The 71,160-nt window shown below is 41.7% G+C and overlaps 4 protein-coding genes across 10 annotated transcripts; 1 reads left to right on the top strand and 3 right to left on the bottom strand.

Moving 5' to 3' along the window:
* Nucleotides 1-12,188: 12,188 nt before the first annotated feature.
* On the bottom strand, nt 12,189-14,490 carry LOC102796881 (SUN domain-containing protein 2-like). Of its 6 annotated transcripts, XM_006793890.3 has the most exons (10): nt 14,388-14,485; nt 14,102-14,296; nt 13,886-13,976; nt 13,604-13,758; nt 13,446-13,501; nt 13,195-13,330; nt 12,982-13,109; nt 12,707-12,880; nt 12,522-12,611; nt 12,189-12,329 (listed from the first exon to the last, which is right to left on the bottom strand). In XM_006793890.3, exons 3-10 carry the CDS (start codon nt 13,972-13,974, stop codon nt 12,204-12,206), a joined length of 954 nt encoding a protein of 317 aa, XP_006793953.2. In that variant the 5' UTR covers nt 13,975-13,976; nt 14,102-14,296; nt 14,388-14,485; the 3' UTR covers nt 12,189-12,203. The 6 variants fall into 6 exon arrangements, with proteins under 6 accessions (XP_006793953.2, XP_006793954.2, XP_006793952.2 ...); XM_006793891.3 differs by lacking the exon at nt 14,102-14,296 and having other exon boundaries at nt 14,388-14,490; XM_006793889.3 differs by having other exon boundaries at nt 13,886-14,296; nt 14,388-14,489.
* A 15,008-nt stretch (nt 14,491-29,498) lies between these two features.
* On the bottom strand, nt 29,499-46,705 carry LOC102797745 (SMAD family member 6-like). Of its 2 annotated transcripts, XM_006793892.3 has the most exons (4): nt 45,075-46,696; nt 43,445-43,498; nt 42,960-43,037; nt 29,499-30,465 (listed from the first exon to the last, which is right to left on the bottom strand). In XM_006793892.3, the coding sequence occupies exons 1-4, from the start codon at nt 45,814-45,816 to the stop codon at nt 29,834-29,836; spliced, it is 1,506 nt and encodes a 501-aa protein (XP_006793955.2). In that variant the 5' UTR covers nt 45,817-46,696; the 3' UTR covers nt 29,499-29,833. The 2 variants fall into 2 exon arrangements, with proteins under 2 accessions (XP_006793955.2, XP_087696532.1); XM_087840406.1 differs by lacking the exon at nt 43,445-43,498 and having other exon boundaries at nt 45,075-46,705.
* A 14,681-nt stretch (nt 46,706-61,386) lies between these two features.
* On the bottom strand, nt 61,387-67,015 carry tmem208 (transmembrane protein 208). The gene is made up of 6 exons (XM_006793893.3): nt 66,850-67,015; nt 63,664-63,759; nt 63,331-63,390; nt 63,098-63,234; nt 62,152-62,236; nt 61,387-62,066 (listed from the first exon to the last, which is right to left on the bottom strand). The coding sequence occupies exons 1-6, from the start codon at nt 66,853-66,855 to the stop codon at nt 61,929-61,931; spliced, it is 522 nt and encodes a 173-aa protein (XP_006793956.1). The 5' UTR covers nt 66,856-67,015; the 3' UTR covers nt 61,387-61,928.
* Nucleotides 67,016-67,059: 44 nt separating this feature from the next.
* Nucleotides 67,060-70,318, top strand: LOC102798347 (stomatin-like). Its single transcript, XM_006793894.2, has one exon. It carries the CDS (start codon nt 67,184-67,186, stop codon nt 68,036-68,038), a length of 855 nt encoding a protein of 284 aa, XP_006793957.1. The 5' UTR covers nt 67,060-67,183; the 3' UTR covers nt 68,039-70,318.
* The last annotated feature ends 842 nt before the right edge of the window (nt 70,319-71,160 follow it).

Genomic DNA, 71,160 nt, shown 5'->3' with positions numbered 1-71,160 from the left:
AATAAATGGGCACGTAAAGTCCGGACACTGCAACACAGGCTCATTACACAAACAGTTTTTCAAATCCATGAATGCAGCCTCACACTCTGGAGTCCATTTAATTTTGTTGGGGCACGATTTACGAGTTAAATCACTAAGAATAGCTGATCTGGTAGAGAAATTGGGGATGAAACGACGATACCAGCCAGCTAAACCCAGGAAGGATCTCAACTTTTTCTTTGTAGTTGGAGGAGGACAAGAGGCAAGGTTCTCGACCTTACTCACCTGAGGGCGGATGACCCCACCCCCAATGACGTATCCCAGGTACTCCACCTCGGTCTGTGCAATGTGACACTTTCCAGGGTTGATGACTAGTCCAGCTGTTCTGATGCGTTGCAGGACATCAGCCAGATGTTTCACATGGTCCTCCCATGTCTCGCTGAATACCACAATGTCATCAATATACGCTGCTGCATAGCCATCAGCTCCTTTCAGAACCAAGTCCACCAGCCTCTGGAACGTGGCTGGAGCTCCATGTAGTCCGAAAGGCATAGTTCTGAAACGATAAAGTCCGCTGGGAACCCTAAATGTAGTTAAATCCCTTGAGGACTCTGTTAGGGGGACTTGCCAATAACCTTTACAAAGGTCGAGTGTTGTGAGGTACTTAGCATTACCCAAGCGCTCAATCAATTCATCCACTCTTGGCATAGGATATGCATCAAAAACAGAGACAGCATTAAGTTTTGAGAAGTCAACACAAAATCTCTGTCTTGCATCATTTTTCTTGGGGACGAGTACCACAGGGCTACACCACTCACCTCTAGATGGCTCTATAATCCCCGTTGCAAGCATTTCTTCCACCTCCTGTTTCAATGCTGGCATTAGCTTTGCTGGAACTCTGGAGGTGGTATCCCTGATGGGTGGTTGATTCGGACAACGCAGGCGTATGTCATGCTGAATAAGATGGGTGTAGCCTGGCTTTGTGCTGAAAAGCTCCTGTGGCATTATGGCCGCGAGCTCCTCCTGCAGTTCTGGTGATAGATGGCTCAAATCCGGAAATAGCTCTTCTACAGTACTGGTGGGAAAGAATTGCTCTTGAGGCTCTTCTTCCTGCAGTACAACACGAGCCCACAACTGAAGTGATTGCTCTGGCTTCTCAATCCACTCCCTCAACATGTTGACATGAAACACCTGGTGTTTTTTACGACGATCTGGCATATTGAGCTCATAAGTGACAGGGCCAACCCTCCTGTTTATCACAAATGGCCCCTGCCATTTGGCTAAGAGACTGCTTTCAGTGGTTGGCAAAAGCAGCAACACTTTTTGTCCTTCTTTAAAGGCCCTCCTACGAGCAGTCTTATCATAGTTCTGTTTTTGACATTGCTGGGCACTTACTAGGTGACAATGAGCCAGTTCCTGAAACTGTTCAAGCTTGTCCCTCATTTTCAACACATAAGAGAGGGAAGAGCACTGTTTTTCAGGGCTAGCTTCCTCCCAAGCTTCCCTAAGTACATCCAGTGGACCTCTGACATTATGGCCATACAAGAGCTGAAATGGAGAAAATCCAATTGATGCTTGTGGTACCTCTCTATAGGCGAAAAGCAAAAATGGAAGCCATTGGTCCCAGTCTTTTCCTGATTCTCTTACGAACCTCCTCAGCATTGATTTCAGGGTTTTATTAAACCTCTCAACAAGTCCATCAGTTTGTGGATGATAAGGGCTCGTTTTGATTCCGGTAATTCCCAGAAGTTTGTAGACTTCCTTCAACAGGTTAGAAGTGAAGTTTGAGCCTTGGTCTGTCAAGATTTCTTTGGGAATACCCACCCTTGAAAACATCTGTATCAGACAATTAGCTATTTGGCGGGCTTTGACCCTTCTCAATGGGAACGCTTCAGGATACCTTGTTGCATAATCACAGATCACTAGAATGTACCTACAGTGGGGCAAAAAAGTATTTAGTCAGCCACCGATTGTGCAAGTTCCCCCACTTAAAATGATGACAGAGGTCAGTAATTTGCACCAGAGGTACACTTCAACTGTGAGAGACAGAATGTGAAAAAAAAATCCATGAAGTCACATGGTAGGATTTGTAAAGAATTTATTTGTAAATCAGGGTGGAAAATAAGTACTTCCGTGCTGTGCTCACCCGTAGCTTCTGGCAGGTTGCCATCATCTTGGGCCTCCTCTGGGGGAAAATCTGTTGGCCCTTGAGGTTTCCTTGACTTCGTTGATTTCTGCATTGTTATCACCTATTGGCCTGGAGCCACTGCTGCCACCATTTGTGATGTAGCGTGACATAAGCAGCATGGAAGGTGATAGGAAGACAGCATCTGCAGACTGTTCAAGTTTCTTTTAAGTATTCTTTATTTTCTGTCGTCGCCTTTCAACAATTATTTCACAAAAACATAAGAACCTCTCAGTCAAAATTTCACCTGCTTTATATAAAATTCTACTCACACCTGGATCTCATTAACCTCCACCATTGGGAAAACAGGGTAGACTAAATAACACAGTCTAGTCCAAAGAAACAGGAATAAAATCATTTTTCCACTTAACAAACTCATTCACCCAACTAAACAGTTTGAAAAGTCAATCTCTTCACTTACTGACTCATGAGGTTATTTTAAATGAAATAAACAATTTTACACAAAAGAAACACCCCTTCATTTGGTTACACCCAATTGACATGATCAGTGACATCATATCCTATAAAACCAGGAAGTACTGGGGCGGCCATTCCCACATACCTGTTTTACACATAGGACCTGTCCAGAGGAACACACAATGGTAAGTATAACCAAACTACATAAACAAATGAAAGATTCAAATCAATTAATGATGAAGTGACATTTAGCTTTAAGTACATTTGCACAGATGAAATGAATATAACCAATGCTACCACAAACAGACCCGGGATAGTATGTAGAGCCAAGGCTACATGTGCTGTGTTTACATTAAAGCATTATGATAAATTATAAGATAACAGAACACAGAATAACAACATACACAAGTGACAAATGGCAAATGACTTCTCTCCTAGCCACTTTGTCACAATAGGACTTATTCATTCCCATGATGCCAATTTTGATATAACTTGTGGACTCAGTGACTGCTGTTCTTCCTTCAAAAAATATGAATCTTTCAGACGACATGTGTATAGGAAACACAGAGAACAAGTGTTGTATCCCCATAAAGACTTAGATGAAAATGAGCAGGAGGTAGTCAGTCCACACCCAAATGAATTTGCAAATGACATAACTGAAAATATTGAAACCCCTCCATCCTGGGATGAATTTTTGATACATTTCAGAGACAATCTTTTCAAGTTCATTCTTAAGTGCAGAGAGAAATTTTTTTTACCAGTCTCTGTTCAGGAAGAAATTGTGGAAGACGTAAATTTTCTGATGTGTTTTTTCAAGGAGAACTACGATGCTTTTATAGCATATCATTTAGAGAAAATGGGTCTTGACGTGTCTTTGTGTCCAGAGCTTAAAAATGTCCTGCATTCAAATGAATTTTTTGAGAAGGCTTCAACAGCTATTCGATCTCCTTATTTGGTCAAAGAACATTGCAAATCAAAGCTCAACATGACAGAGCCTGTTCATTGCAAATTAAGAGACTCTGTGGGTCATACAGTTGGCTTGTATTCATATGTGCCTGTTGATAAGGTGCTAAAAAATTCTTTCTCATGAAGACATACAAGATCACATTTTTTCAAGTGGCAATTCGGAAACTGATGAATTTCTAACAGATTACTCTGATGGAGAAATCTTCAGACATCAATTCTTCAAGGATAACCCAAATGCACTGCGACTCCATTTTTATGAGAATGAATTAATCCCCTAGGATCTAAACGATCCAAACACAAACTTAGTGCATTTTATTACACTGTAGGCAATTTGGACAAAAGGTACACTTCTCAGCAGAGACACATTCATCTAGCGTTATTGGTACGCTATTCTTTTGTTAAGCGGTGTGGTTGGCATGTTATCCTTAAACCTTTGCTTGATGATTTGGAAAAACTTTCCACTGATGACTTTACTTTTACCATTGATAAAACTGAACACACTATTCATGCTGCTCTTGCAACTTTATCTTGTGATAATTTATCAGCTCACATGATTGGTGGTTTTTCTATGTCATTTAACACTGGTAGAATTTGTCGGTATTGCATGGCTTCTTATGAAGATATGAAACAATCCTTTGAGGAAGAAAGCTTTGTTTTAAGAACATCAGAGGTTCACCAGTATCATCTTGCACGAATCCAAGAATTTCCGGATGATAAAACAATATATGGTGTAAATAGTTCATGTCCTTTTGACAGACTGAGTTATTTCAGTGTTACGCAAGCTTTACCACCTGATGTAATGCATGATCTGTTGGAAGGTGTAGTTCCTCTAGTTATGAAACTAGCAATTTGTAAAGCCCACACTGAGAAGCATATTACAATTAGAGAGATCAATGAAGAATTGCAAAAAATGCCCATTGGTCAGAATGACAAAACAAACAAACCAGTACAGTTATCAGAGAGACTTCAGAGTGTTGGTATTGTTGGATCAGCATCTCAAAAGTGGTGCCTGTTCAGATTGCTGCCATTTCTGATGGCAGACCGTGTGCCACCTAAGTGTAAATATTGGCATGTTTTTCTTCTATGTCGTGAAATAACAGAGATTGTAATGGCTAAAAAAAGTGCGAAAAGAGAATATTTTATTGTTGAAGTTGCTTGTCCATGAGTTTCTCACAAAACTGAAAGGTGTATTTGGGGATGTAATTACACCAAAGTGTCATTATTTAATCCACTATGCAAGACTGATTGAAATGTTCGGCCCTCTACGTTTGTTATGGTGTATGAGATTTGAAAGTAAGCACCAGTATTTCAAAACGTTGTCCCGCAATTGTAGAAAGTTTATGAACATTGCTACAACTTTGAGCAACAGACATCAGTTCAGACAGTGCTGGGAGTTTTCTAACAAAAGTTTACTTGGTGAATTTGAAAATGTTTTTGGAAAAAGTGTGACTACACCATTTCTGTCATTACCACTGGAACTGCAACAAGCACTGACAGTCTATTGTGGCTTTTCTGAAGTTGATAGTGCTAAGAAAGCTTTCCAGTGTGTGTCAGAAGTAATTGTGAACAGTGTCAAATACTGTGTAAGAGATGTGTTTGTCATTGGTGTACTGCATTCAGAGAAGATTCCTCTGTTCTGGCAAATTAAGTACATATTTAATATTGACACAATGTGGGTCTTTTGTGGAAAAATTCTCATTCCTCTGTTATATGACAACCATTTTCATTCATACAGTGTTAGAGTTGATAGTGAATGGACGTTGCTAAAACCTGGACAGGAAATTGATGTTGTAGCTTATGACACATACTCTGTTGATAACAGTTTGTATGTAACAGTTAAGCAATGTATTTAAGAAGGTAATAAATGTGACAAGTATTTTTGACTTTGTATCTTCAATTTTTCAAATCTTGAGAGGAAAAATATATGAAATCTGTGTGTAGATACTGAACCTTTAGAAAGACATTTTTGTACTCCTTTTAAGGGTTCTTTTTTGTACTTTATACTAAGAGTACAACTTTGCCCTTTAAAGTACAGGTTTGACGTGTAAAAGCAGGGCTCGCAAAATTTCGAAATCCCTGGTAGCCCTTCGGGCAGGGACTCTTCAGTTTTTGGTAGCCCAAAATAAATGTAAGTAGCCCGAATAAAAAAGAAAGCAATTTTTTGATTGATGTTTTGTTTCCTGTTTTGTTTCCTTTACAATATTATACATTAAAGTATAATATTGTAAAGGAAACAAAACATTAATCAAAAAATTGTTGAAAAACAAATTACAACATTGTATAAAAAATTACAATCATCAACTCAAATACTTGGCTCTAATTGAACAGAAATTTCTATGAACTTGTAAGAACTGTGTAGGACATGAATCAGTCTGTGTCAGATCCTGAATTTGAAATTTCCACTGAAGTCACGGGTAAGAGGCAAGTGGAACCAAGATCGAGGCCATTTGCTTTTTGAAGTTTGCAAAGACTGCTAAATTTTGTCTAAATTTATCTTTGCAACATAGTACGCTGTTCTAAACTGATTTTCAGGTTTATTTTTAGTATGTTATTTGCAATTGGTGTTTGTTCTGGGAAAGATATTGCAGACTGAGCAATAATGCATTTCTTGCATTTCTCATGGGTTCTAGTGGGGGCCTTTCTTAAAATTACTGGTCCCAGTAACAAAGGCGCTTGTCGACTCAGAAATCGAGGGAAAACCAACAACACACCCGGCAGAACATTATGTTATTTACACGGGTGCACATAAGTAGTCCGCATGTGCGCATTCGCTGTCAAAATAAAAGACGCGCACCAGATAAGAAGTTGCAACGCGTGTTTGCATCCACATAAAAGGCTGTGTTTTTGTCCGCTAGAGTGGGATTTTCACGGCACATTCCACACCACATCTCTGTGCGTTCATCATTTGTTTGAAGCCAGCTCACCTCCTGCAACCACTTTTCCGAGAATACGCGCTTCTTTTGCGGTTCAGACTCCTTCTGACATTTCTTTGGAGGTGGAGGAAAACCAAAGTAATTGCTTAAAGGAGCTTCTTCGACATCTTCAAGAGTTCTAAACAAATGTCTGTCCTCCTCCAGTGTAGGTTTGCTTATAATAATCAGTCCGCTGTAATTGTATGCCAGGCGTTTTATTAGCAGCCAACATGAACGTCTGTACACTCGTAACAGGAAGTACACATAACCCCCAGAGAGAACCACAGCGACACCTGCTGGAACTCTCCGTAACAGCAGCAACAGGAGGCAGTATGGACAAACATAACATTGCTGTTATCTACATCCCCCTTTTCAGTTTTTTTTTCTTATTAGTTTTGCACTTTTCAGGCAAACCCAAATCAAACAATACCACCGTAATGGAAGAACTTATCAGGTTATGGATTACACAACAAAATGAAGGTTCAAATATCAAATGAAATTCACAGTAATCATTGTCATAACTGCGACAAGTATGCAATAACAACACGAGATAAAACACATTTCAAAACAGAAGATACAGCACCAGTGTGCTTTTAATCCACGTATTTAGTATTCGGTTTAGACACTCTACCAGATCTGGTTCGGTACAAGTTGTCATCAGAGCGTACTTGGCATTGTGTAGGTGTTATCACCTGTTCTGACTGTTTTGTGCCATGTTGTGGTGGGTCGAGTTGAACTTGAATTGTTTCATGTTTGTTGGTTTGTGTTTTATTAGGTTCAGTTTCATCCGCTCGTCGAGATGTGTCCAGTTCATCTTGTGTTGTAGCGAGCTTTTCGGGTTGAGGCTCGCTCACAGGCAGAAGATGTTGTCTGTTGCGCCTGTATAAGAGCGAGGTTCAGCACATACCTTACTTACAACTCCAATCTTGTCATGTCCTCTCTGTGTTTGTAATCTTACCACCTCGTTTGGTGTTAATGGACTGAGCAGCTTGCTGGACTTGTCGTAGTGCTGTTTTTGAGTTTTACGCTTTTTTGTGAGTTGAGTTTTGATAGTGGTTGTCACTTTTGCTGTTGGTGTTAGCAGTTTTTTGCACACAGGAAGGGTTGACCGCGTTCGTCTTGATAGCAGCCTCTGTGCTGGTGAGCCAAGAATGTTGTCTCGTGGCGTGTTGCGTAGATGTAACAGGTTCAAATAGAAATCAGTTCTATCTCTTTTTGATGTTTCAAGGAGTCTTTTAGCACTCCGGACAGCTCTTTTACTGAGTCCATTTGACTGAGGGAACTCAGGGCTGCTTGTGACATGTATGAACTCCCAGTGTGTGGCAAACTCACGAAAGGTCTGGCTGGTAAACTGGGTGCCATTGTCTGAGTACAGTTTCTGTGGTATCCCATGTACTGCGAAGTGGTGTTTGAGTTTGTTAATGACTGAGGCAGATGTTAGGTTTTCAAGTTTATCTATTTCAAACCATCCAGAATACGAATCCACGAGCACGAGGTAGTGGCGGTTGTCCCATTCGAATATGTCTGTGGCTGTGATGGACCAGGGAAGATCAGGAATTTGGTGTAGTTTCAGGGGTTGTTTTTGTTGGTGAGGCTTTAGACTGTTGCAAATGCTGCATGATTTGACTTTGTTCTCAATGTCAGAGTTTATTGTCAGCCAGAATACGCTGTCCCTTGCTCTCCTTTTTGTAGACTCCATGCCTGGATTTCCCTTGTGTAGTTCCTGCAGATAGGTTTCATGTAGTGATGCTGGAACGATGGCTCTGTTGCCTTTCATAATGACATTGTTGTCGATGATTAGTTCATCGTGGTAGCTGAAGAATGGTTTTATTTCTATAGGCACATTACTTGCTTGTTTTGGCCACCCCTGCTGGATGTAGCGAGCAAGTGTCTGTAGGGTAGCGTCCTTCGAGGTGTGTTCGGTGAGCTCTTGTAGGCGTTTTGGTGAGATGAGCTGAAGTGACATTACCTCAAAGTCGCGCCCCTCTTCCTTTAGAAGTTGCTCATCCAGCGTTGGTGTGCGAGAGAGTGTGTCTGCGATGTAAAGGTGTTTGCCTTTCTTGTACACCAGAGTCAAGTTGAACTTTTGTAATCGTAGCATCATGCGCTGTAGCCGTGCCGGGACTGTGTGGAAAGGTTTGTTTTGGATTGTGACCAAAGGCTGGTGGTCAGTTTCAATCACCACTGGCTTTCCGTAGATGTAGTCGTAAAACCTGTAACATGCGAACACTACAGCTAGTAACTCCTTCTCTATCTGAGCGTACCTTCTCTCCGTTGGAGTTAAAGTTCTTGATGCATATGCCACAGGTTTGTCGTCCTGAAGGCATGCAGCCCCTAGACCATGCTGGGAAGCGTCACATGTGAGAGTCACTGGCTTGTGCATGTCATAGTATTGAAGTACTGGTGGGCTACTGAGGCATGTTTTAAGTTTGTTGAAAGCATCCTGCTGATGTTGAGTCCAGCTCCACACCACATCCTTGTGAAGCAACTGACGAAGTGGTGCTGACAGTTCACTTAAGTTTGGGATGAACTTGCCCAGGTAGTTGATCACTCCCAGGAAACGTTGGAGAGACGTCTTGTCCTCTGGTGGTGGCATTTCATTGATCGCGGAGATTTTATTTGGATCTGCTTTTAGTCCTTCGTCACTGAATATGTGTCCCACGTAGCTCACTTCTTTAAGTCTGAACTTGCACTTTTTTGGATTCAGTTTGAGTTTTACTTGTCTGGCCCGCTCCAGAACCTTTTTTAAATTTTTGTCATGCTCCTCTATTCCTTTGCCTCCCACTATGATGTCGTCCACAATCACTGTGCATGGATATCCCATGAATATTTGTTCCATGGCTCTCTGGAAGACTTCAGAAGCGGTGTTGATGCCAAAGGGCATCCTCAGGAATTTGAATCTGCCGAAAGGTGTTGCAAAGGTAGTGAGAAGAGATGAGGCAGGATCTAGTTTGATTTGCCAGGAGCTCTTTGCATCCAGAACTGAGAAGATGGTTGCTCCCGACATCTGAGCAGCTACTTCCTCCACAGTTCGCATGGGATGGTGAGGTCGCATTAGTGCCTTGTTCAGATCCCTTGGATCAATGCAGATACGAACATCATCTGTATTCTTTTTGTGTGTTGCGACCATGTTAGATACCCATTCCGTGGGCTCCTCCACTGGTTCAATTACTCCCAGGGCCTGCATTCTTTGGAGTTCCTCTTTAACTCTTTTCTGCATAGGAACAGGAACGCGTCTTGGAGGGTTGACGACAGGTGACACGTTTGGAGTGAGTTTCATTGAGTAAGTTACAGGTAAGTCACCGACTTCATCTTTAAACAGGTCTGTGTATTCATGAAACACTTTCTGCGCCAGTGTCTCATCCTGATCTGTGTCAACCTGGTAGACTTCCTTGCTGAAACTAACCAGTTTCATTCGCACGCTGTCCTTTAATCCGATGATGGGTTGCACATCGTGTTTTACAACTTGGAATTGCAGGTCATACAACTGTCCAGCTAGCTTGCACTTGAGAGTAACTGTGCCTGTGGTCTTGATCTTCGTGCCTCCGAAAGCAACGAGATTTACCTGTTTTTGTGACTTGAGTAGGGTTTCGTTGTTGCCGATCTTTCTGTAAGTGTCTAGTGAGATTACGTTGCACTTTGCCCCAGTGTCTACTTTTAGTTTGAGGGCCTTATCAAAAACTTTGACTGTGCAGTATCCTTCTTTGTTGTGATTGTTCTCGCCCTCCATTGTTAGGTGCTCAATGCAAAATGTCTCATCACTGTCTGGGTCAGCATCCTCTGAAATTTGGTTCACTTGCTTGCCTCTGTGATGTGGTTTTGCTGATCTGCATTGTTTTTTGTAATGATTGTATTTTTTGCAGACGTGACACTGTTGTCCGAAAGCAGGACATTGCTCCCGTTTGGCTGGATGTGAACCGCCACAGTTTCTGCAATTTTGAATGTTCGTTAGAAGTTTATTTGTTTTCCTTTTGAACTTGCCATGTTTAATCTGTACAGTGTCCACACTAGCAGATGTAATATGCTTTGGTGTAGAGAGGGCTTTGCTATGTTGATCTGTGAGCTCGCTTATTTGGCATATACGCACCGCCTTGGCAAGAGTGAGTTCCGTCTCTTTAAGAAGGGCACGTCTGACGCTGTCACTGGTTATACCACATACTAATCTGTCTCTGATTAACTCGTCTTGTAGTGCACCAAAGCTGCAGGTTCTGGCCATGTTCTTTAACGTGTTCACATATGCTTCAATGGTTTCACCGGGTTTCTGTTGTCTTTTGTTAAAGTTATGCCTCTCCATTATGACATTGGTCTCTGGGTTGCAGATCTCCCTGAACTTTCCCTTTAGACATGCGGGGTCTTCCCTCGATTCCGCGGCGACTTCTACTATGCCTTCAGCTGATATGACTGCGGGGGCATACGTGAATGATCGCTCTCTTTCAATGGCCTCTGGTCCCGCCAGATTGAGGAGTATATAGGCCTTAGTCTTAGCATTTTTGTCACTGTGGGCAGCGGCGATAAAGATGTCATATTCGCGCTCGAACTTACGCCAGTTTTCAGCGACATTGCCGTCAAAGATGAGAGGATCTGGGCGCCGAAATCCGTCCACCATGTTGTGCGGTGATTGCTTTTTTCGTCGTCCTTACCGGCTCCCCTTTTCTTCTTGGACTGTGCAGGCTTTCTAATATATCCCACTTCTGACACCATGTAGGTTTGCTTATAATAATCAGTCCGCTGTAATTGTATGCCAGGCGTTTTATTAGCAGCCAACATGAACGTCTGTACACTCGTAACAGGAAGTACACATAACCCCCAGAGAGAACCACAGCGACACCTGCTGGAACTCTCCGTAACAGCAGCAACAGGAGGCAGTATGGACAAACATAACATTGCTGTTATCTACATCCAGAAAATCTTATGTACGCAAACACGTGTTGCAACTTCTTATCTTGTGCGCGTTTTTTATTTTGACAGCGAATGCGCACCTGCGGACCACTTATGTGCAACCCTGGTTATATAGCTTGTCATATTGCAGCCACAGAAATTCTTTTGTCCATGAAACCATAAAGCTGCACTTTCTTTTTGCCTTATAGTCTGATTTGTCATAACTTTTCCATTTTGTGGTCACTTCTTCACCCTGACCTGTCTTATTTGGCTCAGCAGAACTAAAATATATATCCTGCTGCTTTTACACACACACTCACATAACGCTCAGCGATTCTCTGCGCGATCAACCTCTCACATGTTTAAGCTTGCTGCGGGAGATTTCACTTGTCATGTTTGCATAGTAAGCTAACAATTGATAAGACGATGTCAGAGGAATTGGTGCGCAAATTATCGTCACTCACCAATCAGTGCTGTCGCTCTCTATACACAGTTCGCGCGATTGCAAAGTGAAAGCAAAAAACAAGCGCAAATTCAAACGCGATTTCAATATGTCACATATTGACAGTGGCTCACCGATGCCAATGACATAATTACCCAGCTACATTTCCGAAAGAATGCAAAAGCATTGACATATATTTTTCCTTCCTACGATAGCCCGACGGGCAGGGCAGAGATAGATTCTGGTAGCCCGACTGGAAAAATCGCTAGCTCCGGGACGTCGGGCTAGCGATTTTACGAGCCCTGAAAAGGTACAAATTACAAGGGTACAAATCAGTACCCACAGTTTAGGGTACAGAACGGTACCTTAGAGGGTACCACCCCAATGACAAGCCATTGTACCCCTATAGGTACATTTCTGTACTTTAATTTCTGAGTGTGCATGGTAGTTTGCCATGAACTCTAAAACTGTAGATACACGAGTACTGGGAGTTGCCCCAGTTGTCATGAATCCGTAGTGTCACGTACTTCACCACACTGATGTTAGATTCCTGTGAGACAAGAAAGATAAATAACAGTTAGTTGAATAAAACCTCTGTGACTGTTAAAAAGGTGACAAGATGGTAAATCAGAGATATTATCACTGATACAAGAGGATATAGGGGATAATCTACAATTATTATTTTCTAAAAAGTTGGTGAAAAAAGTGGATGTGCATATGAACAATGGCACAGTGGACTCACAGCTATCTTAAATGTTTGAAGCGGCCCTCCCTTTGGGTCATATTGAAAGGTACCCAGATAAATGACTGGATCCTCAGCATGTTGGTTTCCCTGAGACACAAAGAGATGCATATCAAGTTTTTCTATAACATACTGTAATGTATGCAAAAGTTCAATTGTGTGGTACTGAGGAATCTGTGACTTACAAATACTGAAAACTTCCTGGGCGCACTTGACACGGTCAGATAAGGAGATATCATCTGTGGTATGTGCCCCAGTGACACGTGGCTGATGGTGATGTATTGGGCCAGTTCAATTGAAACCTGTCCCTGGCTACCACCAAACGCCCAGCACTGACCCGGAAGCATTGGTGCCCGACCCTAAAGAGGGGAACCAAAAGGAAAATAGAGTTGAGTAAAGGGCAAAGCGGTCGGACTATTATATCATGACATATTTGCTCTGTGGAATACATTTTTTTTACCTCAAGAAGAATTCTTGGGCTCATGCATGGTTGCTGGTTGGGACCAATCAACGTGAAACCAAAGATTCGTAGCACCGGTTTATCAGGGGGATAGCTTTCTGACGTCTTATCGTAAATTATTCTAGCTCCTATAGATAAAAAACAGTGAGAAAGAAATTCCAATACAACAACATTTTTTTGGGACCTAACTGACAGTTTGAGTTTCTGACTTACCGAGTGACTCCAGGGCAAAATTTGGCATCCTGTCTGCCACCGGAACTAGAAAGTCGATCTTCTCTTTCAGACTGGCCAGTTCACTTTGAAGCTCCTCGAGTTGTTTCCAAACATGTTTGGAGCTTGTAGTGAATATCTATAATTGTAAAAAGAATTTGTTTATATTTAATGTAAACACCTTTACAATATTACTTTCTGTTCAGGATTGTTTTCCTTTTTTTGTTCTTCTAAACTGCATAAGTACGCCATACCTTTGTCATGATGACAGAGGGGATGCCAGTGAAAACTGACAGACTGAAGAGTAGACCTGGTGGATGAAGAGAAATCATGTGATAAGACGTTAATTCAAAAGAAAATCACATATTGCTACTGGAGAGGATGCAATGGTTTGTGGAAAGGGATCATTTACCAAAAGAGAAGAGCAGAAAGATGAGGAGAAATGTTTTTCTTTTTGTTGAGCCACATCCAGGCTCCACGTCACTTGTGCAAATGTTATGCTCCAAGTCATGTTCAAAGTGACATTCTTCGCCGTTTCGGAAATGAAATCGATGCCTTTTGAAAACTCTGAATGAAATAAAACCAAATGAGAACAAAAGTCTGCTTGAGAACTGCTGACTGTTTAGTGAAAGCATACATGACATGGGTGTATACACACGTTTGACAGCAAAAAAATATGCATACAAACACTTACCGATACAGTCTCTCCTTATAGGAGATGACTGGTTCGCCGGTGCTATTATAATAGCCATTAGACTGTAACCGACTGCTTCTTCTCAGCATAGCTGTGAAAGACAAATATGGGAAGATTTTTTTTAAAATACAAATATAAAACATATATTGTGCAACAAAATTTTACAGACCTTGTTGCCTTCTTTGGGAAATCATATTTTAAAGATTTGGTACTTACTTTCACCAAATAATCAGTAAATAAACTCAGATAAACGGGATTCGTTGCAGTTGCTGTCCTATCGAGACTTCTTGCTGCTAAATTAATCTTGCAGATTCGAATTTTTGACGTCATACGAAATGCTTTGCTCTTTCCCATCTTATGACGTACACGTATTCCAAGCGCATGCGCACAGAAGGTAAACAACTCCGCTAACTGTAGGTACAGTATCTGGGTTGGGTTGAAATGCTCTTCAAATGTTCCAGCTTTAATCTCTCTTATGTTGACATGATTCGACACTACTTACCATTAAGCTGCGTACACTCTGGAAGCTATTTGGTCCTCGCGCATCGCTATGCAGCTGCCAGCCGGTCCCATGTGGATGTCCGAGGCTCCGGTTGCCTAGGTGACCATTTGTTTACGAGCAGGACAGAAGAAAAAAGTTGGAATAAATTGCGATGAGCTGTGAAATCAATTTAGTTTCCTCTTTTTTCCATGTTTGTCGGTAATGCAGAACCCTTGTGAGGCAGATCTCTTTTGTTTGTGTTATACGTTACACATTTTTAAAGGCTCGTGGAGTCTGATAACAACTCCAACAACCAGAGTGCTCATACCTCTCGCATTACTCAACTGCAGCAATTCAGTGGTTTGCATATTGTCATGGGGTGTGTGAATGGGGCTCAGGCGAATGAGAATTCATATCAGCCACTAAGAAATGCTTGTTCTTTTATGCATATGTTCTCTGAGGGTTTTAGTTGCCATGTAAATGCAAATAGCAGGCTGGTATATTTGACATAATGTGCAATTATGAGCCACATTGGGATTTTACTCTCAGTCTCATCCACTTTTCTGTTTGCAGCGTATAATGTGCAGCAGACATGCTCATAAAATCCCACAGAGTTGGAGGACTTTAGACATAAAGTATGTTGTTCGTCTTTAGGAGAAGAAAAAAGATTAAGATTTTTCGGGATTAATGAGCTTTAATTACTTTATGAGATATATAATATTTTATATGGTTGAGTAAGCAACCTACATTGTCGGAAAGATAAATTGTTAGGTCTATATGATTGTAGTAAAGGAAAATAGCCGCTGGTAGTGCAATTGTACCTTTTTCTCTTTATTCACAAAGGCTGTCGATTTGGTTGGAATACTCAGATCTGTGGCTGCTGACATGCCTCAGTGTGAGTGCACTCTTAGCACTCCGTGTTTGTCAAGCACCAATTAATCATTTATATTTATTTTTTGCAACTTCCTTTTATTAAATCATACATTTCATAAGTCAGACATTCTCTGAGATTAGGGGCTCCAGTATGTTGCTCTGACCAACCAAACACAGCAAGGTCAGACTATGAACAAGCTCTGAGTGAGGCCTGTTATCAGAATCACCGTTCCGTTTCTGATTCACTGGTTAACTAAAACATATTTATTTTTCTTTATTTTTTTATTCAACATGCCAGTATTGAGCAATTGAGCATACCTAACTCTCATTAAACCCAAATATAAGTTATGCTAACTGGTACATATTCATGTTTAATATGTTTTGTTATATTTTGATTTGTTTTTAAAAAAAAAATATGATTCATGAAATGCTGAGCAGGTCACTTCAAGTATGTGTCATATTTGTGTGACACTGTTGAGCGAATGTGATTAAATAATAATGATATCTTGATTAAAGTATGATGTAAGCCCAGCCCAGTGTGCAGGGCTGTTATATGCCTAATGGGGAAGGTGGTGACATATTATTAATTGTTATGTTCCTATCAAGGTTTTAGCTGTTAATTTAATTATAATCTCAGCTGTGGGTTAATGTTTCTCTGGGAAAATCTGTAAGAGGTTGAAAATGGATATACACTTAAATAATGTTTTGTTTTGTTTTTGTGTACCACACAGGTCAGCTGTTGAGACGGAAACATTACATGCCTTATTACACTCGTGCCACATGATGGCAGCAAAAACTCACCAGTTGCACAGTGAGCAGCAAGTGCCTGCTGAACAAAGATAAAAACTCACTAACAGTGTCTATTTACATGAATCAACATTTCTTAGACAGGATTTTGATATGAAACAGTAGAGTTAAACATAAGTATTCCTAACAACACTATTGAAGGTTGGCTTGTGTTTAGTTTATACAACAAGTGAAACTATTTCTAAATAGAGACATTATAAAGTTTAACAAGAATTAAATTTTTGAAAAATACATTTCTTTTGCTCCTTTTAGAAAAATCTATTTCCAGTGGATACACCAGGTGTTTGTGTGTATAAATGCCTTCTGTGGGCTGTATCAGCGTTGTTTGCATGTTTCTTTTGTTATTTTCTCACTATATGCTGCAACTTCTCAGTGGTTACCCAGCATGGCCCCTGCAGCGTTGCTGGCTGCGCCTTATACTGCCTCCTCCTGGTCCCGGCGCAGTACTGCAAGAGAAGGAGAATTATAAAATACTCCCCAGCTTTACCAGCCCAGCTTCTTCTGGTATTGCCCTCCACCCGAACCCTCCAGCTTCAACTCTCACCATGCTGTTGAGCCACAGCCACATCCCACAGCCGCGGGTGATTTTCACATTTTACTTTTAATTAAAATCACAGATGTTTTAAAATTACTTTTCAAACTCTTGTCAAATGTCCTTGCTCTACTGGATGTCATGAGTACGATGGATTTCCTTACTGCTCTGAAGATCTGCCTCAGAGACTGGAAACCAAATGACTAAACTGAGTACAGTGTGCCTGTGTCAGGGTGTTTTAAAGGGTGAAATGGGTCATGCTTGAATTTTCGGCGTGATTTTAAAGGACAGGATGCCTCTGAAAAATAATTCTTCTAGTAAAGTCAGAATTGCACTGTAGATGCAAGGATAAGTGGCATGTAATATCTGCAATATGCACAGTATTCCATTGTCTTTTAGGTGCAATGCAATGCAAACCCTGGTGCCAACATTTCTGTGGTTTGAGTTTTAGTTAAAAAGAAAAAAAAAAGTTCTCCTTAGGTTTTGAAGATGTCTTGATTTTCAGGACTTTCCAGCACATTATAGGTGAAAATGTAATAGCACAAAAAAACACAGACAGAGAGGGAGAAATCAGATTTGAACTCAGCACTGCAGGGCATGTGTTGACAACTCCTTCAGTTATCTCAAGAACATCAGTAGTGATGGTTGTGTTGCCTTTAGGGCTCAGGCTAGTACTTGTAACACTAGCACCCTGACAGGCCAACATAGTTTTCTCACCTCCGTCTCGGTTTGATTGACAGTAGAGGAGTCCTGTCAGTTCGATGGGTTGAAAATGATTTCTTCAGTTTCCAACATGTTACCCTTAGAGCTGCAGGGGCTCTCTTAGTTCCACCTTTTTATTTTTGTTTTTAACACCTTCCTTGATACAAAGGGTGAGAGAAGAAAAATGGATGTTATACCTCTGACTGGCTCAAATGGGGTCGGACAATGAGGCTTTGTGGCTTTAGATGGCTGCTGCAGTTCAGTAACATGCTTTGATATGAGGGATAATGTCTTTGAAAGAAAAGAAGAAAGGAAAAGAGATGAAAGAGTCACGTTTAATGTCTCCAGCAGTTTGGGGCTGTCTGATGCAGCCCTGCACTTTCTTGTGTTCAGGTTCAGTTTAGTCTTGCTCACAAATGAAGCCGTTACCACAGATTGCAGATGTCACGAATGCAGCAAGTTAGAGCATTAAACATAATAATTATACTGAGAAGGATGAAAGGCCTATGGGCAGGTCCATTATATTATTATTTTCAGTGTATAATTAATGAGTTCTTTAAATGCTTTTATTTAAAAGGTGAATGGGAAGACAAAAGGAAGAAAATGTAAAAAGAAAATCTATATTGGGATTTACTTCCATTTTTAAACTGCACAATGTATTGAAATCTGAAAAGCTGTGGACAGGACTTTAAAGGGGATGTCATTAAATGTGTATAATAACTAAGTCCACTCTTACTGCTTCCAAAGGAATAAAGAGAGTCAGTAAGCAGCTAGATCCTGCTAATCGAATGCACTTGATTAACCGATCGTCATAATTTGTTTTCATTTTTATTTTTATATATGTATCATGTAACAATGCCAAAGCTGAGAGAAAAGAGAAGAAAAAAAGGAGAAAAAATAGGTGAATAGGTAAGAATAAAAGGTCAAAGCACAAATAAAGTGGAACGGGTCATCAACTGCTGCATCTGCAACAAAACTCTAAAGACAAACAGCACCTGAAAGTGGAAAAAAAAAGATACACAAACGTGTGTGTGTGTGTGTAGGTGAGCGTGAGACAAACAATGAGGGTGGGAAACTGCAATAACGGCCCCTGGGGCCCAAAGGCTGACAGAGCAAAGTCCAGGAGGCCCGGCCAGTTCACGGACCCCCAAAAGAGCTGAAGACCTGAGGACACATGTCCTGATCTACCACGGTCTACCATCGCATGCCTAGAGCCCCAAAAGACCAGAAGCAACAGGCAGCCGACTCTGCCAGAGGCCGGGTGTCGGAGTACGAGCCGAGGGCAGGGCGCCAACGTTCTTTTTCACCACTGGGGTGTAGCTGTAGGATGGGAATAACAGTGCGCTGGTTGGTTCAGCACTATGGGCGAGACTTTAATGTATTGCATTAGATGAAGGGCTAAAATAATGTTCAACAATTAATGGTCGCAAGCAGAAGTCTGTGATTGAATTCAGACTACTTTTAAATGTCCTGATAAAGATAAACTGTATTTCCTTAACCTTTCATCTGTTTTCTCATCTTCCCTCATTTACCTTCCTGATTATCCACTGCCTTGGTATCATAATATCCTCGACATGATAAATATTGATAAAGTAGCATGCATGATCGTTTAGCTTTTAAATCCAACAACAACAACGAGAACAGCAGAGCTGCTAGCATGGCTGCAGAGCCATTGAATAGTAACAGCTCAATTTCTCAATGTGTATTTGAAGAATTTTATATGTAATAAATTTTATTCACATTTTGTGACATTTATTAGTTTTTCAGAAATGCACAAACTTGTGAGGAGTAGATAAACTGCGGCCTTATGAACGTTCACTTACAAGCGTGTAGCGACAGGCTCAATCTTCAAGCTAATTGCTGTCAGTTTTAAATGCTGTTTATGCAAATTCGAAAAAAAACCCCAACAACTCCTGACAAGACTAGGTCAGCATTAAACATGCTGCTATGCATACTGAAATCTATCTGCATCTACATTTTCACTCGCTTCTCACTATGTCACAGCATTTATATGTGCTTTTCGTTGTGCTTGCACAGCACACCAGGGCATCTGCTATGATCTAGACTCTTTATGGTACAGGAGGAGAACAAACGGGCACGGTCAGCTGTGCTTAAATGATGCCTTTTGGGTCTGTTTAGAAATGCCGAAACTGCACCGAAGTCACACAAACACATTTGTACAGGATTTAAAATCAGCTCAATCGCTAACAAAGGCAAAACACAGTGTGCACAACAGAGAAATGAGACTTCCCCCAGCGAAACGAAACCTGAGCAGGGTCGGTCGGTTCTGAAATCTACCACACTGGCATCTACCAGAGCCAAAACCTCACTGTGGAAGTTTGGAAAGCAGCGTGGAGTGACAGCATTTCCTGCATCCATTTAGAATACCGCAATATGGAAAAGATTTAAACCTCTTAAAGAAGAAAAGTCAAGTCGTACAGTGGTTGCGCAGTGATTGTTTTTTTTATTTATTTGTGTGTGTGTGTGTGTGTGTGTATGTGGGGGGCACTGGTGTTTTGGATAAATGCAAGTTTTGTAAGTGGAATCTTTTATCTGTGAACAATAAGAAATTGAAAACAGGACTGGTTTTGATATTTGATGGTGTGGTCTCGTGCTGTAGCTATCGTCCGGGTGGTGTGGCTCTACTCCAGCATAACCAGGCATGATATTTTCACTAACCACTATTGAACCACTATTTAACAACCATATGTTGTGTGCTTTTTCATTGTTTTCAGATACACGCCTTTCAAAAAGATGGAGGAAAGAAGCAAGCTAGCCCTGATCTATTTGTTATTTAATGTCATGCCATGTAAGAATAAGATATCATATGCATTCAGCTTTTATCACTACTAATAGTGCCATGGATTTGTTTCCCCCCCCCCCAATCTCTAGTCTAGGCTGGGTTAAGCACATCTTGCTTCCTAGTGTTCCCCGTGTGGCTGAAGAGTGTCCCCACCGAGCTGCTCACCCTGCTACAACTGTACAACCAGCATAAAACAGACCAGTGCCCCCCAAGTATCCTTCCCAGACCGAGCAAGTGAGCAGTCACATATATTTTGTGCAACTCTCGTGAATTAACCAGGGGTGACCAACCTCTCCTCTCCACCAGTGGCTCCAGTCCCTGTGATCCAAATTGTCCCCAATAGTTTCCGTGGTAGTGTCTGTTTGCCTCAACTCAATAAACCTTTTGAATTTTGAACTTGTCTTTATTGGCTCCTGCTTTAGAAGCCACTTAGCTTCATTGCCACTTTGGCATTTGACAAATAGGTCTATAATTGGGTTGTGCATAGCTTGTAAAGTGGAAAAATCCAATATTGGTTGTTTGCATTTATGTCCACAGTATGTTTTGTTAAGAAACAGAGAAAAACTTGAACATGAAGAAAGTGGGGGATGACATACAGTTGGCTAACAGGCCTCTAGTCAGGTGAACAGGTGAGAATGATGGCGTTTTTTCCCTATATGCATTTTTTTATGTCGTTCCATATATTGAGTGTGAATGGCTTTTTTATTAACATTTGCTTCTACTTGTACAGCCAGGAGGAGTTCCAGGGGGATGCAGCTGTAACATCTGGCCAAGACTAACCTCCCTGCTATCAGCGCATTTTGTGGCACTTAGAGTAACATAACGACTTGCAGCCAGCTCAGGTAATCTCATCTTCTCCCAGCTGCTCTGCTCTGCTTCTAGTCACCTGTAAAACACACACACACACACACATGGAGATAGAGCACAGGAGATGTACGTCTGTGAATGACAGCAAAGTGCATTGAACACTGACACTGAGGTGGATATGCTGCATTAGGTCAAATAAAAAAGTAAATAAACAAAACAATGTAGATAAAATGAGGACTAGCTAGTCATTTTCAACAGGAAGAGGAGGTGGGCTGCCCCTTGATGCCGGTAGGGCAAACACCATAATACTAAATAGGCAGCAAAGGTTAAAGTCAGCAATTGAGATCACTGAGAAGCCTAGATTTTTTAAAAGTTTGATGCATAAATTTTCATATCACACTCAGTGGCTGTGTTGGTGCAGAAAATCCTTAACTTCTTTACGTCTACACCTACAGGTGCTGCCTCAGTCTGGATTAGATTTAATGAATGATAAATGAGTCTTGTAAAAATAAACGAGAATCTCCCCTCTCTGTGTTTTTCAGTACCTGGCAGTGGTTAATAAACCAACCTGTGGATCACAACCGTTTTGAAGGGTAAAAAACGTCACTTTCTACGTTTTCCGATTGTTCAGAACTATTTTCTGAGACACAGGTGAACTGATAAAAACCAAAAACCTGTTTGGGTGATCTAAGGGGTTAAACCCGAGTTGGAGTATCTCTTGGCTGTTGTTCAAAAGTCGAGCAGCTTCAGGCCGAACTGGTCGCGGCTCACAGCAGCTGAAAGAGAAGGCTGTCTCCACTCCCCCGTCTCCATATAATTACACTATGGCTGACAGACACGGTGCTTAAGGTAACAAAACAAAGACGAACTGGAAAATAAACAGCACCTCAGTCATTCATTGAAAGGGTGAGCCAGAGATGGGTGCGCTGCGGAGTTTTGTATAGACAACAGTTTTACTGCGAGCTGGATGTGGTTTACAGTGAAAACAAAGACGTTTCCTTATAACCCCTAAAAGTGACAGTTATTACTCATTTTCATTTATTACTGATGTAAAACAAAGCTCCAACACAACTGTTGTTTTATTTCTAATAGCAAAAATGAGTCATGTTCCCTTCAGTTTGTAATTTGCTGACAGAGACATCACACACTAAATATAAGTGACATAAGTGTATGTGTGTGTTTGACTTTGAGACTGGGTTTGTTCATTTGTCACGAATACAAGGAGTGTATGATACAAAGTATCAGGAAAAAACTAAGAAATGTGTCTTTAGTGTAAATTGTACTTAAGAGCAAAAAAAAGGAAACAATAATTCCCTAATAAATTTAATTAAACTCTGCGACAGTTTATTTAAAGGTGTAAAAAGCAACCCAACAGTCCATCAGGGAAGTGCAATATGGGCAGCATGGTTGGAGAGTAAATTTGACCAGTATATTATTCACTCTCTAATATAAACCTCCAGCATTTTGGCTGGTGATCATAAACAATTAAAAAAGAAAGCAGTGGTGCATATGGATGGACTATGGCTGCAGGTCTAATAAAACTAATGGAGCTTGAATTCCAGTAACACCTGTGCTCTAACTAAACTGATCTTTTTCATTAGCCTTTGTTCAGTCATCCATCCATGTTCCTAACCAGCAAGCTAATTTAAGATTGCGGGGGTGGGGCGGTGGGTGGAGTCTATTCAGCTGCAGTAGGTTGAGAGGGAGGCTGTCTGAGCTGTCTGCGGTTTCACACACAAGAGGGCTCTCTAACAGCTGAGGTATTGATCCACAGGCCCACTCAATAACAAAGTGACAAAACACTGTCAAGGTGATGATGATGACGCGATGGAGAGTGAAGATTATGGATTCTGAGGTTTGAGCTTTTGGCTCCGGATATTTTTTTTTAGATTTTTGTACTCGGATCATTTGGAGCCTTTGCTTTTAAAAGTATACTGACATACTTATGTAGATTTAACAATACTGATATTTTCAGTGATGCTAGTACCAAATTTTATTTTTTTAACTATCATAACTATCATGATTACTAAAAAAAAGAATTTAAATTTTGATCGATCACACCACAGGACAGTTTCCCACAGAGTGGTTCAAACCTCAACAGTGAAACTCAGCCTTACTGAGATGCTCTTTTTATGCCCATCATTGTTGCATTAGCTGAATTTGTTGAAAATGTCAAAACTAGTGTGGTTTTTTTACTTGTCTAATATTTGTCTAGTCTAAGAACTAAACTTTGTATTTTTTTTATATATCTGGTATCAAATTCTAATAGAGCAGGAAAAACAGTGATATTTCTCAGTTTTAGTACTTATATATATATATATATTATTTATTATATATATATATATATATAATTTTTAAATATGTATGTAATCAAATATGTAATTAGATACATTTCTAGTACACATATGATTTGAAAATCCAAATTTCTTTGGGTAAAGTGTTGAATTAGACTGGGCCCTGTGACTGACTTATCTTCTACCAGTAGATGAAATCAGCTTTAATTCCATTGCATTACTGAATAACATTTTCCTGCTGCACTGGTCAAGGCGATATTGTAGCTTCCTGTGTAAGCTGGTAGGTCCCAGCCTCAGGACTCCTTTCAAAGCATCACATGATAAATCTGTGGGTGAGATTTGATAACAAAGATAGAAACCCCCCCGCCCAAACAACACACAATTGTGTTAATGTCTGCTATTTTTTTCTGGAATATGTGTTTCATTTTCAGTGAAATGCTGGATTCTTTTGCGTCATTGGATTTCAAACAGTGACCTGCATAAAACCTGAAAAGCTGGGAGGTGTAGCAACCCACAGACATCTGATATGTTGCTTTTCTTTAAGGGTCAGAAGGTGAAAAGATTCAATTTTACAGTGTTGTCTGCAATCATTGGAGCCTAATAGGACCCGAAGCGCTTTAAAAACAACACTACACACTGACATTGTTTAGCCCTTTCAACACTTTCTGTGCACATTTCTTCAGATTTTTGTGTGTGACATTTTAATCAACACAATACTGCATTTAAAGCAGCATATGTATGTATTTTCCATACAATATACAACATGGATGTTGTATATTGTACAACTCCATCTTTTAACTGATATTAGCAACAGTATTTGAGAGGGATTCAGCAGTGTGAAGGTAAAAAAATGCCTTGTAAAATGGTAAATGGCCTGTATTTGTATAGCGCTTTACTAGTCCCTAAGAACCCCAAAGCGCTTTATACATCCAGTCACCCACCCATCCACACACTGGTGATGGCAGCTATATTGTAACCACAGCCAACCTGGGGCGCACTGACAGAGGCGAGGCTGCCAGACACTGGCGCCACCGGGCCCTCTGACCACCACCAGTAGGCAACGGGTGAAGTGTCTTGCCCAAGGACACAAAGACCGAGACTGTCCAAGCCGGGGCTCGAACCGGCAACCTTCCGATTACAAGGCAAACTCCCAACTCTTGAGCCATGATCAAAAATGTATCTCAATTCCTAAACGAGATACATGGATACAGACAGAACAAAGTTTTCCACCCACGCCCGTATCCATTATTTACTATTCCGATGTCCTGGCTAAACTGGAAGCCCTGATGCGAGTACAATCCATGTGAAATTAGAAAATGTGAAGTAGGACATACATTTTGGACTTATAAGTCTTACAGCAACACATTTCTGTAATTTTATACATTTACTTCATACAGTTTAAAAAAGAAATTTACTACATCAGCATTCCTTTATCATGTAGAGAAACTAAGACAAACTGTGGATGTTGCTCTTCTTTGTCTTTGTCCAGCTGACATAAGATCAAAGTGTGCTGCGATAGATTATCAGATCGTGTTGTTAACCTTTTTGATTAAACTGCTGTTAAAATAGTTACCATTCAATATTACACCAACAAAACTGATACTGACTCACAGTTCAGAGCAACGGACCGCTGAGCTCTAACAAGCTGCAAGTATTGAATAACTCACAGCGATATCAGAGATATTAGAAGAAAGAAACATGACACTTGAGCAAGATAGCAAGATCGCGGCAGTCCCAACCCTGGTGCCAAAAGAAAAAAATAACACCTTTACAATAATCGAGCCAGGAAGCCTGTGAGCCCAGTCATGCTGCTGCATTGGCACTGCACAGGTTAGTAGTTTTGATGATGAGCATTACTGCACTGGTGAGGTAGGTGAGAGTAGGTATCATTTTTCTTGGATTAATTGCATCCACTGTGCCATTAAGTGAATTTAGCACAGCATTTGTTTGGTGTTCTGGTGAAGTAAGCAAGAGCACTGGTCATGTTGGCAACATGAATGGAGTAGCACTCTGCACACGAGCAAACTATAATAGACTGGAAAAAACAAATGCTTTTAGAGGTCCAGCATGAGGGCAGCATGGTGGCATGGGCGTTAGCACTGTTGCCCCACAGCAGGAAAGCCCTGGGTTTAAATCTGCCTATCTGTCTGGAGTTTATATGTTCTACCCATGTTTGTGTGGGTTTTTTCTATAGGTAATCTGGCTTCCTCCCACTTAGGGACTTAGGTCAGTTGGTGAGAGTTTGAGCCTGAGTAGCTGTCTATTGCTCTGTGATAGGCTGGTACTGCGTGTCCCGCCTCTTGCCCAATGGATAAGCAGAAGAGGATAACTGGCTGGGTTTTGGAACAAAGTCAACAAATGTTTGAGCATCTTTTTAATCAGATTTCTCTGATGATTCTGCACCTGCATATTTTATGTCCTGATGACCGTGGATCTCGCTTTAGGGCTTTAAAATAAATGCCCAAATAAGTGCCTGGAGATGTTACCAACATAGCTGAAGAGTGGTGAGGCGAGCTTCTACTTCTGTTTAAAACATGTTTTTTTGTGACCCTTAAAAAATGAAGCATTACCTACATGAGACTCAAAGCTAAAAGGTAGACGGTGTTTGCAGTTAAGGAGCTCAAACTTATATGCATCCATTTGTCACTTATCTTGTTTGTAGCAAAAACAGAGAACGCCTTCCATTAATTACACATCCCTGATGTATTCATTAACATAATTATAACATGATAATTCGTACAGGGATAATTATACAGTGAAGGGGTGGAGCTCAAGAGCCAGGGGCAGAATTAGCTCGTTTTCCTTCAGTTCACAGTGAGGTCAGCAGCCACCGCAGCCCCGAAGTCAAGGGCCAAAAGAAAAAAGAAAATACCGTCCTCCGCTGCTCACTGTGCATAGGATCCTTTCATTGTCTTCATGACTCTGAATCGGGACAAAGGAAAACAATTAGAACAGGAGGCTGTGCCTGGCTGTTTTCAGATGGGAAAACCAAAAAAGAGGTGGGAGAGAAACATGGTAGGTTTCTGGACTTGTCCTGCCAGCAGCAACTCTCCCACCCCAACCCCTGCACTGAATCCTTCCATTGTATCCAAACCACAAATCCCACACTTTGCCTGGAAAAGCAGAGAGGAGCCTTGACTGAAATATACATTGGAATTTTTTTAGGAGGGGGTGTATGGGAATGCCCAAAACTTTTACAAAGCCTTTATTCAGTTAAACAAATAAAAGTTTAAGACTAAGATTCTGTTACTGTGTTTTTGTGCTAAGATATCTATTTCAAACTTCCAACACTGGAGAAGTTTTTAAGTGGTGCGGTGCTTCTTCTTTTTTTTCCCCCTCAGGAGTGTTGCAACTTTGTAATCAACCCCTCTTTACTTTTCAGGCTAAAGTTAATTACAGGTTTCAGCAAGCAGCCTGAAGAGGTTCAGGGTCAAAACAAAAATGCCTGACTGCCTGAGCCGAGCGATGTCCCGCTGCTGCTTCTGCTTCTTCGACCGAAACTCGGGAAAGGTTATCGTTTTTTAACACCCTTCTGACGTATACGTTACTTTTTCATCTCACTTCTCCAGCTCTTTGACCTTTTCTCAGATATGAGTTTCCATAAATAATTGTGTTGTTGGAAGTTTCAAACAGGATGCCGTTACGCTATAAACACAAAACTTTCGCCTACCAGAGTCGGTTGGGGCCTGAGTGCCCTGCTGTGGTTTGTTGTGTAATCTCTCAGTTATGCACTTTATTTTCTTACCACTGGCACTGTGACGCCTTTCACTGTTTTCCATTGCTGCTGGTGCTTTCAAAGCGAGAAGATAGCTGAAACTTGGATATGATTTACACAGTCTGAACACATTTTTAAAGAACATGTTGCGTATGTGTAATGGGACTGTATGTACGCATGGAGACTTAACAAAACAAGCATTTCAGTATGGTTACAATGAGCCGAGGTACATTGATCCACCAGCTTTTTACATCATTTACCATCTCTTTAGCAAATGGAGTCGGTTCAGATCTACAGCAACTAGAGCCTAGAGTTACTTGAATAAAGGTTTGGTGGATTTTCCATACTATCACAAAGCAACTGTATTTACATTGCTCTGCCAAAGTCTTGAGCCACTGCTCATTTCTTTACATTTTTAAAGGAAAATGGGCAATTTATTGAAACATTTGCCAACATAACTGGAAATACAGTGTATAAGTAACATTTATTCAGGAACAGTTCTCCGTGTTTCTTGAAGGACATTCAAAGCTCGTCTTTGATCTGTTACTGTATATTTTACACATGTTGGTATGGGATATTGTATTTGTTTTAAATGTTATATACCTATGTGGTATGTGACTTTTGATGCCATGATGCCAGGTCTCTCTTGGAAATGAGATTTTTAATCTCAATGAGATTTTTTACCTGGATAAATAAAGGACTAATAATATTTTGGATGTTTCTGCCTTTTGTTCTGTTCTCTGTCAAGATGATCCCACACTGCTTCAATAATCTTGAGGTCCAGGCTCTGGGGAGGCCAGTCCATGACTGATAGTGTTCCTCTGTGTGTTTTTCTATCCAGGTTTGCTTTTACTGCATTGGCGGTGCGTTTGGGGTCCCTTCATGATTCCATCAACTTTCAAAGGATCCCCAATACCACTGGCTGAAATGACAGAGCCTCCACAGTGTTTTTCAGATGGCTGTAGACGCTCACTGTTGTACCTCTCTCCTGACCTCCTTTGTACATATTGGTGATGAAATGAACCAGTCATTTTAGATTTGTATTCATTTGTATCTATGAGGTCCTGTGTCAAGTTTTTGCTGGATTTTTCCCTGGTTGGACACAACAGTTACTGTTCATCTGCTGTTTTTTAGGCCACTTGTTCTTTTGTCCTCCACTTGTCCAGTTTCTGTAAGTTTTTAAGGACACACTGCACACCATGCTAAGATAAGTCAAGTTTTCAAGACATTTATAATCTGGACAAAATATGACATCTGCTGACAAATGAATGGAGTTTTAAACCACTGCAGCTAAAAGATCAGACATACAGTACAAATCACCAATCATTGGAGTGGGCATGTATCTGTCTTGATGCATGCTCAATCATCCAGGTAAGGAAATCCCAAAAGTTGATCTGGATGTAACGCTTTCAGTGGGAGAAATGTTTCGTCACTCATCCAAGTGACTTCTTCAGTCTCAGCTGACTGCAGGTTTCCCCAATCCTATAAACAGTACATTTACAGAATGACTGAAACTAGCCCACTGGCAAACAACGTGCTGTGAGATCAGTTTCTTGATCATTAATATGAAAATTTTCATGACCATTGATCAGCAACACTGATCAAAGATCACTGAATTGATCAGTGGTCCAGAATCAGCTTTTTGGGAGAGTGAACTATCTGTTCTGCTCTAGTTAAAAACAAACAAAAAAACAGACGAAATATCTGCCACTGTAAAATCTAATTAGTTCCCAGAACTGAAAAAAAATATATGCAAAATCGTTGCCTCCAAAAAACTAAAACTTATATAAGGTTTATCTGGTATGCTTATGAATTTATTAATAGTCCCCTTTTTCTTCACAGCGGACTTCTCTATTGTGTTTGTGCATACTTACATTATTAGTATGATTACATTGTATGTTATAGTTCAGCTTCCTCCATGAAAACAAGAAACTACAAACCTGGAATGTTTCTCCATTGTTAGCTTGCTGAGTTTTTAGCATCACTTGAAATGTATACGGAAAGCAGACCTGTGGTTTTGAGGGCAAGACCTTTTGATGAGTTACTTACCATAGCGTGAAGACAGAAGCTGATGTGGAAGTCTCTTAAATGCCAATTGTTTCTAATATTCAACAGGGGGTGGAGGACTACCATGGCTCCACAGAGAAGTCTGATGGTATTGAAGTCTATGGAATAATGACCTCATGCCAAAGCAGGGTGTGCATTAGGTTGGGCTACCTTGTAGTTAACAGTTCACACCGTATGAGTGTGGCGTGTCCTCAGTATGAAGGTCAGGTCCACAGCTCCTTCATCAGACCTCAATTCAAAACACCACGATGGAAATGACAATGACTAACAAGCTCAGAGGCTTCAAGACAGAATTTTACTTACCACTCGATGGTGTTTCAGTGGCTCTGTGCATCTTTTATGTAAAGTCTATTGCACCGAAGGAAGAGGCGTGCTTGTTTGGTTGTTGAGTTCAAACATTAACAACCTTCCTCAGGAATGAGTTACTCACCTTTAATGGATCCTATTAATGACAATGTTATAAACCGGCATGTGCATACAAGTCAAGCAAGCCAAAGCTCAGGTACAAGCACTCAAGAACATGACGGAAACATTCACTTCATACAAAGACTTTATTGACAATGTGTGTGTGGCATACTTTTCAATGGAATTGCTAAATCATGAGAGTTTCATATTTATGTTTGCGAAACGACGCTGAGAATCTGTAATGCATATATAGAGGCAAAAGTGCATATTCTTGTTCCTTTTTATTTTGTTCATGTACACATTACACTATACATAAATAATTGTATTGTAAAAATGACTCAAGTATTTACAAGTATAATATATTTTATATAATATATAAATTTTATATTAAATCTAGGTAGATTACAATTAGGATACTGGATCAGGACGCTTCCTGTGAGTCTATGAGCGTGTGTGCGTGTGCTATCTGTGGTTATTGAGCAGCACCTCCAGCCAGCAGGGGCAGGAAGTGATGAACTGTCTGGAGTAGCAGGGGCCCCATCCTTTTGCAAAACTGATGCGAACACTGTGGGGGTCCCAGGGCCCCTCCTGGCTCTCGGGCTTTACGCTGTGCTCTGCCATCCAGCTGGAGCACTCATAATCGAACACCTTGAGAGAAAAGCCCGGCATCACCCTCTTCACGTTTAGTCCTCGAGCACTGGGCGGGTCCAGAGTGGGCGAGTGAACAAACACCGGGTGCTGGCTGCGATTGTACACCCAAACTCCGTCCGGCTCGCGACTCAGAACGATGCCGAAACCAATTTTACTGCGTATCTGCTGCACACTGCTGCTGCTGCTCCCTCCGTGCCTGTGATGTCCGTGAAGACCTAACAAGCTGTGGCTGCCTGGGTCATCACGCCGGCTATGGTAGGCGTTGGCTTGGAGTTGGCTAAGACAGAGGCCAGTGCCCTGAGGTAGGTCATAGAAGATGCTGAGTGAGGGCTCGTAGGCTGGATAAAGGCGACCCACGCGTGTGCGCTGCTCCCAGTAAGCAACACTACACCAGTGAGAGCGATGTCCACCAGAGGTCACCGAGCCGATGGAGGTACCAGTGTCTGAAGAGAAAAGGAAAGGAAGTGGATGAGGTAATGGTCGTAGCAGTAAAGTGTATTTAATTTTTACACCAGTGTGACATGATATAAAAGACAATTTAGCTGCTGAGCACAAGTAAACAACATCAGAACATCATAAATGGATCTTTATATTGCTATCCCTGAAATCTGTTCTGACTCATCAATAAAAGGAATAAAGTGAAGTAGCTATCAGTCGATCTACTTCACTTTTTTAAGTTGATGGTCGTCAATTTGTGTGAACCTTGTGTGTTAAAATCTTGTTTAAGTACAACCTTTTCACTCAAAATATATCAGACTAGCACAACTACAGCAGGTTTCACATGGCCACAGAAAACACGCCTGTTTTGAAAGCAGGAAATTGATTTCTAGGAAGTGGAGAAAGGCTTTATTTTAGCACAGTTTGATGTATTAAAATGCACCCACAGGTCATTAGATTGGACTTCTTCTGGAAATCTACATCGTAACTCACGATGCAACTTCCCGAGAAATGTTACCACACTTCGGGTCAATGCAGCCCACAATGGCTGAATGGCGTGAATGGTTACAGCATACGGTTAAAAGGGGCTTACCTAAGTTACCACATCTCAGTACTATAGAACATTTATTTGCTTTGACTGAGCTCTAGAGGAAGGACCGTGATGATAGAGGGGACCATCTCAAATTCCTGGTGCTTCAAGGTTTTTTATACGATTGAAAGATCAAAGACAGATGAATGCTGTTATTTTGTTTCTAGTTTGTCTTTCATGTAAAATTAGCATTCTCTAGATGTCCTAAATGCATCTTTTGGATTGTTTCCTCTTTTGTAACAATATCTAAAAACAATTAAAAAAAAGAACACATGGACATGAGTGTTGACCACGGTCTCCCTCCCCTGATAAATGATAAACAAAATGTCCCAATACTCGATGCTGTAAATGATTCACATCATTTTTATACCCATTCAGCTGCATGGACCCATGCTCTTCCCTTTAGTTAGTCACCGGCTGCGGTATTTTGAAAAGGGGGTTAAAACTGTTAACTCCACTGACATCTCCTCACCGTCACCCTCTGCAAGCCTCCTTCAGGCCTGGAGTTAAAGAGGAGGTTTTAGAGTGGGGTGTCTGGGGTGGAAAGCATTCAGCTCTCTGTCAACCTAGCGCAAGCCCATGAACCCTTGACCCCCCAGCCCTCATGCTATCAGCTCACATTAACTCCCACACAGAGTGATGCCATTATTTTGCTCCAGAGACTCTATTGACACAGAAGATTTAAAGACCCATGTGCCTGTGGCCCCATTCCTTTCATATTCCAGCGAAAAAAACCCTCGACTTCATTTACCAGGGGCCAAAATGGCGGCAGCCTTTCTCCCAATAGCGGGTTGCTTTAAAAGAAGAAAGTGAAACGAGGGCTGAGATCTGACAACGTTTTTTGTGTTTATGCCCCGGCCATTTTCATTTCAGGGGTTTCAGAGAAGAAGGGTTGGTAAATGTAGAAGAGATGTGAGTGGTTGCACACGAGCACAAACACACAGAGAAAATGATGAGACAGGGCCTCACACATGCCCACGTACGCACACAAATTGAGCCCTCTGATCCAAACAGTATGACTGTAACACACACACACACACACACACACACAAAATTGCACTTCTCATCTGAGGCCCACGTGTGTCATTAGTGAATTCCAGGCTGGCAACTCCTGCGGACTGCAGTTTTTACAGCTCTCCAATAAGAGAGCGGGCTGCACGGCTAGCTAGGATCGCTCTCTTTCTCCCACTCTATCTCTTCGTGGCTTGCTCACGCACACACAAACACACACTTTTACAAGCCATGCTCTTCCCTGTAATAAGGCAACGCAAACATGTCTGGGGAAACACAGGGAGACTTTATGAGCTCACGATCAACTTAATTCCCAAAGAAGACTTAAAACAAACTGGAACTTTTAAGGTTTTCTTTCAAAAGGCACGGCGCACTTTAATTCCAATCATATGATGAATGATGGGGCAAATAATATGGTTTTAAAGGCTGGCTTTTTACGTTTCAGACACCCTCAGTATTCATAGCTGGATAGTATATTGGAAATAGAAACATAAGAGGCAGCAGCTAGAAGACATGAGCACTCATAAGAATGTAGATCTCCTCCCGCTCTCTTTATTTATGGTCTCATGCACGCCTGAAGTGTGCTTGTGCAGACTTTATTAAATTTAAGAATGACTGACCTGCTGTAAAGTTCAAAACAGTAGATCAAAATTTCCACCAGCATTTTGACAGCGAGGCATGTTTAATGTTTCTGGCAGAGTCCTCGGTGTCATCACGCTCGGCCTGGCTATCATCCAAGTAAAGGTGTAACCAGCTTGTGTGAGAACGATGAAGGAGGGAGGGAGGAGGAGGAGGGCAACCGACTTCTTCAATGGAATTTTTAAAGAGGGGTTGAAGCTGGAGGTTATCAGCATGTTTATATTCAACTGGAGGAAGTCAAAAAGCTGTGTGTGTGTGTGTGTGTGTGTGTGTGTGTGTGTGTGTGTCTGTGGGACTTTGTTGGTGTGCATGCATGCCCGCATCTGTACGTGGGCTGGCAGCAATTACAAAGTCCTGCAAGCATTTAAGCCAACCTCTATTTAACAGCCCTGTTTACCAATTAGATAAGTAGCCTTTGTTATTTCATTTCAAAATCGCTGTCTCTTAGTGCCAATCTCACCGAGACGCCCACTGAACTTTAGGGGTTGAACAAAGGTGGGAATATACACGACAACAAGCTGCAACTTTACTGCACAAACAAAGTAAAAGGCAGTGGCAATCAAAGTTCAGAGGTCAGACAGTCAGTTTCCTGCCGGATGCTCACAGATTGTTAAACCTGGACTTCAAACGAGGACGCCAGCACTCATCTTTTATCTCACATTTCCGCATCTCTCCGTTTTCCCTCCTGTAACAATGTTGGAAATATGATGTGACGCTCCCTCAGCAGACAAAATGATGCATAAAAGCTTAACTGGTTATGAACATATTTTGGGTCTTGCATATGTGAAGCAAACACGCTAATAAGCTGGCTGTTTACATGTCTATAGCTCTAAAGCTACTTTAACTTCCTCCAAACTTCCTGCTTTGTTTTCTCTTACTCCAGTCTGAACAGTGGAGGCTTCCTCCTCCAAACTGTAACCTGGAGAGAAGAGAGGAATAAAGCTGTGCAGGAAAAGACGGGAAGCAGAGGAGTAAAAAAGAGAGAGACAGAGGAAAAGAGAGACTGGGTAGACTGAAAGAGGGAGCGGGGGAACGAGAGGGAGCGAGAACCTGCCAAGCATAACCAGCATCCAAGGAAAAAATGAAGAGAGAGAAAGAGACTGTGAGAAAGAGAGGGAGGGAGGGAGACCCTCGTCTTTCATCCAGTGCCAAGGATTAGATTCCCCTCCAGTTATTAGACTCTTCCACTGTGCTGAAAGAAGTGGGTGGGTTGGGAAGGGGGCGGACGGGGATGAGGAGGGAGCGTGAGGGGGACAGAGGGACGAGAAGGGAGGATAGAATTTAGCTACTGACCATCGTCGGTCGCATGCTTTGTTTTGATTCAACTTCCTGCCAAAGATCCTAAAAGAGTAGAAATAAAATCAAATAAGTTGGGGAAAAAACAGAGAAAAAGTGAGAGAGAGAAAGAGAGCGAGACACCCCTCCCTGCCTACAAATGGTAGATTCTATGTTGTTTGAGACAACTATCATTACAGGGAAAAAACTTCAATCCAGCAAGCCACATTTAAGCTGGCGTCTCGACTATCTCTACCATCAGCGGGCTGCCTTATCGCCAGACGTGGCCTTTACAGTCGAACACAGTGGGGCTCTTGCTCACACACACGCACAAACACGCATTCCTGCACACACACACTCATTCCTTCTCCCTCTTTTTTTTTTTCCATTGTGAAGTGGATCTGTGTGATGGAGCGGTGTGTGACTGGAGATGTCTCGTGTTTAACGCCACAAGAGACACAAACCTGGCCTCGCCAGCTGGAGACGTCCTTTGGACCGACCCGACTGAGCTGAAGTAAAGTTACAGTGTGTCCCTGTAAAATTCCTAGGGAGAAGTGCTCGGAGGCGGTTTAGAAAGGAAGAGCGAAAGTAACGAGCTTCCTGCATTTCTGCTGCTACTTCAAAGTGCCAAATAACGCGAGCCAAGGAATGTCTCAGGTTTTGCATACAACTCGCATCCTGGACAACTCCACTGTCGTGTTTATGCCATCACCTTGGCCATAAAAAAAAATAAAAAAAATGGAAACCCAGATTCTGGTGATATTTATTTAACACAATCCTCCAAATTCTCAGGCTGTAAATCCCACAATAAATGGCTCTTGTTTGTGATTCTTGAAGGGACTGAAAGGCTTTATGTCAGCAAAAACTGTCGATAGATTGATATAATTTGTGAAAGTAAATGCTTGCACTGTAGTTGGCTTTGCAAGATGATCTCATCTGTGGTCAGTTTTTACCTTTTTATTCCCATTGTTCTTCTCCTATACATGCAACTGTGCGTGCACCTACAGAGCCACCAGAGATGCATACGCAGGTATCATCACCACTAAAGACTTAGAGTCTTAAAACCGGCTTGCTTAAGACAATGCATAGTTTAAAGTGCACAAATGACTCAAAGAAAGATGATTAACGTCTGAACGGAGGCACGAAAAGCAGACGCAGGGCTGCTTCAGAGCTCGGTAGTTGACAACTCTCCCCTCCCAACACATTCCTGGACAGGCCTTCTTCCTCAACACTTCCTCCCCCCCCACCCACCCTCCCCTCAGCCAGTCCCAGGGGTCAAGTTGACAAGTCTCTCATTGAGCCTCACGTGGTCCGACTATATGGCCTTCACTCCTCACAACATAATTACACGCGTTTATTGGTGGAATAGATCCATTTGTTCCACTATGAAGAAGGAGTTATGGAATTCCACTAAAATGTAATTTGGGAGAATTATCAGAATGTGAAACTCCAGCTCAGACGTGCACGCAGGAGTGTGGACCGAAAGCGAGGTGACACGAGGGCCTGCAGTCGTTTAGCAGAGGGCGACACGTGCAAGAGCGCATTTACTATTTCTCGTCATTCGGTCATCAAAATCAAATGATGACAAATGCTGTCAAAAGTGATTTCCAAAGCGAGTGAACAGGCGGCTACAAGTCCTGAAAATACCTACAAATATTAATTAACGTGCGTCTTAGCTCAGGGTTGCCTTTGGAGCTCACGGTGCTGCCGACAGTTTCTTACATTTCATAGAGTCAGAGTCTGTCGACATCTGCAAAGAATCTTTAGGTTCAGCAGCATGGCAGGATTCCATTAAAAGCCAAATTGCGAGTTGGCAAAAACTCTGAGGGAACAACGGAAAGCCACAGCCAGTCCTGTAATTTAAACCTTATTTTAAATTGTGATTGCCTGACAACATGGGCCGAAAGAGAGGAGAGCAAGACTGCGAGAGCAAAAAGCAAGCAGAAGAACTGTGGAGAAGCAACAGCAGAGGTGGATCTTCAGTAAGGGCAGGAAGGGAGCAAGAGCAGAAGAGATAATGAAAGAGAGGAGAAAAGGTTTTTGTGAACAATGAGACAACAACCTTTGCTTTATCACCAGGATAGCTACAAATATGTAACATCTTCTTAGTGTATGAACTTGGAAGCCTGCTGATTCACTTTGCTTCATTTAGAAATGTCTGCGAGATACATCTGCACGCGGCGTTTGAACATAGGCACACTAATGCCGCATCTATCATAATGAAAAAGAAAATCAAGAAAACACAACCCGCTCCAGCAATCTATTCTAGGCGCAGGGACCTCAGATACTCACATACACTATAATTCATGTTGGCTGCTTTTGGGGGCATCTTCGCCCCAACAGGCGATGTGACGTACGTGACGTGTCAAAACTAGAGCGTCGGACACTCAGTGAGTACAGATTTTACAGCTTTTTGATTACATTTGAGACAGAGCCAGAAGAAATGAAATCTTTTTTAAAAGTTGGAAAGTATTAAACCCCTCTATTTTTTTTCTATAGGGAAATAAAATAAGGGAACCTGGAGGGTTTGGTAAGTGTGGCTGACATGTTCTGGGTCTGCTATCAGAAAGTCCATCTATACAAACCATTAACCCTTTTTATCTGACAGAAACAAACATACAATTACTCTCTGTCTCCCTGTCTCTACACACACACACACACACACATACACACACACACACACACGCACACATATATATATATGTGTGTGTATGTTAAATTACTGGTTAATCAACATGAATATATATTTCATTTCACCTCTATGTTTTCAAATATCACTTATCCCTATTTCTTTCTTTTTTTGTTGCTTTTTAACATTTGTTTGCTATCCTGGAAAATCTGAAATCTAACTTTACTCTTATTTGTTACTTTTCTTTCAGATGTTAACCTGGTCTGTGCTTTGGTTTAAGCCACAAAAGGTCAAAGTTATGGGAAGAGCACTGCAGAATTAAATTGCAAAATACAAAACCATGAAAAGTTTAATAATGGTGCTCTCCAACTGAGAGAAATGCCACATCCAGGACATGTCAGATCTTCCAGATATTCCCTTCACTGCTGTATTTTCTCTGGGAGCAGGGCTGTAATAACATGGCATTCAGTCCAAAATGTGTTAAAAAAAAAGAAAAAAAAAAGGTCACAAACACAATAAACTGAGCGAGTTGTGTGCTGCGTCCTCACCCGGCACGGCTGCTTGTAGTGAAAAAGAGGCTCAGTGGAAAATATTTGAGGAAATGGCAAATGGTTAATGAGCCGGCACTTGATGTTGAATTCCATAGTCTAATGTGTCTCAGTCAGGCATAGGAGCAAGTGCTGTACGCGTGCCAGCAAACAGACTGGAGGTTCAGGTCACCGGGAGGACCCATTCAGGCGGCGGCAGAGGGATTCTCACCGGACACGGCAGAATGCGGGTGTTTATTTTTTGTGTCTTTGCACAATTTATCAAGCATCTGAAAGCGATGACATTTTTTGTTTTGTTTAATCTAGGAATCTAATTTAATATTCTGCTTCTGAGAGTAAAGCCTTTACTTGAGAGCAGCATCGCTTTGGTGGGCGAATTCCCCAAAACCTTCTGAGCTAAACGTAGCATGGGAGCACCGTCAAAACTCTTAAAACTGCTTCCACACTTCCAAGAATGTCAGTCCCACTCCACGTTTCTTAAGTATTAACGGCGATATGTTCAAACATGTATCACATGTCACTCCCAAGAGTCAGACCCCCTCTTCCCCTTATCCCCCACCTACTCCTTTTACTCGGAGACCCCGCTCCCCCTCACCTTCCCAATTTCCCAACATTCCTAGGCCGTGCCACATCAGTCAAAGGGCCAATTCATGGGGTTAATGCTGCTGTGAGTGCAGACAGGGCTTTGAGACAGGATGTTTGGCTGATACCTCGCTCTGCTTAACCAAACAAGCCCCCAAAATATGATTACTGAGGGCAAAAAGGGACCAGTCCTCTTGTCTTACCTCATTTCATCCAGGCCATACTAATGTCTTCTAAGTATCATTGCCTTACTTGTTTCCACATGTTCAAAAGCCAGGGGCTAATGACAAGAAGACGAGCAAATGTTTGACATGCACAAGAATGTCATATGGTGAAAGATGACAAAGAAATCACAAACTCTTTGCACTGTTTAGCTGCACTCTCAGTTTCGTCAAATGTACATGAATCTGCATATGGCACACTTGACAATGTGGTGAGTAACATACACAGTGCTCACTGAAATGCTAGTAAAACGAGCTTGTTATACTCATTACACACCAGGAGGACAAGAAAGCAGCTGAAACACAACATATATGCCAAAAATATAACATTTATGAATGTAAGTATTTACATTTTATGATACATTTTATGTTACGTGCTGCAAATGTGAGCAAGATGCATCTGCACGCAGTGTTTAAACATGCGTCGTGAACCCCAACAAAGTCAGCCTAAATAAAATCACAATTGAGATAATCGCAAATTCAGTTAATTCAATTGTATCTATATAGCACAAAATCACACCAACAGTCTCCTTAAGGTACATCATATTGTAGGGTAAAGACTAATAACAAAGAGAAAAACCCAACAATCAAACAGTCTCCTCTGACCAAGCACTTGGTGACAGTGGGGAGGAAAAATGCATTCGTTTGTATTTTAACTTACCAATAAAGGTTTTACAAATGAGCTACACCTATAAAATCCTTACTTTTTTTGGCTATGTGATGGTGTGATGACAGGGGACCGCTTATGAATAATATGAAACCGCATTCTGCAATTCTGCATGACTTTAATGCATCAGAATATAGTTGCTAACACCAAATGCTAGAGTTTATGTGCGAAAATAGCTCTGGAGTCAACATGGTAACAGTTAGCATGTTGTTACGCTGTAAGTTTTAACATGATGGCCAGAAACTGTCTTGATGTCATCTGATTTGTGTTTGGATGGGAATGTCACTTAGCTCTGTTTTTATTCAGTAAATGGCACATCCTGACAGCTGATCGACGCTGGAGAAGCTACAATCAGCTCTCTATTTATTGCCTTTCTCAGTATTTAAAAAGCAGGTTTGCAAGTTGTTATTCGATGTATGGAAATCTGCAACTAGTGTTTGGATTATCATAGTTATACAATTATATTACACCATGACTTAAATTTAATCAGGTGCATTTACCTTTGTGGCGAGAAAAATGAAACTCTTTGTACAGCGTTACTACATTAGAGTTTACAAAAGACTTACATACAGTGCAGGAGCACATTTTATTTTTATTTTTAAACTAAAGCCAGACAACAAATGTGTTCCAACTAATCTGCAACACCATCAAGAGTAGGTCTTTGTTTCTAGATGTACTACATTAGTTTGGGAGCATACGTTTAACTGCTTCCCCCCTCAGATAGATTTATTGTTTTCCAGTTTTACAAGAAAAGGATGGATGCATTGTGAAATCAGCACTTTTAAACAAACCACAAACAGAGCTCATTGCCCAGTGTTCTTACATACAACAGAAAAGATTACGACAATAATGTACAATCAGCCCTCCATTATCGAGACCTTTCAAAAAAAAAATGTTTTTTTTTTTAACTGCTACAGTAATTCAAATAAGTTATACGTTTAAATGTTGATAGCTGTTTTTGATTGGCCACTCATCTTGCCTATGAAACCAATGAGCACTGCTTTAGGAAACCATGAATCTGTCCAGCCAACTATACCAAAGCAGGTAACCATCAGGTACCAAGTCTATTATTGTTAGAAATCAAACAATATTTTTTTTCCTGAAATTAGAAAAGGCTTTAACATTTCTGTGCAGATGCTGTCAATACTAAATTCCTCCATATCAAACTTTAGAACACAGCTACAGCTTGTAGAAGCTAACCTGTACAGCTGACACAAATGTGCTAATGTAACCGGGTCATAAATTACATATTGTTATAATTACATAAAATGTGTTCGAAACCCCAAACTATTCCTGGTATATCTGACTTAGGACCTCCAAGCCTGTAGTTATCTTCATTATCCTTATCCCTTTCTTCTTCTTTGGTGCAACCCTATAAATTTGGGGTACCCCTTTGGGCTTTTCCCCTTTTCTTCAATTCCCCTGTGGGAGAGGTCAGCTTCATTTCTTTTCCAACACTAATTATATTTTTATCCACCCTGATGTTTCTGATTGTGTGTTTTTAGTTCATTATTGTCATAATTACGCCTGTCTTTACTAGATGCTGTGAATATGTGGTACGTGTGTGCAGCGTATGTGTATAGGCAATGCTAATGCTAGCATGAACAGATAAGCCTTGCTAGCTTGTTAGTTGGCGTGGGTTGAGCTAACTCTCATCCTATTTATATTTGGTTATAGGAGCTGAAGTGGGCACGTTTTTTACTTGGAGGTCTTTCAGTGTCAGACACAATGCAGGAACAGACCAGTTACACTAACATCTTAACTTTTAATGTCAGCTCAGGCTAATAAGACCTCTTTGTTTTTTAGTTTGACCCATTGGCTATGCTAAGTGGAAGCCATTTATTAGTCTCATCCACATTAGGACCAAATTTCATTACGTTTCCAAACTGACAGCCACAACACTGTCCGTGCGTGAAAAAGCAAATTTCATTCCAAGCTACGAGAGAGAAACTTACAGTCAGAAGAATCAGAGAAAAGCCAGCACACACCTTCAAGTACAGTACTCAGCAGGCCTGTTCAGTTATACATCGATTTTAAAGGTACGGAGAGGAAAAATCCCCTCCAACAAATCGCGTGATTGGTGAAAGCGTGTGTGTGTGTTTGCCCTGATAGAACCCCTATGCGAGTATTTTGAGACGATCTTATCACCGAGTCAGACAGAAATTCCTCCCTGTCTCTCTCCCTGTCATACACACACAACACACACAAGCAGCTGAACGGCACATTTCGTTGGAGTCACAGGGGGACGATCCCAGCAGATATAAGTCTACTAAACCTCCAGCAGAAACACTCTTTTTCAAGGCAGAGCTGTTTGTTGTGGTTTAAAGGGAACGTTAACTGATTGTATGATAAAAGAGGCCAGGGCAAAGGTATGTATGGACCACACCCTGCTGTTGCGCTTTTTTTTTTAAAGCTGTGAGTACACAGCTGGTTTTTAAAGGAATGAAAAAAGATGCTAAAGTGCCAAAGCACATGTCCAACGCTTGTTTTTGTCCTAAAGAAAACACTGCAAGCTTTAGATGATATGCCAAAGGATTACCTGCACAATAAAAGAGATTCATTTGCACTCTTGAAAGTTCTTACCAACATCAAGGGGTTTTTTCGGGGGGGAGGTTGTGACAGCTACGCTCATTCTGATACATGTTTAAGTAGGCTTCGCGTTCAGCTCACTTCCTGTTATTCACCCAGCTTGTAGCTCAAAACAGGAGTCCTCTAACCTGTCAGAGCTAACAACAAAAGCTACATGCAGATTTCTTGGCTGCCTCTGTTTACCCAAGTCTCACTCCTACTCATGCCTCTTGGCCTCCGCTCTGGTTCTCGGCTCCAGAGTGCTGGGGGTGGGGGGCAGGGGATCAGAGACCACACACACACACACACACAAGCTGACTTGTCTATACACTCGACACACCACATGTTGTGAGGAAGCTGATACACTTCCATTCATATAGACAGGCAAACAATAGATGGTTCCCCCTCAGTCATTACTCAGAAAGTCAAAAACTTGACATTTGATGGACTTCTGACCGAGTGTGGATGATATGGGACACAGTCTGCTAAAATAAGAACACTTTCACAAATCAGATAAATTGTTTGACCTCAGAAAGTGTGCAGTGACTGTTAGTCATTCATAAACAACTGTGGACAACTTCTCCAAAACTATCCAAAAAGCAATCTTACACATTCATGATGATGTTCAACAGAAAACTGATTTGTAGGGTGAATGCAGGTGGACAGTTTATATTATTTGCAATTAAAGCATCTTCTTGCTCGCATTTCAGCTCAAACTCTTCTGAGAGGGGTGACGTGTGCTTTGGGAGGACTGCCGACCTCAGTATTGCTAAAAAAGCTGGCTAAGGCTCTGCTCCTGGAAAACGTGCATAACAACTCAATAAACTGCTTCTGCTTCCAACATCAACTTTAACTAAAGGTCTCCAGTTAACTTCTGGGCACAACAACCCCCTCCTCCAAAAAGAAAATCCTCAGTGACTCCTCATAAAGGTCAACGATACCATGGCTACACTACGCAGACTTCATAGGTTGCCCATTCACCTTTCAACACCGTCCACAAGCGAGCTCGGGGAGGCTTGATCGAGTAGGTTTGTGGGTTTCTTCTAACACTGTGAGGACCTCTCCACCCGACCCCAGCACGTAAACAAATAAAGCTCCAGTTTCATCATCTAGAGGGGGCTGTTTCCTGTCCAAAGCAGCCCTGAGCCCCTTCTCTCCCTTTACCGCACACACACGCGCGTCCGCGCACACACACAGAGCTCTACATCGCCGCCTCATCAGAGCCGCTCGGCTCCCCCGCCCCCAAAGTGCCAGCCTCTTTCCACTGCTCAATTGCAGAGAGGAATGAAGGGATTTGAGGGAAGAAAGAGGGAAAGAGGGGGATGGGTGGTTAGAGAGGCAAAAGGGGATTGAGAGTATGCACAGGGATCTTATTGCAGCTTCGTCGCAGTGAAATATTTTGCTGTGCAGAAAGCATAGACGGGGGAAAGAGAGACAGAAAGCCTACACTGCTGTGGCATCTAGATAGCGAGACCCCAGACCCCCACCGAGCCCTCCGTGCCTCTCTGACAATAGAAGCTTTATGCAGCGGAGTTTTCTGTTGCCTTTGCGGCCTTTGAAAACAGGGGAAAAGCACAACATAACACCACCAGCAAATATAATTTGGCTTTTCTGTAAACATTCAGACGGGATGCTTGTCTCAAAAACTTTTTCCCCATTTGTGCTTCCAAACTTCATTGTGAGAACTTTTCCTTTCTTCAGAATCAGCTTTCTTCACCATGCACTGCAGGAAAAGCAAAAAAGCCAGCAGTTATTATGCAAGTTACTCACCTGTGTAGTCTCTTGGCATATTGAGAGGCGGATTGGAGAAGAGGGGTGGCGCAGTTTCAGTGTAAGACAGAGATGAGTCTGGGAAATGTAAGAAAAAGCAGAGGCATACAGTAGAAGTGTGAGATCCAGGTTAATTTTTTCCCTGCAACTATGATTTTGGTAATCAAGCACTCCTTAAATCCTTTATCAAACAATAAAAATCTTCTCATTATTAAAGCTCAAGCTTCGCTGCTTTTTAGACTGTCGATGGGACACCTTGGACTTTCTTTGACAGTGCACAAAATGATTAATCAATCCGTTAATCTGAAAGCATAATTGTCAGATCAACGAAACAGGGGACTGTTTTATCATAACACACCGCCATCATGTGTCTCTTTCAGCACAAGTGTCTTATATCAAATAAAGTCTGTATTTTCAGATGAAAGATATAATGAACTCCTTTCCTACTTTGTTTTGTGGTGGCCATTTTTTTTCTCCAAACTCACCCAGTGGCTTGTGTTCATCTGAACGGGACAGAGAGTATGGAGGTGGAGGCGATTCTGTAAGAACAGCCAAAAAACATTGAGGTTAAAATAAAGGTTCAATGAAGACTGCCACGCACAGTATGCCCTGTTAGTTCATTACTGTTTTATTAATCATATTGTAAAGATGCATGAAATCCACGAGGTTTTATGAGACGCACAATTATGCAAGGAGGCACACAAGAATGTAACATGTCGAACTCTGTTCAAAATTGAAGACATTTTGCTTAACACCCCAAAGAAAGAAAATCTAGAGCCTACACTCACATAACAAGTATTTTCTCCTCGGGGAAGTCTTTAAACATACCTGTTGTTATAGCAAATGGTAACACATGCAAGACCTGAATGCAGCACTGCAGATCAACTTTACACTGTGTTATTTTTCATGGGAAAATATGTTCATAAGGCTGTGTGTGTCTGTAATTTCACTTTGTATCGACATACCTTCTACCCTAGATCAAGGAAAAAAACTTAAAGCGTGGGGAATATTTGCACAGCTCATATCTGGCATTCCTTTGGAGCTTTTTAAATAAATATGCTTAATCAACACAAGTCACATTGCATCAGGCCCCCAGTTAAGTATTTCACCCTAGACAATGTATTTGTTACTTCTTCATTATCTTTCCGTTCTTTCACACAAGCTCTCATTATGACTTTTGTGTTAAAGCGGCTCTGAAAGCTCCATAATTCTGCCGCTGCTGGAATAAATCCTTCACTCCAAAGTGGACACAAGTTTGTGGCTGCGGCCCCTTTAAGAGCAGAGCCAGTAATTGCCGGAGTCCTCAGTCAGTCAGATACCCAGCGAGTCAGTCTGGCGCCAGCACTATGCAAACTGTATATTATCGGCACTCCTTAACCTAAATAACAAGAGGAGGACCTCCTTGTCAGAGGAAAAAGAGCCTAAGTGCAACTTGAGTGCGACCTCCATTTGGATGATGTGGAAAGCGCCAGAGTTTTTGCGAAAATTGAAATAAGCGTGTAACGTAATTGGAATGTGCAGAAGGACCAAAGTAAAGGTTGCCCAAAGTTTAAAAAAAAAAGAGTTATGAATAGATCATAAACCTGTAAGACAGACGATAAAACACAAGAAGAAAAAACAGACTCGCACTGTCAGCTGGAAGTGCAGCCAGTTAGACGCCTGCAAATGCACGATGAGTTCATCTGTAATAACTGCAGGAAAAGAAATGCTTGACACTTTAACAATACTGACTTTCTTCTTCAGCTGCAGGCCTCAGGCGAGCGATACATATTTGTTGGAATTTCCCATTATATTATGCTATTCGTTATACTGTAGTTATACAGGTCATCAATCTTTATGTAGCATAAAATACACTTTTTTTTATTTGTATGAGACTAACTTTCTGCAAGGCCTATCAGCTTGGAGGGGATTCTGGGGGGGGGGGAGACCAGGGGCCCTCGTGAAGGTGTGTGTGATGGTTTCAGATAACTGAATCTCGAGGTTGGATATATTGGCGGATATTTCGGTGTTTACGGCATTTATAATGGTCTTTTCTAAAGGATGATGTCTGATTAATGAGTTTGATCGATGTTCTCTGATTCCACAACCCCAATCTTCCGGTGTCAGTGTCCTTACCTGGCCCACATAAGCGGCTGTAGTGATGAGGATTGCAGCACACCTTTGCGCTGTCCACAGCACCGAAGCTCTGGCAGTGGCACAGCGGTTTGAGTCGCGCTGAGAGCGGCAGGTCGCCCCAGCGGAACAGCTTACAAAGGAGATAGTATGGAGAGATGTGATGAGCACCGAGCCGCAGCTCAGTATTCGGCACCATAACGCACTCGCCGGGTATCCCTCCTTTGGTTTCCACAGCCTTCACCAAGGCGTCCAGAGATCTCTCCTTGAGTCTCTTCAAAAAAGCGTGAGCGGTGCTCGCAAGGTCCTCCTCCAGCACCCCACGCCTCGGTGCGCACTGACAGGGGCCAGCTCCGTCTTTTCTCGCGGCCCAGTAAGAGCTCCGAGGTCTGAAATCCCATTCCCCAAACAAACAACACGTCACCGTCCTGCTGTCGCTCTCCTGTCCTCGCCGAGAGCCCCTGTGCTCCGGGACGCACATGGCACCCCGGTCATCGTCGGGCTGTTCCTCGTCCTCTCTCTCCGCGCCCTCTGTCAGGTCTCCAGCCTCCCCCGTGAGTCCCGGAGCCGTGTCGGTGTGTGTCATCGACCGCTGCTCGTGTCTGTGGAGCTTTCCCGAGTGTCTGCCCCACTCACCGTTCCGCTCTCCTTCACCTCGTCTGCTTCCATCCCGCCCGTCGCTCTCGGTGACCACACGGCTTCTCCAGAGTCGCCGTACAAGACCTGGGCGTCTCGACTTGAACATACGATAACCTAAACAGTTTCGGATGAGTCCCGTCGGTCCCGTCCGCTTCTCGGGAGATGCCACATCGATTTACACTCGACGCACAAGACCGTGAGTTTGTGCACGGTGCGCACAGCGTGCGCAGCCGGTGGTCGCCGTTTCCAGGCTTCCTCGCAGCATTAGAAGGTAATGATCAATCACGCATCGCGTTAAACATCACCGAACATCTGATGAGGGAGAAGGCTACATGCAGTCACTGCTCAGTGACCTGCTGTCGCCAACTCAATTAAGCCACTTCTTTCGCCTGCCCTCTCACAAAGTCGTTAACTCCCCGACACTCTGAAGGTCCCACACACAATTCACAGAACATAGTCAGACCGCCCAAAGGGCCAGGATCAGCTTACATGAACAGAAAGACCATCACAATCAGAAACTCAGAACTTTTCCAGACTTTCCAGACTAGAGCCTCTTCGATCCCTTCGTGGTTCCTTGGCTTCGAAAAATAAATCCCTGCAACACTATATCTCGGTTTCTGTCACTGTGTGGGATGCAGAAACTCCGCGTCAGTGTCCCGGGACAAAGCAAAGATCGGACACTCCGGTGCCAAACTCCAGGACGGAATCCGTGCTGAGAAGTTGTTTTAAAGAGAGCTGGAATTACTCCACTCTCCACTCCCCTGCAGGAACTTTTCGGACGCACACACACAAACACACGCGTTCAAACGTGCACACACGCTCCCGCAAACACACACGGACACAAGCTTCAGTCAAGTCAAACGGAATAAAACCTGGATTATCCAATGGTAACTTTTCAAAATAAAACCTACAGCAGTTAAAACGAGAAAGTTTGGGAGGGGGGGGATCCAAAAGCGTTTATCCACACTGTAGAGTCTGCCCCAGGGCAGCTGCGGCTACAACTGTAGCTTGCCTCCACCAGTGTGTGAATGTGAGTGAATGGGTGGATGACTGGACGTGTAAAAGCGCTTTGGGGTCCCTAGGCGGGATTAGTAAAAGCGCTATACAAATACAGGCCATTTACCATTTACCATTTAGAGTGAGAAAGGCCAAATCCACTGCCACGAATAAGGCTTAAAAAGCGTGTCGTACGTAGACAGAATTTTCTGTAAAACCTCCTGAAAGTAACTTGGGAGTTTTTCTTTCTTTCTTGTTTTCATTAAAGAATGCCATTTTACATTTAATAGTATTATTTTTGATTGTTTGCTCTTGTGCGGACACATTTGAGACATATATGTGCACAAATATTTGTGTCCTTTTATATTTATATGTATATTTACATTTATATTTATATCTACACCTATATCTCTATACTTATCTTAATATTTATCTGTTAAAATCTCTGTTACTTCCTTTTATATGAGTGCTTGACGTTTGTTGTATATATGCTCAACTCAATTTCCTACTGGGATTAAAAGTCTCTCTGATTCTAAAAGATACAATTTTCCGGAACTTTTACGCTTTTATTTTGAAACCAAAGTCACAGCGCCTTGGTTTTCGTTTGGTGTTGACTCCCTCTCTTTCTCTCTCTCTCTCTCTCGGGGCCCCAGAGGAAAGCTCTGGAGCCATTGGTTGATTCCCGCCATCATGTGCCAGTCTAGACACTTTGGCGGCTGGGAGCCGCAATGATTGTTGCGCAAACACGGTTTCAAGTTTCTTAACTCTTAAAGACGCAACATCCTGCTCTCCTCTGCTCAGTCCTGAGCAGAGACCAAGCAAGAGAAATAGGGTTAACAAGAGTAAGTATTAGCTAATATTGATACATTATTAGTAACATATAGATGACTGTGTGTTTGTATTTATTTATTCATTTATTGTTTAGGTGTGGTACAACATAATTACTGAGTTAATGCGACGCTGAATGTACTCTTTAATTGTTTTACAGGGGATACTGATACAGCAGGTTCTCCATTAATCACACAGTTCAGTTCCTAGCTCCTCTCCTTCACATGTTGAAGTGTCCTTTAAGAAGACACTGAAGCCCACATTCCTTTTGATGGTCAGGATAAACACCTGGAGTGTAAGCAAGGGGCTAGGGCATCCCCCAGTGGCATAGCACTAGTCCAGTGCTGGTCTCTGTGCCTCCTAACTGGTATTTTAACAACTCCTTACAATGTGGTGGGGGGAAGTCCACACCTCATAACAGAAGCATTAACCCTGTCTATTCATGGCTTGTCCAGTTATGTGTGCTAGTCCAAGATCAGTGCCTACTGTCTATATGAGAGGAAGTGAGAGTCAAATTGCAATGGCAGCAGGAGAGAGTTGACAAAGAAGAGGATGCAGTGTCTGTGAGCGGCTACAGCGAGGTTTACTGGGCATCTGTTCAAAATGTGTCCCCCTGTGTAAGTCAATCACAAGCAAATATGCAAAAAGGGAAGAAGGAAGTGATTTGGAAGAGCTTTGTCCTGAGTTTAATGTTTTACAGGTCACTGGAGTCACAGCAGCCATGGAAAACAACAGCCATAAATTATTATTATTATTATCTAAATTTATCACAGACTCCAACAAACCAACTGAAAAAATAGAAAAAAATTCAGACGAGCGTTGCTGCAGCCGCTGAGTTAAACACATGAATAAATGTAAAATGTATTCCTGCAAATGCTCAGAACGGTTTAATAAAACATCACAGGAAGCAGAAAAACTTTGGGGTCAGGTTTTTGGTATTTTGCATATTAGAAGACAAAAAGCTGTAATGAAAATCCCAAATGAACTCAAACAGTGCGGAACGATCCAAAATATCGATAGCATCGATATTTGGATATATAATATAAAAAATTTGGATATATAATATATTTCTGATATTGATTTCAGACTGACACTAGTGGAGCAAGATTTTGTTTCTATCTTCTATGTTCACTGTGTAGCTTACTGAATTCTTTAATAAATTTATATATATATATATATATATATATATATATATATATATATATATATATATATATATATATATATATATATATATATATATATATATATATATATATATATATATATATATATATATATATATATATACATACATATACACAGTGGGGCAAAAAAGTATTTAGTCAGCCACTGATTGTGCAAGTTCCCCCACTTAAAATGATGACAGAGGTCAGTAATTTGCACCAGAGGTACACTTCAACTGTGAGAGACAGAATGTGAAAAAAAAATCCATGAATTCACATGGTAGGATTTGTAAAGAATTTATTCGTAAATCAGGGTGGAAAATAAGTATTTAGTCAATAACAAAAATACAACTCAATACTTTGTAACATAACCTTTGTTGGCAATAACAGAGGTCAAACGTTTACTATAGGTCTTTACCAGGTTTGCACACACAGTAGCTGGTATTTTGGCCCATTCCTCCATGCAGATCTTCTCAAGAGCAGTGATGTTTTGGGGCTGTCGCCGAGCAACACGGACTTTCAACTCCCGCCACAGATTTTCTATGGGGTTGAGGTCTGGAGACTGGCTAGGCCACTCCAGGACTTTCAAATGCTTCTTACGGAGCCACTCCTTTGTTGCCCGGGCGGTGTGTTTTGGATCATTGTCATGTTGGAAGACCCAGCCTCGTTTCATCTTCAAAGTTCTCACTGATGGAAGGAGGTTTTGGCTCAAAATCTCACGATACTTGGCCCCATTCATTCTGTCCTTAACACGGATCAGTCGTCCTGTCCCCTTGGCAGAAAAACAGCCCCATAGCATGATGTTTCCACCCCCATGCTTCACAGTAGGTATGGTGTTCTTGGGATGCAACTCAGTATTCTTCTTCCTCCAAACACGACGAGTTGAGTTTATACCAAAAAGTTCTACTTTGGTTTCATCTGACCACATGACATTCTCCCAATCCTCTGCTGTATCATCCATGTGCTCTCTGGCAAACTTCAGACGGGCCTGGACATGCACTGGCTTCAGCAGCGGAACACGTCTGGCACTGCGGGATTTGATTCCCTGCCGTTGTAGTGTGTTACTGATGGTGACCTTTGTTACTTTGGTCCCAGCTCTCTGCAGGTCATTCACCAGGTCCCCCCGTGTGGTTCTGGGATCTTTGCTCACCGTTCTCATGATCATTTTGACCCCACGGGATGAGATCTTGCGTGGAGCCCCAGATCGAGGGAGATTATCAGTGGTCTTGTATGTCTTCCATATTCTGATGATTGCTCCCACAGTTGATTTTTTCACACCAAGCTGCTTGCCTATTGTAGATTCACTCTTCCCAGTCTGGTGCAGGTCTACAATTCTTTTCCTGGTGTCCTTCGAAAGCTCTTTGGTCTTGGCCATGGCGGAGTTTGGAGTCTGACTGGTTGAGGCTGTGGACAGGTGTCTTTTATACAGATGATGAGGTCAAACAGGTGTCATTCATACAGGTAACGAGTGGGGGACAGAAAAGCTTCTTACAGAAGACGTTACAGGTCTGTGAGAGCCAGGGATTTTCCTTGTTTGAGGTGACCAAATATTTATTTTCCACCCTGATTTACGAATAAATTCTTTACAAATCCTACCATGTGAATTCATGGATTTTTTTTTCACATTCTGTCTCTCACAGTTGAAGTGTACCTCTGGTGCAAATTACTGACCTCTGTCATCATTTTAAGTGGGGGAACTTGCACAATCGGTGGCTGACTAAATACTTTTTTGCCCCACTGTATATATATATATATATATATATATATATATATATATATGTGTGTGTGTGTATATTTTATTTATAGCCTACAGCACATTTAAACAACAGAAGCTGACCCCAAAGTAGTGCTTTTTTTGGAGTTATATTAATTTTGTCATGTTATTGCAACAAAGCTCAATTAAAATACCCGACTCAGTAGATGTGTTACTGTTGAACCTGCAAGGAAAAACAAATTAGAAGACAAAAGCTCACTGGAAGATGGCTTTTATATGATTTATCTATTTTATTCAGTTAATGAAGAGTATTAATTACATACAAATCTCTTTTTTCTTTTATTATTATGCATTTTATCTTTTTTATCAAACACTTTTCTTGTTTTATTATTATTGTTATTCTTACTGCTTTGTGCAAACTGATCCTCCAAAAGAATATGTGTCAGTAGCACCGTCATCATTTTTGGCAAAAGTGCGGTGTGTGTGTGTTGGCGGTGATTTGTGTTGAGAGCGTGGGAAGAGGAGGGTGGTGGTGTGTTAAGGTTGGTGGGAGAGCAGACAGGGTGTCCGGCACCAAACCACCTCCCAAAATAAACGCCGTCCCTGCGTCTCTGTGTCTGTCCAGCGGCAGACCCGCGGGCTCCCTCAGCTCCAGCGGCAGCAGAGTGGAGTCTGGGGCCAGGCGGCCTGTCACAGGAACAACATGTCATCAGCTTCATCGCTCCCCTAATGGCTCTACTCTAGACCAGAGATATGGCAGACAGTATGTTGCCCCACCAAGGCGGCAGTTTACTCTGCAAACACACACACACACACACACACACACACTGTGGCTGTCCACTCCCAGCCATTTACAGGCTAGCAGTGGAGAGACTAGGAGGCCCCCTTATAAAAACAGTCAGGGGTGCTGGAGATAATGTCGAGCCAGACCTCTGGACTCAGGCCAGGCTGCCCTCTTAATCAGATGCCCATAGGAAACACTGCATATGTAAACACTGCCAAGGGTTAGCAACACGGCCAGCGTTTACAGGGTTTACCTGCCAGGATCAGTGATCCTGACTTCAAGGAATATTTCAGCATTTAAAAGATGATTTGCTTTCGTGCAAAGATTTACATGAATACCACTCTGCTGCACGCGCTGTTGGACATGATTTCACGCCCATGTTATGTGGGAGGAAAAGCAGTGATGGGAATGAGGCCCACTTCATGTCATTTGATGACTCGAGTTGTCTGCCGTCGCTCTGCTGGCGCCGCTGTTTCTTACTCAATACCGGAGGCTAAAGTAGTCTTAGCAAATTCACACTTACAAAAATGACTTGGAGGATAGTTTCAACTTTTAAGGGCCAAGAGAGTCTGCGGCAAAATGGAGGTATCACTAACTCTGGATTTCAAGTCTCATGTGCATCACCATTACTGCATCATAGCAGCAGTGTCCACTGACAGTGGTTCCCAGTCGCTATTTGTGATGTTGTCCTATTAAAGCAATTAAGATTATTTTACAGAATCCGTACGAATCCAATGATTCCAGAGATTTTAGCTAGCTAAAGCTCCAGTCACAAAGGCGACTCAGCGATGTAAAGGTGACCTCCAGGAACCATTAAAAGCGTATTTCCTTATTGACCTGTGGTTGCCAGGGTTCACCAACCAGTCTCTAGGCCTGTGTGACTGGGGTTTAATGTTGGGATTATACTTCCTGACATGTGATAACTGGCACCACCATGGATATGCAGTCAGCGCTGTTGTGTTTATATTCCAGTCTGCTTGGAATACTGTTGTGATTTACAGTTGATTCGATGGGAAGACATAGACATCCATAAAAGCCTTGCATTTCACCATGTTAAATCTATGAAATTGATTGTGGTGCTATTGGGAACACAATTCCTTCTTTTGATCTTCTGCCTTCAAACATCTTGATTTTTGGCACCAGCAGTAAACCTATGCAGACTCAGAGTGGGGCCCTCTCAGTGGAGGATTAAGGTTCACTGTCCTGAGAACTGGCTGCCCTTATTTCCTAGACATTGTTGTCAAAAGTAGCATTACATCAAGTAGTAGGAACCTGCACACTTTAGGCTGATTTCATTGAAATGCATACCTGTTATTTTAGTTTTGCATTTTGTAATTAGGTTTTGTTTTGTTTGTTTCGTTTTGACCTTTTGTTTTTACTTCAGTTTAGTTTCAGGTATTTTCCAGAGTGGGCGTGCGTGTTGACTCACAGTCTACAGTCGCCCTGTAGAGTCTCAATAAAAATACCCATCAAAGCTTCATCGAGGAAACTGTATTAGCATTTAAAAAACAAAACTAACTATCTAACAAATACTGAAATTGAAATTTACTTTATTATTATCTTTTTAAATTTTATGCAGTTTTCCAAGTTCATCAAATCAGCAAGTTTAACTTCTTTTTTTCAAAAGTCAAAAAAGTTAACTAAAACATTTAAAACATTTTTTTTGAAGTTTTACTTTTTATTTTAGTTTTAACTATAAAAACCTTGGTGTTTGCTGTGTTGTAGGAAGACGTCACTTAACTGCTAGTACTTACTAGACTTATCTACACTGTACGTCCTAATAACAGCTTGCACAAAAAACTACTGATTTGACCTGTTAACTAACTTGAACAGAGGATTTTACACAAGACATCAACGGTTGTTTGCTTTTGGTTGTACATCTGCACTTTTTGTGACAAGAAACCTTGCGTTAATGTTTGGAATCATCACCACCTGATTTCGACGTACATTTTTTATCTTAATCTTTGTGAGGACGATATGACAAGTTCGGATTGGGAAAATTTGGGATTTCAGGTCTCTTTTTTTGCAACACGCTCAGTGTGTAATAACTGCATAAAAGCACAGAACCATGTTTTAAATAAGCTCAAGCATTTTTGTTGTTATTGTTGTTGTTAAAGCGTACTGGTGTTCATTTAGCTTAAAAGCTAGCATGGCTCCATAAAAAGTAAAATCAGCCTATTAAAAACTCACTAATGAACAATTTCATGTTTTCTTTTTCGCGCTAAAGAAGAAAATTTATTAATTAATTGTGGAGAAGGGTAAAGCAAGCTCCACCCCCAAGCCCCAACCCCTCTTTCTGATCTGGCTAAGAGAGGGATTGTAGGGACCCTTTTATTTAGCAGCGTGAACATATTTTTTTCTAACTGACTAACACTGAACATTTGAATATCCCAAACCCTGAAAACACAAAAATCATATGTGTGTGTGTGTGTGTGTTTGTTATCACTATGTCAGTTAAATAAACAGAGCATTTCTCTACTCAGCACACACTCATCCCCATGTGCTAGACTCCTGGCACCAGGGAGGATCATAATCAAACCTCATCTTAAACTCACACAGTTCAGCTCAAACACTACAGCCATCCCTTTGAAATTAAACCGGGTTACCCCTTCCATGCATTTCCATGCATTTCCATGCACCTTTTTCTGGCTTTCTTTCTTTCTTTTTCCAGCAGCCACATATTTATTTCTCTTCCTCTGTCCTCGCTGCTCTGACTCTCAGGCTCACCACTGGGGCTGGACGAGCTGCTGACTGCACTAGTTAGCTCATTAATCACTCGTCTCCACTCCCTCTCCATTCTGAGAAACAGAGTCCCTAATTAATGGAAAGCACTTTATGACAGAACACAGGAGTTTCCTGGAAATTAACCATTAATCTAGACTTCCATTATATGTCTAATAGCACGAGGTGGGCGGGGTGGTGGAAATGGTGGAAAATGGCGATCAGCATCACAATGCTAGCTTCATAAAAAGTGTGCAAGACCTCAAACAGCCAAACAAAACAAAACAAAAAACACAAAAATACTCCAGCACCAGCTGTGTGGTCAAAGAAACAAGTCATGGTTTTCATAATTTTAACTTAATAAACCAGGATTACATGAAACATGAAGTCTTAAGAGTCTGAGCTCTCACCGAACATTGCAATGACACGCTAAGACCATCAGGATTTTTTAAATTTTATCTCTGGATCAATCTCACTGGAAACTGTTCAGCATAAATTACACTTGATTTAATATCCTATTACACTTAAAGTGCACAATATCCTTCCTCATCATCCAGTTAAGTATGTATTTCCTCAGAACCCGTGCTGCATATCATGCTCTTCTTTGTTTTTTTTCCTTGATGCGTATCTTTACTTTGATTTCTAATCCATGCAGAAAAAGCCAAACATTACATTGTAACCTTAAGAATGCATGAAAGTGCGTATGTTTTCCCAAACAGGGTTTGCGCTGACACAGACCTTTCCCTGCCATCTTGCTTCTTCTGAATCAGCAACCTCTCTTTAGTTGTGTAAACATATGCAAAATTAAAACCATCACAAACAAAATCGAGCATGACATTCTCCTTAACCTATGATGTAAGTACCAAAATGATGAGCCTGAATCTGGTCCTGGGGTTTAGTGAGGCCAAGTGGTTGAAGGATATCATATTTGTACATTTGTTTACTTTCACAGTATTGTCGTTTGTTTAGACTTGCATTGGGGAGAATAGTATCTAAGAAAACGTGGAAGGAAACTGAATGAAAACAAAGGAAAAGGAAGAGAACCCAGTGTGATGGAGACTGTCTCTTACTGATCCTGGTTCAGTGCGAGGCGTTCAGACAGTGGCGCCACTGCCACAGCTAATCCATGATCACTCACCGAGGGCTGTGTATTTGTTTATTTCTGAGAAACAACCAAACAAAATAATAAATGGGGCTCGGAGAACTGCTGTGTTGTTATCGAGACTTCAGCCAGTGATCCACGCTGAGGTCATGTTGTTTAAGTACTTGAAAACATCTATTTACAAGGTCACATCACTGGATCAAAGGCTGCAGGGTGCCTTTTTATAACATTTATCAGAGAAACTATAGAGAGAAGCAACAGAAAGATAAAAGAGGCAGGGAGCGATGGAGAGTAGATGCAACAGATATTAACATCCAGATTCTAATCATCATGGCTTTTGGCTGGTGCCTTAGAAAAAGTCCACCAGGCTGGCAGTAAATCAAACAAATCAAACAATTGAATAAATAATAATAAACATAGACTGTAAATTGAAGATGGGTATGAAATGTCACGCTCTAGGTTGTCTCAACGTTAACATCATGGCTGTCCCTGATCCCTTAGCATTTAAAAAATCATTTACCTCTGTTAAAATGACACAACATTATCTCAGATTTCATGAGCTAAAATTAGCTTATTAATTAAATTGTTGAATTGTGGTGTTTGTGCACGATAAAAAGGGAAAAAAAATCAGAGATCGAGTCAGAGATTTGATGTTGCTAGCACAGGGGCAGAGACGGGAGGGTGTCACTGAATGCATGGAGAACTGTCTGACTGTTCTGAGCAGCAGAGGAACCATAGCTGAACTTAGCAGGCAATCCAAAGTGTGGAGATTTCATCTGAGTAAATAAAGACTGAAATCCAAAGCAGAACAACCAAACTGGTCAGGTTTCAGGCCTGGGCAGAGCTCAGGAGGTGATGCTACATACTGAGGCGGAGCAGTGTGAACCTGAAGCTGTGGCTGCAGGTCCGGTGATCTCAGGAAGATATGGACGAGATGAGAAACTTTGACTTACAGTAATTAATTGTAATTGTAATTACAGTAATTAATGTATTTAAATGTATTTAAAATGTGTTTCCTACGTTTATAAAGCTAATAAAATCCCCCCAAATAATTCTTAAATTCTTGCTTTGAGAAATCTTACTGAAAATTATACAAATTAGATGAAAATTAGCAATGTAACTTCTCATATCACATATTTGCCATTACTGATGTTGTTGCAGGACAGGGTCAATATGACCCCTCCTGGCAGTTCTAGTGTTAAAATTGTGGATCCACAGATTTAATGGCACAAACACAGACACGTGCTAAAAATACTGCTCATTTGAGCAAATGAGGTCACCAAAACCAGAGCATACTTCTAAGCTGTTAGTATAATAATTAGTACTGTCAGCGTTAATCTCGTTAAAATGACGTTAATGGCATAACCGCACTAACTCAGAAAATCTCCGTTAGCGAGTTAACGCGGATCGCCCTGTGCGTGGGGCTGCACGGCGCTAATGCGTTAATGTGGTTATGGCGTTAACATCATTTTAACAAGATTAATGCTGACAGCACTAATAATAATAGCATGCCATATAATTCTTCATAATATTGTATTAAAATTCTTAAAAATGCACTGCATTAGCAATAGGTAAAGCTCATACTTCCTGAGATGAAGCCTAGCGGTAAGCTAGTAGCTACAGCTACACGTCGTGGCACCCACTAGCCATGCTACTAATAATGCAAACTATAGGGCTTCATATTTTAATTCTAAGAAGAAGAAGAAACACTGTAGAATTTCTATAAAAGGGAAATTGTGGACAGTCTCTATGGAGACCTGACGCGATCTCACGGTAGTTATGCCCGTTTTCTGTATACAGTCTATAGTTGCTGCTAATTTTGTTTTGTTTTGTTTGTTTTTAGCCACAGTCTATGGACTCTCCGTTTTGGAGAGGACCTCAAAAAATTAAAATCTTTGGCACTTTTCCTTTGGCATCATTTTGTAGCCCGGGAGGTTACTGCTAGGTTGTAAATCTTTATAAACAAAGGTGTTCACAGTAAAGCAAACTGTGAATTAGCATATTTTTTCCAAAAAGGCTGAAAAATGTAATGAAACTCACAAACAGGCCAAGTTTATGGTAATATTAATAGATTTTTACATATTACAGAACATTTTTTTCAAACTGTTTAAATTGCTTTTTATATTTGTGCTGTTTTATTATCAGCTTGTCAAGCCACGAGGACATTTGCTACAACACGCATCCAGGTAATACACGGTGTCACAAAACATAATTTGGCAAGCATTTTTTTTAACAGCGTGTACAAGTTTTGACAAACACTGCCTGTAGTTTATTGTACAGTGAATTATTTATGATCAATTTAGCTCCAGAGGAGAACATTCATCACAATCTTGACGTTTCTGCTATTATGCTGATTTGTAGGCCTATCCTCTCATAACCTCCAATACATGTACGTACAAACGAAGCACTTCATGGGGTTGCTAAGGCCAGTGAGTGCAAAATACAACCTGAATGCTCTAAAGCATTCATTGTGTGCAATGTGTGATAATTAAATTAGACTATAAACTGATATTATTAAAAAGCGTGACACATTTAATTTATTATTATTTTTTATTGTTTTTGACCTGCGTCCAAGTATCAGACCATCAAACAAAAATATTTCAAAGCAGGCTACTGTTTTATTGCACTCAATGAATTCCTTGTCAGAGTCTGGCACCTGCTTTGCCCACAGTACAGCTTAACTGCCAATAATTTGGTTAGTTGATGGTAGCAGCAGGTGTAGCCCCGAGCTATTAGATGAGGTTCAAATTTCAGCCACGCCGTGTTTCAGAGCAATAGAAGGCCTTGATAAAGAGGTTTCTTCATATCTAGTAAAAAATAAAACAAAAGGAAAACAAAATCGGGAATTTCCAGGACTTTAAAAAAGAAATGTATTCGGTACGTCTGTGGGTTAGTCCAACGTCACATTTTGTGCCCTTATTTTGAAATGTGCGCTTTGAAATATGAGAAAACATCCACTGCGCGGCAGCTCCCTGGACAAAAATACCATGCTGATGTCAGAGGTGAGAGAAACAAGCATGAGTGCTTCGAGATGATTGGAAGTTAACAGTAACTTAAATAACCACTTGTTACAACTAATGTACGCAGAAGACCATCTCTGACGCCCAACATGTCGAACCTCGAAGCAGATGGGCTACAGCAGCAGAAGACCACACCTGCTGCAACTCCCATTAGCTAAGAACAGGAAACGGAGGCTACAGTTCAGTCAGAATTTAGTGAAAGCAACATAAAAGCATAGATCCATCCTGCCTTGTATCAACAGTTCAGGCTGCGGGTGTTGTAATGGTGTGGGGGATATGTTCTTAGCACACTCTGGGCCCCCTGGTACCAAATGAGCACCGTTTAAATACCACAGTCTATCTGAGTAGTGTTGTTGACCTCGTCCATCCTTTTTGAGACCCATCTTCTGCTGGATAACGCTCCATGTCACAAAGGTCAGATCATCTCAAACTGGTTTCATGAACATCACAGTAAGTCAGCTGGACTCAATTGACCTCCAAGTCACCTGATCTCAATCCAACAGATGCCATCATGTTTACATGAAATGTTTCCAGCAACTTGTTGAATCTGTTTCAAACAAGCTGGCAGGGAAATCAGAGGGGGGTTCATCTCTGATGGGACTCTAATGCTCAAGAACACAGAGTTATGTTTCTCTTTAGACGACAAGGACACCTTTCTTAGCTGTAAATAAAACTTTTTGGCATAAACCAAAACGAAGTCACTACCATGATACGTGTTTTTGTGTGTGTAACAGCGTCTGAGACAGATGTATGTCCCCACAACATGAGCATTACAAGCACACAAACAAACCGACACACCCACGCAGAGTCAAATGCAGCAGGAATTCTCGACGGCCTTTTAAGGCCACGGCGGGAGATGTTAACGCTGCCTCGCCGGTGACATCTTTATGCTTGAAGATGATTCTTATTAGGAAAAGAAATCGCAGCGATCGTGATCTGAGTGAAAAATTAGCGCCATAAACCTCGAGCCGTCCGCAGTGTGTGGCTCGGTTTAGTCAAAACAAGACTGGACTACACCCACAGCTCTGCCAAACACACTGAGAGCTCTGATTCTGTTTACACAGCGGAGGCTGAATGCTCAAGGAAACACACTCAACATTGCGTGTAATTGCTTATGTAAGTGATTCTCTCGCTTGACTTCAAAGACGAGAAGAGCCGCAGTTCAAGGGTCAAAGGCTCGACTGCTGCCCAAATGCTCCCAATTTCCTGTTTCGTCTAGTGGCGTGAGCCCAAAGGGAACCACAATGTGAGCCACAATGTGATGGCCACCTTCTGCTCAAGGCGAGGAGTCAAGAAGCTCCATTTGTGTCTGCTCATCCTTCTGTTAATCTCATGATTGTTGAGCTCGTGGTTTTTTCTTTCCTCTCCGAGTTTATGATGGGTTTAAGCCTTTTAAAGGTTATACCATACAAAGTTACACAAGAAGCCTATGGAATGCAGCTTTAACTCCCTTATTTCATCTTGTCAGGATAAACCCTGTTTTACTGCCACGGTAAACAACATCCTCGCTCTCCCACTCTTTTTCCCCCTTCCATCTTAAATCAGCAGCTGCGATAGGGATGTTCACATGCAGCACTGTGCTTTTTTCCATACTGTTGTACTTTACAGTAAAAAGCGAGACGACTTCATGTTATAGAGAAAAGGGGAAAGTTTGAGCCTGCAGAAAAAGACGTTTTCCTGTCTGTCTCAGGTTTCTCGCTGAACTCGCTGCACGGTTAGAACGAACATCAAATTTCGGTACATCTTATTATAGAAAGCACAACAGTCAGAAAACACAAAGTACACATGCAAGCCCCTTTGGGGGGATGGGGTTATGTGCGTGTGAGTGGCCCCGGCACTAAATTACACTGCAACATGCTCCCTCTCAAAGCCCACATCTGGGATTGGCCTTGACAACTGGATGCTGTGCTGCTCTAATTTTGGTTACTTTTGTTTATAACCCTATAATAGAGACAGTGCAGGACCACAGGGCTGGGATGAAGGAGGACAGGACACAGGCAAAGTAAAAGCAGTTATTTTAAAAAAGCCTGTGGGGACACTGACTTTTTAGGAAAAGCATGAAGTTATATAAAAAAAAATAAAGCTGGTTAAATTCATTTTTGGGGGGTTTGTTTTGTTTGTAGATGCTTTTCTCTTCTGTTTCCTTATAGAAGGATTCACACCATCACAGCAGTTCCCCGTCAAACCCGACGACTGCAGGTCGTAGCTTGTTGCATCGGGTGAGCGTGAACAGAACAACAATGCCAATCTGTAATTACACTGGAAGCAGATCAGGGCTTTGCCAGCCTACTTGCGCTCTTTGGAGTTTCAACATAATCACTAAATTCACTTTACTAGCAACGGTTAGATGGTGCAGAGCAGGCTTCTAAACAAACAGCATCTCATTTCTCAATTACTGCTGACTCGGGTTACATTTTTTCAGTCCTCTGTCGTCCAGCTTTGGTGACAGTGTGAAAACTGTAACCTCAGTTACCTGTTCTTAGGACAGTGTGATCTGCTGCTGTAGCCTCTTCTGCATACCTTGATTTTAATGAGTGGCTATCTGAGTTCAGCTCAGCTCAAAGCCATCTGGCCGTTCTCCTCTGACCTCCAACATCAAGGCATTTTCACCCAGAGAACTGCTGCTTACTGGATACTCTCTTTTTCCAAATAATCCCTATAAACTCCACAGATGGTTGTGTGGGAAAAGTTTAGTAGATAAAATCATCCCTGTTGCCCGTTCTGATGTTTGATTTGAACTTCAGGAGGTCCTCTTGACCACGTGTTGAGCTGTTGCCATGTGATTGGCTAATGAGATATATTCATTTACAAGCAGGTGAACCCAATTAACCTAATGAATTCGCTGGTGAGTGGATGTGAGTTGAGAACAAGCTTAAAAACTGTATCATAGTTAGTTTAGCTTTGAAATAAATGTCATGTGGATAATAGGACTGTTAGTTGTTTTATATAAAAGTTTCTGTAAACTATTTTCCTCCTCTGCCATTTCACAAAATGAATTCGTGAATTTAATAATCCTTATTATAACCGACCATTACAATTACTCATGTTTTTCTTTGTCTAAACTAGGCCATGGATATTTGATTGCAAATGACCGTGTCCTATGTGGATCATTTGGCTTCAACTTTTGCCAAACATTACATTTTTCTTCTTCTTGGATTGATTTTAAAATCTGACATTTCTCTGCGTGTTACATTTTAAACCCATGAAACACCTGTCAGGTTTATTTTCACCAAAACCAAATTTTAGTCTCATAAGGAAACTGATAATCATCTCTCAATCCTTTAGCCGCGTTTAAGCCAAACATTACGTCTGCAAATAAATAAAATTTTAAACTCGAGACACTGAAGGAAGATTTCTTTTGTTTATTGCAAAATTGTTTCAATTTTCTTATTAAAACTCACTGGCATTCAGTTGATTTGACGATAACAATAACTCATAAATGTCTCTTGATTCTCCGATGATGCTCACAGTTTTTGAAAAATAAAACAAACCGTGCACCACAATAAAAGCGGCACTGACAGATTCAAAAAAATTTGGACTCATCTTGCCGTGCAACTGAAATCTGACTCACTGTAACTCAAACCTGCATGGGACAGCGCAGCAGCATTGTGCAACAGCAAAACCCCTAATCTCTGCCTCGGGACAAATTACATTTGGGCTGTAATATTATCTAAATAGGGAATAATTTGTTTCATAACTTCGGGAGAAAACTCAATCACAGGAGAGAGCAGAAAGAAAGCAAACACGGAAAACGAGATTCCACAAGATCAGATCTGGATTGAGTTTAATTTAATAACTAAATTTCTTCCTGAATAACTTATGAATTCCTCGCCATCTTCTAGATTAGATTCTGCGTATAAAAATACTGCTTCGCCTGCTCTGCGGCATCAGAATCGTCTCATCTGCCTGCGCTCTTGTCTTCTCTGCTTCTTCTCGTTCACCTCCTCCGGCGCCGACGGGCTTTCTGCCATAAACCAGGGGCCCAGGAAGTTTACCCACAGCAAGTAGAGGGCACGGGCCGGGGCCTGGCACACACACAGAGGACAAACTTAAATTATGACGTGTGTGGAAAACAAAATGAAAAGAAGTCGGGACTACAAAAGCTCTTACCAGCAGCCACAGATACCAGAAGTAAGAGGAGATGGTGCTGAGCACTTGCACTATGGCTGTGAGCAGGATCACGTCCTTCAGGTGTCTAAAACCAGAATTAATCATCACTGAAAAAGAACATGTGACCACAGCAAAGGACAGAGCTCTCATCAGGCCGGCTGGACCTTTGCACACGTGCCACGGTTCAGGTGGTTTCCAGCAAATGTTTCACCTCGGGCTCCTCGAGGCGTTACAGTAAAGCCACACATTCACAGTCTCATCTTGGAGTCTCGACATGGAGTACAACCACATGAATGTCTTTTGGGGTTTTTTAAAGTACAAGCGTGTTACTGGCAACACTCCTGACCTCAGGCGCCACCTTCAGGCCTGCACACTGGACTCTTCCTATGTTTTCATCCAGAATGAGGTTCCTCACAAAAAAGTCAGGTCGGGCAGACGCAGAGGTTGATGATTTGTGATGGACAATTTAGAGGTCCATCACCACTAGAGATTCTCTACTGATGTCTGGAGAAGACGGCGTTGTACGGGACAGCAGCCAAATCTAAATCTGGTGAAGCCTTTGCTTGAAATTGAACTACTTTTATAAAGATGAAGGAGCACTTTTTAATCAGACTATAGCATCAAGTCAGTTAAAGTTGTGGGATATTGATCTGGTCAGGATGTTAATCAGTTTCAGCTGCTTTGGTCTTTATGAAATTATCAACAGGTGCACTAGAGGAGCCTCCTTTCATTTGTCGAGCAGTATATTAATCGTGTCGTTTTATTTTTTTCAAAGACAAAAATGCTGTGAGAGCTCACGCATGTTGTTAAGTGGAAAAACACGAAAACTCTGTTTAGTTTCCACAATGCACAAGTAGGACAGATATACCACCGCACTTCAACAAAAGCTGGAAATGCCTCACACACCTCACTGGACGGTGTGAGACATCTTGGAGGGACGACTTACTCTGCCATTCCCTGCTCCATGTTTAGGTCTATCCCTCCGTCCAGGAGACTTCCGTCGTCAGCAAACGCCGGCTTGGCCATGGCTGCCATGGAGCGGTAACTCCCGACGTACACCGCCAACGCGAACACGAGCAGCAACTGCCAGAGGAGGCGTAGAAGAGTTTTAAAGCCAGAAACATTCAATCCTATTTGCGGACATTCACAGTTTAAATTATGGTCTTTAAAGAAACTCACCCATGTCCAAAATGTGGACGAACTGTAGAAAACCAAGAAATTTACAGCGCCGTATATCGCCTGCAGAGGAGCACAAGAGACCTGCTATTTCAAACAAATTATGAATTACATTTTTTTAAATAAAAAATGCACCTAAATCAATATAAAAACACCCAAATCCTACAGTCAGGACTTAAACTGATATCAGATCTGAGTGTCCCAAATAGTCAAAGCCTCAGAAAATGAAGTGTGAACACGCTTTGATCCCCTAAGAATCAATTTCTCACCCTGGAGACCCTGTAAAGGCCTGAAAACATGACTGAAAACATCCAAAAACAACACAGAGCCTCTTACGTTCGCTCCGAGGATGACTCTCGTGTAGAACTTCAGAGTGGCTTCATTCTCCTCGTAGATCTGCTTCTTTCCCTTTGTGCCAACTTTACCTTTGGGCTGATGGGCAAAACACAGAGGGCAATGACAGCGTTACCATACGTATCCAAGCATTTTAATTAAGGCGGGCGCAAAAGCTTTCAGATACTTCTTTATGACTGTATGGTGTTTGGCTGGATCTATCAGCTTCTACCATAAATATCTGAAATAGAAGAACTCAACTCATCTAAAGCACCAATGTGTGTACGCCTTCAGAGTTATTAGATCTACAACTAGGTAGGGAACAATATCTTAAAATGAGCAGGTAATCTTAGCGAAGATGTCACCTCTGGACTCGAGCTTCTCTCCAGTGATGATAAAGCACCACAAGACAGTAACACAGTGGTTGTTCCACTGGCCCCACTTACATTTGGACATAAAGCATATGGACTAGGGCTGTGCGATATTACCAAAATCTCATATCCCAATATAAAACATCTATTGTCCCAATAACGATATAAATCACAAAAAATTTAATATTTTCTGTAAATTCTGTGAATCTCGGGTAGGTGAAGTGTTTCCAGCTGGGCGTCGTGTACCTGGAGTCGAGTGTTTTAACCGATGCATGAAACTACACATTTTTAGACATAAGTTGTAACGGACGCCGTTTTCTTTGTGAGTATTTATTACACGGCGTGCTGCGGGGAAAAGCCTGTTCTAACGTTTGAGTCTAAGGTTTATTTTTTAGCACCTGGCGGCTCTTTTTTTGCTTCTCATCCGTCAATACTCTGCATACTTTTTCACGTGATTCTGTTTATTTTGAAAGGTCTCAACAGGATCTTGAGTTTTATTGTGAAAGGTTTATGTGGAAAATAAACAAGCGGACATGCGATGGTTTTACCGTAGTTGTTGCTAATGACAACGCATAAAAACAGGCGCTTGTCCGTCGGTAGTGTGGTTATATTAAATATAAGAGAAAGAGAGAACTTTAACAAATTAATATAGCCACTACAGTGACCATCAAAACGATGAAAAAAAATTGCCGTAAACAGTTTATTTTGTGACACCACGAAACAAACAATAGCGTAAAATGAAACATAGACGTTTTTATATCGTCATCCGATATATATCGTTATATCGAACAGCCCATATTATGGACTACACTTCATTTTCCCCAAAATTAATGTAAACACTTTAAAGCACATTTTTCAGGCTTTTCCAACCAGCCAGAGGAGCCATTCCAGCCAAATATTGCGAGTTTTCTAACATGTCTGGTTAAGAAATGGCATAAAAAAAGAAAAACACAGTTTAATTATTCAAAAATGGCGCCTTTACTCCTCACAAAGGGGCAATAGAAAACCGTTCAGTGCCTTTGCAATCCCCAATAGTTATGATGTTGGGGCAGCATGGGTATGAGCAACTTGTTTTTTGCGGATGCCATGATGCTGACCCTATCACGATGCCGCCCTGGGCAACTGCCCATGTCGCCCATATCTAAAACCGCTACTGGTTGTACGATTTACAAATGCATGAGCATACACTCAGAACGTTAATTCACTTCTTCAGTCCATTAAATACGACGTTACTGTGATATAAAAAACAAAAAACAAAATTAGGTTTAAAAAGTGCGTCCTACAGAAGGAACACAGATTAAAGCTTCCACTCACATGAAACCTTTTCATTATGTTTTCAACTGATGATATCTGACATGATGCACAATAACTAAATATCAGTGTAGGGGTACAGTATCAGTAATGAATGAAGTGTGAAGGTTTTAGCAGATAAATGTAAACGTCTTTGTCAAGATCAATTTTGTCTTCAATGTAAAATATGATTTTAATGCACATTTTTATGTGATTACATTAAACGTTTGCCTTTGCTCTTATTGTTCCCTCTGCAAAAATACAGGCCCAAATCAAAAGATGTTTAAATACCTTCTTCTTCTTCATCTGCCACCCTATCCCTAGCATCCCCCTTTATCACACTCTGTGCGTCCTCCTTCACTACATCCATGAATCTTCTCTGTGCTCCTGCTCTTTTCCTCGTGCCCGGCAGCTCCATCTTCAGCATCCTTTATTAAATATATCCTCTATACATGTCCGAACCATCTCAGCCTTGCTTCTCTAACTTTGTCTCCAAACTGCTCGACCTGTGCTGTAACTCTGATGTACTCATTTCTAATCTTGCCCATCCTGGTCACTCCCAATGAAACTCTTAGCATCTCCATCTCAGACACCTCTACCTCCTGCTATTCTTCAGCCACAGATCATCCCTGACACTCACCTCCACCTGCTCTACTCTCTTCTTCACCTCTCTCCGTTGCCTTGTACGACTGACTCCAGGTATTTAAACTCATCTACCTTCAGTATCTGTCTGATGCAGGGCAGTGGGTCAGCAAGAAGGTCCTGTGTTTACACCTTTTGGCTGGCTGGTGCCTGTCTGTATGAAACGCTTCTCCCATACTGCCGATACCAGTTCTTTTACCCTGTACAGGCAGCTTATGTAGGGGAGAGCAGTGTGTCATGATTTATGACATGAATCATCATCAATTTGCATATTCTGAACACATTTTAATGACCACCAAATCACTGCGATTTTTACTTAGTAAAATGAGTTAACACAACAAAACACACCTTTCAGCTTTCATGTATTTTGGGGACCTGGAGTGTAAATGTGCCTGTCTCTAAAGCACTTTGGGCAGCTTCTGTGGTATAAATGTGGCCATAAGGTGTAAATAAAATAAAACAGACATGGGACTAAAAAAGAAAAGGTTCAGACATTTTTTCATAGTGTATGTTTGAGGTATTTCTCTTTAATTTCCCCCCATAATTATGATAATAATTTAACACAGCTGAACTTAATCGGATAGAAACAAAGTATCCGCGCTGGTGTCCAATACCAGCGTCGGTATCGACACTCCCGATACATGGATCGATCCCTTCCACCTCTACTGCATAGCAGCACGCGTGAACGGAGCCGGGGTGGGAGAGATTAAACGTGAGAAAGTGACAGAAATCAGATTCTTGTGTTGATTTTGTTTTCACGCCATCGCAGAACAAACCGCAGGCTTCTGATGCTCTCTGCAGCTGAGTCGGTGCATCAGCTGCGGTACAGCATTGAGGAAATGTGGAAGTGAATTACTCAGCTCTGCCGCATGTGTGTGTGCCTCACCGCCATTCGCTCTCCGGTCCGGTGCTGCTGCTGCTCTCCTCCGCTGCCGTCTTCTTGGACATCGACCTCCGAGCCGCCGCTGCCGCTAAACCCGTCTCCCTGCAGTCCAGACTCTTGAAACACATCAGCACTCACGGCTTGTGCAGGGAATGGCAACACATCCGGCGCACGATTATGGCATCATCAGCTCCATTTCCGTCTCCTGCGTCTTTGCGTAATCGTTGTGTAGTTTTTTTCTGTTTGTGTTTTTTCAGGAGTGCGCAGCAGCTGCTCCAGTAAACTACTGCCATCTTTACCTCAGCTTACCAGTTAGTTCAGATTTTGGGCCCAGACAATGGCTGGCGACAACGAGGACACCGCCCTGAAAGAAGCCAGGAGACGCGAGCGTCAGGTAACTTTGGAGAATACTGACTCGGACATCGGGTTTTGCGGCTGGCTGCTGGTCGGCCTCTCCCTGCTCCTCGTGCTGCTCACCCTGCCCTTATCTATCTGGATGTGCATCAAGATCGTGAAGGAGTACGAGAGGGCCATTATCTTCCGCCTGGGGCGCATTTTGCGCGGTGGAGCCAAAGGACCGGGTTTGTTCTTCGTCGTGCCGTGCACCGACAGCTTCATTAACGTGGACATGCGCACCATCACTTTCGACATCCCACCTCAAGAGGTTCTGACCAAAGACTCGGTGACAGTGAGCGTTGATGGCGTGGTCTACTATCGCGTCCAGAATGCTACCCTGGCTGTGGCCAACATCACTAACGCGGATGCAGCCACGCGCCTGCTGGCCCAGACCACCCTGAGGAACGTGCTGGGCACCAAGAACCTGGCCGAGATCCTGTCCGACCGCGAGGAGATCGCGCACAGCATGCAGTCCTCACTGGATGACGCCACGGATGACTGGGGAATCAAGGTGGAGAGGGTGGAGATCAAAGATGTGAAGCTGCCCCTCCAGCTCCAGAGAGCCATGGCGGCTGAGGCAGAGGCGAGTCGCGAGGCCAGAGCCAAGGTGATCGCCGCCGAGGGGGAGATGAACGCGTCGCGGGCGCTCAAGGAGGCCTCCCTGGTGATCGCAGAGTCTCCGTCCGCCTTGCAGCTGCGCTACCTGCAGACCCTCAACACCATCGCTGCCGAGAAGAACTCCACCATCATTTTCCCGCTGCCGCTGGAGATGATGCAGGGCCTCATCAAACACTGAGGAGGCTAAAATCCACACACTAACACAACACGCATCACCTGACATATGACACAGTCCCTCCCTCTGTTAGGCATTCCTCTGTAACCATCAGGTAACCGAGTGGGCTTATTTTCAAGGTTTCCTATTAATAAGCAACGAATTAGTAATTATTAGTGTGGCACAGCTGATAGAAAGTTGTTATATATAACACTACTGGGGTGGGTTTTATTGTGAATTTCCACTTGTGGTGTTTTGCAGTGAACCATAGCAAACACACCTACAGCAGCTTGATTTACTGCTCTAGAAACCTTGAGGCAAAGCCTAAGCCAAACCCCTTTTTTTACATAGCAGGGATTGAAACCCATAATTAATTATATTAGGGCATTTTACAATAGATTAAAAAAAATAAACTGGGATGAACACAAATAGAGTCATTATATTAAAAAAAAAAGCAGTCATAAATGACTCCAGTCTGTCATTTACATAGCTCTGTGGCTGTGGAATTAAACCACTAGTGCTAAGATGATGCTTGGTGAGTTGCTCCCTGTGGTTTATAATACACTGAATTGAGACGGCGGCATTTTTATTTCCTTGTTTCATCTGAACCCAGCCTGCTGTGTTTAACCAGCAGCAGCACTCGCACATAGATCAGGAAATAATAACTATATTTTCTTTTAGCAAAGCAAGTTTGCTCACTTCACTTTGCTGTTTAGCTGACCAGCCTCAGCTCTCCATCAGCTCTTGTCCATTCAGCACGCTCGCTCAGTCAGTCCAGAGCCAGAGGTGCCAGACGCCCAGCAAAATCTCCAGCGGCTGCCTCGGCGCGCCTGCCAATAGCTGACCGCTGACTGAATTCGTAAATTGTGTATGAGCCTTAAACCAAATCAGCGAGAGTGCAGTTTAACTCTTATCTTGTTACATTTTTGTTACAAATGTAGAAATTGTGAGTTTAAGTGCCTGATAGATATGTGGTCTACAGCTGCACACACACACACACAAACACACACACACACACCCTGGTCTATATATTTCTCAGCACTGCTACAGCTGCCAGCATCTCAGTGCTGCAGTTATTTAAAGTAAAGTCAGTATTCTGACTGTACTGCCTGTTACTATTGCCAAAACCTTACTGAATGTGTTTTAGACTAATTTTAAGTGTAAAACTCAGACTAACCTTAGACCTGACATCATCGTTGTTACCTTTACCTTTAGTCTCTCCCGCTCGTTGTATGTGATTGTGAGGATGAAGGACAAAAAGCTGACATGTTTGTGTGAAATGTTGAATTTGGGCTTCAAACCTTGAATGCTGTGAATATTGTTAATGTAATGTATTCCTGCCGATGTTGAACTTTGCTCCACTGACCACGAAGAAGCAGGGAGTCGTGTTAGAATAAGCTGGTCAGAAAGCGAGGATCAGTCAGAGTTACCAAGTAATTATACAGAAACATACACACACACCTTTTCTCTAGTTGCCACTATACTACTACATTATAAGCTGAAACAAGTCAATGGTTGCTGAACTTGTGTGTTTACTCTAAACTCTCTAATGAAGATGGAACTGCTACACCTCAGTACTTGGCTGTCAGTTGTTTCTTTTATTTTTTTCATCCCGTCAACCTGTGTGGCTTCATTGTCTGCTTAGGTGAAGCAGAGGCTGTAAATCTTACAACCAAAGGCCTTAATGTACTGACATGTATTCATTTTACAGTCCAGTATCACTCTATGCACTTCTATACAAAATTATCTAAAAAAGTTACTTTACCTATTTTATTTTTTTTAACGATATTTTATAACTTGCGCTCTTTGTGGGTGTAACAAAAGCCAAATACTAGCCTTTGTATTAATCTGTATTAATCTGTAGTATATCTGCAGTTTGCATGTGTTTCCCTCTTTTTAGCATTTCAAGAACAGAGTTTCTAAATGTAGCTTGCATTGTTTAGTCTGTCTGTGACCAAGCAGTGTTTTATATATAGAGCCCTGTGAAGTTTATTATAGTTTTGCCTCACGAAGGGCTCGGTTTTGTGGGACAAACAGGTTTAAGTTACCTGTCGCTGCAGGAAACAAAGGCTGTGACATTATACTACAGTAACTTTTAGCTCTTTTTTTGCTGTTACAGTGAAAGAGGAGTATCAGATGCTGTGGAGCTTATGTTAAGTCAAAACATGTGTGTATTGTTGGTGTTTGCTTTGCTGTTGTTGGTAGCTAACATAATTTTTGGTAGTTCATTGACGAATGTATATGATTTTGTCTTGAGATATGTATATGACAGATAAAGGTGACAAATAAAGATCTGACTGAAAAGCAAGTCTCATTATTTGGCAGCTGTCTTCAAACACAGTAGGTTACTAAACTGGACAACTTATGAACAACTGTATAAATTAGCTTTAATTTAAATGATCGTCGGGACAAAAAAACTTTTTTGATTGTTTTTTTTTTAATTAAAAAAACATCAATTCAATTCAATTAAATTTCTTTATTGTCCCACAAGGGGAAATTAGTTTAGCACCAGGATATAAATAAACAGAACAATACTATAAAATAATATTGACAATAATAGTGATAGAAAGTCCAAGTCACATTCTCTCACCAGCCACTTTAGTAGATACATTTCAGCAGCACTGGGTTGGACCCTCTTACTTTCAGCGCCTCTTTAATTCTTCATGGCACAGATTCCACAAGGTGCTGATTTCTCTGAGATTTTGGTTCATGTTGATGTGATAGTGTCACACAGATTGGTTCATCCATTGCAGCAGAAATAGAGACTCCTGAGATCAGACTCGTTTCCACTCTCCTGTTGTTCAGTTAGTGAGTCCATATGAATTACAGCCTTGGTTTCCTGTGGCACTCGGTGCGGTCTTCTGCTGCTGTAGCACATCTGCTTCAAGGTTCGACATGTTGTGTGTCCACAGATGCTCTTCTGCATACCTTGGCTATAACAAGTGGCTGCATTTTTGTCCTCAGAACTGCTGCTCATTGGATATTTCTCTTTTTCAGGCCATGCTTTGTCAATCCCATTAGATCAGCAGTTTCTGAAATACTCTGTCCAGCCCCTCCAGCACCAATAGTCATGTCAGGTTCACTCACTTAAATCATCTTTTTTCATCATACTGATACTCAGTTTGAATTTCAGCAGGTTGTCTTTA

This window comes from Neolamprologus brichardi, chromosome 1 (assembly GCF_056152115.1).
Source record: "Neolamprologus brichardi isolate AB-2024 chromosome 1, ASM5615211v1, whole genome shotgun sequence".
Lineage (NCBI taxonomy): Eukaryota > Metazoa > Chordata > Actinopteri > Cichliformes > Cichlidae > Neolamprologus > Neolamprologus brichardi.
This window is presented reverse-complemented; position numbering and strand designations above follow the sequence as displayed.

Excerpts from the sequence above, each read along its gene's own strand:
- LOC102796881 (XM_087840441.1), bottom strand. The coding sequence starts at position 13,943 with ATGGCTATTATAATAGCACCGGCGAACCAGTCATCTCCTATAAGGAGA. Across the intron at positions 13,331-13,445 it reads CCTCTGTCATCATGACAAAG|ATATTCACTACAAGCTCCAA; the intron begins GTATGGCGTACT and ends TTACAATTATAG. Across the intron at positions 12,881-12,981 it reads GCCCAAGAATTCTTCTTGAG|GGTCGGGCACCAATGCTTCC; the intron begins GTAAAAAAAATG and ends TCCCCTCTTTAG.
- LOC102797745 (XM_006793892.3), bottom strand. The coding sequence starts at position 45,816 with ATGTTCAAGTCGAGACGCCCAGGTCTTGTACGGCGACTCTGGAGAAGC. Across the intron at positions 43,499-45,074 it reads CAGCCGCTTATGTGGGCCAG|AATCGCCTCCACCTCCATAC; the intron begins GTAAGGACACTG and ends CTGTTCTTACAG. Across the intron at positions 43,038-43,444 it reads AGATGAACACAAGCCACTGG|ACTCATCTCTGTCTTACACT; the intron begins GTGAGTTTGGAG and ends TACATTTCCCAG.
- tmem208 (XM_006793893.3), bottom strand. Across the intron at positions 63,391-63,663 it reads GAGTCATCCTCGGAGCGAAC|GCGATATACGGCGCTGTAAA; the intron begins GTAAGAGGCTCT and ends GCTCCTCTGCAG. Across the intron at positions 63,235-63,330 it reads CGTCCACATTTTGGACATGG|TTGCTGCTCGTGTTCGCGTT; the intron begins GTGAGTTTCTTT and ends CTCCTCTGGCAG.
- LOC102798347 (XM_006793894.2), top strand. The coding sequence starts at position 67,184 with ATGGCTGGCGACAACGAGGACACCGCCCTGAAAGAAGCCAGGAGACGC.